Source organism: Garra rufa, chromosome 2 (genome assembly GCF_049309525.1).
Source record: "Garra rufa chromosome 2, GarRuf1.0, whole genome shotgun sequence".
Taxonomy (NCBI): domain Eukaryota; kingdom Metazoa; phylum Chordata; class Actinopteri; order Cypriniformes; family Cyprinidae; genus Garra; species Garra rufa.
Genome location: NC_133362.1, coordinates 35,964,537 through 36,015,514, shown reverse-complemented (window position 1 = coordinate 36,015,514; position 50,978 = coordinate 35,964,537). Strand labels below are relative to the sequence as shown.

At 36.1% G+C, this 50,978-nt stretch overlaps 2 protein-coding genes across 2 annotated transcripts; one reads left to right on the top strand and one right to left on the bottom strand.

The window, feature by feature from the left end:
- Positions 1-14,033: 14,033 nt before the first annotated feature.
- LOC141326419 (exocyst complex component 3) lies at positions 14,034-21,311 on the bottom strand. The gene is made up of 13 exons (XM_073835168.1): positions 21,179-21,311; positions 20,046-20,216; positions 19,361-19,955; positions 19,194-19,275; positions 18,982-19,104; positions 18,705-18,805; positions 18,510-18,623; positions 17,075-17,198; positions 16,466-16,588; positions 16,230-16,382; positions 16,026-16,147; positions 15,784-15,925; positions 14,034-14,843 (listed from the first exon to the last, which is right to left on the bottom strand). The coding sequence occupies exons 1-13, from the start codon at positions 21,201-21,203 to the stop codon at positions 14,841-14,843; spliced, it is 1,878 nt and encodes a 625-aa protein (XP_073691269.1). The 5' UTR covers positions 21,204-21,311; the 3' UTR covers positions 14,034-14,840.
- A 1,723-nt stretch (positions 21,312-23,034) lies between these two features.
- exoc3l4 (exocyst complex component 3-like 4) lies at positions 23,035-49,717 on the top strand. Its single transcript, XM_073835167.1, has 14 exons — positions 23,035-23,306; positions 29,114-29,400; positions 29,716-29,796; positions 30,429-30,641; positions 33,458-34,076; positions 37,831-37,948; positions 38,058-38,183; positions 39,102-39,202; positions 43,603-43,701; positions 44,876-44,999; positions 47,717-47,839; positions 48,622-48,774; positions 48,857-48,975; positions 49,052-49,717. The coding sequence occupies exons 2-14, from the start codon at positions 29,133-29,135 to the stop codon at positions 49,266-49,268; spliced, it is 2,361 nt and encodes a 786-aa protein (XP_073691268.1). The 5' UTR covers positions 23,035-23,306; positions 29,114-29,132; the 3' UTR covers positions 49,269-49,717.
- The last annotated feature ends 1,261 nt before the right edge of the window (positions 49,718-50,978 follow it).

Genomic DNA, 50,978 nt, shown 5'->3' with positions numbered 1-50,978 from the left:
AAACACAGACGGGATCGCGTCGTCCTCCATTCATAAAAACCGAATCTACTATAGCGAAATGCCACGTAAATTCGTCGTTTTTTGGATTCATAAATCAAATGTTGGTCAGTCACTTAATTCAAATCGCGATATGGACTAGTGTATGTGAAAACTGAAATGCAAAAAGACCGTTTTAATATGAATCCGATATGTTCCGTTTGCCTAGCTGTATGTATGCATTGCGGAGACGAGCTTTTACTACACGCATACTGAAACACACGTGACGCTCCCGGTAATTTTTGGCATTTTCATCTCACATGAACAGATAAACTCAATCTCCCAAACTGCTGTGAGTGTCACTTTTACCGTTTCATTTGAGAAAACTAGCATCATATCATACTGTATGACACAGAAACTTCACGGCAACCTGTCAAAATAAAAGTACGGTGTAACATGTAATGGGCTGGGTAGGTGTTGACGTTAAAAAAAACACAATCTAATAGGGAGAAAAAATAATTTCATTGTTAGTTAGTTAGTAAACACAAGTACATCTAATTGAACATAATTTATTTTCATCAACAAATTATCATAGAACAGCTTTATGAGCTTTATGATCCATTCTCAAAGACTTTAAGTCATTATTTGGGTAGCACACATATTCTGAATGCCTTCAGCAGAATTCAAATTAGCCATTTTAATCTAGATTAATCTAGATTAATTCCAAGATTTAATCTAGATTAATCTAGATTAAACAAATTAATCTATGCCCACCCCTAATATATATATATATATATATAAGCTTGCGTATTTCATTATTTTTTTCAACAGGGTTGTTTATTACAAACACGCAGCTTTTCATAAGACGTTACATGGTTAGTACATCCAAAAATGAAAATTAGCACATTGTTTACTCACCCTATATGACTTCCTTCTTTCAGACGAATACAATTGGAGTTATATTAAATATTATCCTGGCACTTCCAAGCTCTATCATGGCAATGGGCAGGTGTTTCACTTTATCAATCCAAAACAAGTCCAGTAAAGTGCATCCATCCATAATAAAAAATGCCTTACACGGCTCCGGGGGGTGAATGAAGGCCACTTGTAGGGAATCGATTCATTTTTGTAAGAAAAATATCCATATCTAAAACATAATCACTTTAAACTAGCTTGTGCTAAAAGTTCTGGGCAGATGACAAAAGACGTCGGCATGAGTATGCGCCGCTCAGATGTTATGAATCCGGACGTGCATTGGCGAGAGGTAAACAAAGCACCAGTCACGAATTTGAAGTTTTAAAACAAGGATTTGTTAAAGGTCCCATATTGTCAAAATCGAAATTTCCTGGCTTTTTTCATGATAACTGAGGTCTAGGGGTTATGTAACTACCATATGAGTTTCAAAACAGTCAGTCCACAGCAAACTGCACACAGCCTGAATAAAGTAGCCGTTCCTTTTCACGAGCCCCTGTAACTTCCGTAAAAATATGACGTCCGATCTTCTCAAGTCACCGCCTTCAGTCACCACCCCGAGCACCAAACACCGTCCCACCCTCCTTTTGTGAAACCTCGACAACTTCGCGTCCATGCCATTGCTAAGCAACAACAACACGAAAACAAGTGGAGAAAACCCTGTTCAGTCGATAGATGTCAAAGCTACATCATTACACAGGCTTCCGAACAACGTTAATATAAGAGACCACTGGCACGTCAACTTCCTAGGGCTGTAGTCAAGACCACCTTTGTCGAGTCCAAGACAAGTCTAAGACCAGGACTAGTCGAGTCCAAGTCAAGACCGAGTCCAAAGAGGTTCGAGTCCAAGACAAGACCGAGTCCAAAAAAGTTCGAGTCCGAGTCAAGACCGAGTCCAGGACAGGAAAAAAAAGTCTTATGCATGACATCATCAAGACAATCATTTTGGGTTATTATTTGTTGATCTAAAAGCAAAAACAGTGTCACAACACCCATGATTTTTAAGTATAGACATTCCCCTTGTTATCATATAATCTATTAATCTAAAGAAAACAGAATGATGACATATGGTGATACCTCATAATAGCAGTGTTAGAACTGATATACAAACACCAACCCACTACTATTACCAATGCTAGGTACTAGTACTGAGCATTTAAGCAACTAAATTACAATATAGCTTCACTGCAGATGTACAGTAGTGTAGAATAGAAGTGACCAGTATTACAGAGGGGGCACACTATTGATTTAAAAAGGAGTTTATTGATTAAAAAACGACTGTATTGCTTCCACTAAAGAAAATAGTCAGTTCCGTCTCTACGGTTAGAATCCTGCGTCCATAGCAACGCTCTGTTTTTCATGGCAATGGTGTGTTATACTTACATTCAATTGGTTGAATTCTAATGTAGAATGTGGTCTGCTATTTCTCGATAACAGACCGCATTCTACATTAGAATTCAACCAAGCCATGTAATAAATATAGGCTATATACTTTGCTCCGTTCCATTTTCATTTATTTCAGAGACGTGCAGGACATGTTGTGTCTCCTAATGCTAGTTAAACGTGAATCTTAGTTTGCGCTAGTTAACATTAACATTAACATTTTTTTTACCTCATGAAACCAGTAATATCAGATGTAAATTATTATAAATTTATGTCCAAGAATATTACCTTTATCTTCTGCTATGTTAGCTAATGTTAACATTAACACATAGTCAAGGCTTAGCAGCTCCAGCTCTGCAGTTAACTTACCGCGATGTATGATTCCTCTGCAGGTGTCTGACGAAGTTTGACGTTGTCCCACAGGTTTCCGAAATTGTTGCTTTGCAGAATTTGCAGTCTGCCCTGTGTTTCTTTTTAAGTGCAGCGCTGATAAATTCCTGGTGATTTCTATAAGCAAACTTGATAATGGCAGAATTGGCGGACATTTTCGTTTGTTAGAGTGTGTGTGAATCAATGAAAATTAACGTTAGCAGGGCACGCAGATGCAGAGCGTGCAGTGCAAATATAATCTAGTGTGTGATTGGTTATTACTTTTTTTTTTTTTTTTTTTTTTTGTGATTGGTTATTGGTAGTGATGGGTCGTTCGGGCAGATGACGTGACGAAAAATAATATTAAATTCGGGCGGGTGAAATGAAAAAATTAAAATGAAAAAAAGTTTAAAATGTGTGCTTACTGGGAACATAATAAAGACACCTGGACTCGGTCGAGACCAAAAGCCATATTTGGCAAGACCAGTGGCCGAGACCGAGACAAGTCCGAGTCCGAATACCAGCGAGTCCGAGACAAGTCCGAGACCATAAAAAAACGGTCTCGAGACCGGACTCGAGTCCAAGACCGGACTCGAGTACTACAGCCCTTTTCAGCCTCTTTCACACAGCCATTCCGCAAAATACACAGATAATGTGTCCCACGATTTGTTCCGGAATTGCTTAATTAGGTTCATTCACAGTTGTTTTCTGGAATCTGTGCGTGCTTTACACACAACCCATAAAGACATGTGACATTTGGATGTGAGATGTAATGCGACGCGTACATTTCTCTAAACTGAAACTAACCTGATTTTCAGCGCTGATAGTGAAGAGCGGCCTGATCGCTGCTTCATTCCACTTTGCACGTATTTTTTCCGTCGTGAAGAGTCGCAGGGTAAAGTGTGCATTGTGAAAGGGGCTTTACTAAAGCAACAGTTATGTAGCTACTGCATTCAGTGTTTGAAAAAGAAAAAAACATTAATGATCATTCTGAAATATCCTGTTGAGTATCACCAAGCCACAGCAGGCTAGGCTCTGGCCTAAGCTACAGCATACATGACCATAGTTACTTGTGGTTGGCTTGGATGTGCGTCACTCAGAAAACAACAGGCCAATCAGAAGAGAGGCTCATGAATATTAATTAGATGGGCCAAAATCGACCTGTTCTTGACAGAGCTCCTAAAAAAGGAGCTGTAAAAATATATTGAGATGGATTTTGGCACTTATACTGCAGATATATATTCTTAAGGACATCAACAACTAAAATAAACCTCCAGAAATGTGTACAATATGGGACCTTTAAGAAAAATGTCTGAGAATTTTGATATAAACCAAGAGGAGACCTTAGTTCCTGTAAACAAACTTTGGTTTTTACGAGACACACAGACACATGCACAATGCCAGCATCTTACGTCTTCCACCCGGAGCTGCTTCCGTGTACAACTGTTAGCGCAAGCTAGATTAAAGTGATTATTACGTTTTAGATACGGATATTTTTCTTACAAAAACACATTGATTCGCTACAGGAGGCTTTTATTCACGCCCTGAAGCTGTGTGGAGCACTTTTTATTATGGATGGATGCACTTTTTTGGGCTTGTTTTGGATTGATGAAGTGAAACACCTGCCCATTGCTATTTTAGAGCTTGGAAGTGCCAGGATAATTTTTTATATAACTCTGATTGCATTCGTCTGAAAGAAGGAAGTCATATACACCTAGGATGCCTGAAGGGTGAGTAAACAATGGGCTAATTTTCATTTTTGGGTGAACTTACTCTTTAATTGACAGACTGGAGTCGTGTAGAGAATTCTTTGTGGATTATTGTGATGTATTTATCAGTTGTTTGGACTGTCATTTTGACAACACCCATTCACTGCAGAGGATCCATTCGTGAGCAAGTGATGTAATTTAAAATTTCTCCAAATCTGTTCCAACAAGCTTAAGCAAATTTAAATTTTGGGATGAAATATTCCTCTAATGTCAGTCACTCACCATGCTAAGTATCTGAACATGAAATTCAACCTGTTTATTTTCTGAAATTAAGCCCCGAATAAAGACCCTCCACTGAAACACGAGTACGCTATTTCCAGATTTGCATTGCCTGCCCTCAGTTAATGTCATTGTTTTCCTTTTTATCTCTTTTCCACTTCAGTCAAAACCCCTCTGTGCTTGCGCTGGGTAACTATGGAGATGGTTCAATGTAGGGGTTTGGTTACATCAGACACGGATAGTGGCACTTGACCTAGTTCAGCTGGAGCCTGATTAGCAACACAGCTATCAGCTGCATGCTCCTCATCATTATTATCATCAGAGCTGCAGTCCTGATCTCACATCTTTGTTTGTTCATGCCATTTGGGGAGATATAGTCTCTTTTACTCTTTCATATTCTATCAAGGGTATAAATGCATCAAATCTTTGCTCAGAGGTGTGCCGCCCATTCAAAAGTGCGCCGCACTCAACGGTGCTCTAGTAAAGTTCTCTCTGTAGTTAAAGGAAGAGATCCGCTTTTATCTTCCCCTCACTTTGTCTCTGGTGGCTTCAAACAGCTGATTTCAAATACAGCCAGGTGAGATGGTAAAGAGGAAACACTTCCATCTACACACATGCACAAACATGCATGCAAACATACACATACTGAATATCTTCTTAGTTCATCCAAAAATGAAAATTCGGTCATTGATTACTCATCTTCAGAACACAAATTAACATATTTTTGAGTTAAGTAAAATTGTGGTGGAGACTGACACAGAAGAGAATAAATAGTTAAATAAAGTCATTATTTTTGTTTTCTTTGAACACAAAAAGTATACATGTAGCTTCATAACATTACGGTTGAACCACTGATCTCACATGGACTATTTGAACAAAGTCTTTACTGCCTTTCTGGTCCTTGAGCGTGTCAGGTTCAGAAAGCTTGCGTATTTCATAAAAATATCTTAATTTGTGTTCTGAAGATGAACGAAGGACTTCCAGGTTTGCAATGACATGAGGGTGAGAAATTAATGACAGAATTTAAATTTTTGGGTGAACTATCCCTTTAAGAAACCCTGTCACTGGTTCATTAGGTCAGTGAATAGAAATCCAGAACTGGATATGTCTGATTCATGATTAAATCATAAATACTGGTATTGTGCATATCATCTGATTCAGGACAAAGGCCTGACTCATTATCAAATCAGACATTGCTTCATCTTTCATGCATTCAACAAAGAGAGCTAGAGTAGACATCAGTATTTTCTTTCTTTTTTCATTTCCTTTAAATACACTTTTAATAGGTCAGTATGTTGCATTAATATGACTAAAAATAGCATTCAATTATGAGCATTCTTATTATACTTGATTAGTTTTTATTTAACACCTTCTTATGAGTTCTGAATACAGTGTCCATGTCATCTTTGTGTTTTATACCACAGAAAAGAATTGTTTTTCGTATGTTCTCCCTCTTACATTTGTCCATCTCTTTCTTTCTATACACTTAAGTTGTTTTTTCTTTTCTCCATTAACCTCTTGGCAGCCCTGGTAAATGTCATCTCAATCAAATACGCACTAATGCCATCCATTAATTGTTGACACATGCTGTTAAAGATCCTTGTGTATGTGCGTATTTCCTTTCTGTGCTAGCATGAACAATGGTTTTCAATCAAGTATGCATGTGTGTACTATGTCTGAATCTAGTACACTCATGCATACAGCACAGAAGAGTTTATTCAAGGAAAGGCTTTTCCTATTGTTCACCTTTTAAAAGAAGAAATATTTATGAAGAACTATATTCAATCAGTTGGGAGAGGAACAGAAAACAAGATAAATTGATTCTAAAGTAAGGATGACACTTACATAATCCCGTTACGGGAAGCTCTTCATTTGCGGGCATGTTTCTGCATGTAAGTGTGTGTGTTTGAGCATCTCAGGAAATCGTGATGATGCATTATGAGAATATTGGATGAAGTCATTTAGACAGGAACTGAAGCTAGATATGGTCCAACACCACACTGTCAAAATTATGTTCTGGTTTTGGGTTAGTGTGAGTGTTCCTCGTTCCTGTTTTTAGTTTGACCTAGTTTCCTGATTCCAATACACAAGCATACAGTGTCCATGTGACATAAAATAACATCTAGTATCTTAATATTATTGCACGGTATCTAAATAATAATGTAATAATTTAAAAAATGTAACGATTTATGTACAGCTAATTGAATTCCCCTAAATGACCATATATATTTTAAATAATTTCAAAGATGTCTTTATTGTTGCTGCGCAGACAGGATCGGTGCGTATGGTGTCTGCTCGGCACCACATTAAGTCAAATACTCCTTTTGTTTGGGGTGTTCGGTGAGTTCTGAATGTTGCGTAAACATGATTTTATTTTTACCACCTGCAAAATCACAAATAGGTCATAAAAGCCACTTTACCTTTTCGTTGTTCCACATTTGCCCTCTGCTGATTTTGTTTCGGATACACAGCTTGTTCCGCGTCATCAAATCATGTCACATCTTGTCATTGCATTCTGTTTTTTGGGTTCATTTGGAAGTATTTGGTCCGTGTTGCATTCATATTTAATTCGAACCACACCAGAGTTCATTTGAAAGAGGACCGAGACCCATCCTTTGGTCTGCTTGTTTGGTGCGCACCAGGGTTCGGATGGCAGCTTTCACACTCAAATGAACTGCACTAACAGAGCGATCACACCAGTTTGTTTTAACTGAACCAAACATGACAAGTGTAAACACGTTTGTGTGTTGGTTTGTATCGCATAGAAAAATATGTATTAGTGGAAGGGTTTTTTCAGTCATTCTTTCTGCAGGTTACGTCATTACGCAATTAGGTGGTGAAAATGTTATGTCTTTATGAGTGAATCCGACATTTAAATGATTTGTTGAAACCCTGATTCATTCAGGAACAAGTAGTTTATGAGTGAATCATTGAATCATTCACTTAACCAATTAGTTGAAAAACACTGGTTAATTTAGAAATGAAGTACTACTGTGTTGCACAGCGGAGGATTCTAGTTGTTTAATTTATTTTGGTATAAATGCTTCTTTTTTGCTCTTAAACACACACAGGTGCATCACAATAAATTAGAATGTCGTGGGAAAGGTTCATTTATTTTAGTAGTTCAACTCAAATTGTGAAACTCGTGTATTAAATAAAATAAATGCACACAGACTGAAGTAGTTTAAAGGAACCGTATGTAGGATTGTGGCCAAAACTGGTACTGCAATCACTTTCAAAATACTGTAGAACGGTGTATCCCCTCCCGCTCCCCCCTGACTCGAGGTTGCCAGCTAAGCTGCAGGAGTAGGCTGCAACAAGGAGCTTCAAGTGACGAGTCCTACACAGTAATTTGTTTTTCTTCTGTTAATTATGTTTATGCTTCACAAGAGATGTTTTGCGAAGTAATTATGTATCGCAAAAATTTACAGTTGGCGATTAGCCAAATATTTCGCAAAGATGTACTGTAATACCACAGTTCAGTCGGAACATAGATTGTTTTCATACCCTGCTAGTGGTGCGATATAAAGCTTTTTATGAACGCATTTAGTACTGCCGACCGTGGAAAATCCACTGTGTACGGAAGCAAAGTTAGCCAAACATAGATGAATCTTACTTGTCCAGGAGAAAATCAGCAACGTTGGCGTCAATCTTCAAATTCTTCTCTGTTTTCAGCCGTCTCCATCTTTCAAAGGCATCTCCTATACAAATCTTTGTTTTATTTCGGACTTTGTCACAACGTATTTCGGATTCATAACGAGGTCTTTCAGGTTTGTAACGTTATACATGTTTTATCCGACACCGTTCGTAGCTGTAACTAGAGCAGACAAGAGCTGGCAACCCGTCTCACAAAACTCTACTGACTTCGTGATTGGTAGATAGCTGGAGGGTGGAGCCTCAGACCAAAACACAAAATGACAACAATAACATCAGTTGAGGGCTGCAACTCTCACTTTTAAATGACAATATCCTGGCCGGACCACTGTTGTCAGTGATATAAGTATTTGAAATGAACATGATTTCTTAATGTCTAGTGACATGTCAGGGCCATTTTATGATTAACTGACATAGATTTCTTACATACGGTTCCTTTAAGTCTTTGGTTCTTTTAATTGTGATGATTTGGCTCGCTTTTAATTGTGATGATTTGGCTCACATTTAACAAAACCCACCAATTCAACAAATCTCAAATCTCAACAAATTAGAATACTTCATAAGACCAATAAAAAAAAATGAGTGAATTGTTAGCCTTCTGGAAAGTATGTTCATTTACTGTATATGTACTCAATACCTGGTAGGGGCTCCTTTTTTAAATTACTGCCTCAATTCTGATCAGTCTGTGGCACCAGTATGGAAGCCCAGGTTCCTTTGACAGTGACCTTCAGCTCATCTGGATTTTTTGGTCTCTTGTATCTCATTTTCCTCTTGACAATACCCCATAGATTCTCTATAGGGTTCAGGTCTGTTGAGTTTGCTGGCCAGTCAAGCACACCAACACCATGGTCATTTAACTAACTTTTGGTGCTTTGGGCAGTGTGGGCAGGTGCCAAATCCTGAAATCCTGAAATCCATGCAGATCAGCATCTTTAAAAAGCTGGTCAGCAAAAGAAACTCTAGGACTCTAGGACTCTAGGACCTTGGATTCCAGATGAAATACAAAACTTGCTCTCATCTGAAAAGAGGACTTTGGACCACTGGGCAACAGTCCATTTCTTCTTCTCCTTAGCCCAGGTAAGACACCTCTGACATTGTCTGTGGTTCAGGAGTGGCTTAACAAGAGGAACACAACAACTGACGTTGACATGTCTGTGTGTGGTGGCTCTTAATGCTATGACCCCAGCCTCAGTCCATTCCTTGTAAAGTTCACCCAAATTCTTGAATCGATTTTGCGGTTCTCTCGGTTGGTTGTGCATCTTTTTCTTCCACACTTTTTCCTTCCACTCAACTTTCTGTTAACATGCTTGGATACACCACTCTGTGAACAGCCAGCTTCTTTGCCAATGAATGTTTGTGGCTTACCCTCCTTGTGAAGGGTGTCAATGATTGTCTTGTGGACAACTGTCAGATCAGTAGTCTTCCCCATGATTGTGTAGCATAGTGAACCAAACCAATCTGTTAATTGGGCTACCTTGTTGCTTGTCTACGCTTGTCCGTCATTTTTTCTCTTCTCCGACTCTGCAGCTCTCTTTGTTAGTTTAGTGTTAGTGGCACCAGTCCACCAGTGTACCAGGCACCAGTGTTTCCAGGAGTTACTCCTGCTATTTCTCCATAACGGGAGTGTGTCCATCTCACAAATGTAGAAGCTGTCTCTGCAGTCATCTCAACCATCGAATTCCAGCAACAGGAAGACAAAATATTTTACTCGCGGACTTTTTTTAATTCACAAATGAATTTTGAGTTAAAATATGTTGATGTAACTTGCGTTACTAAGATTGTAACGAGTAATATTATTACCCAAATCGTATTAGTAATGCGTTATATTACCGTGTTACAGCAAAAAGTAATAAACTACTGTAATATATTACTTTTATAATGCGTTACTCCCAACACTGTTGATATGTACATATTTGTACATATTTCATGTCTCAGTTAGGATTCATATGTGGATCAGTGACATGACACTGAATAGACAGTTTCCTAAACGTCATCGTTTTGATGATCTCGTGACCTCAGTGGACACTAATTAATTTCACACCTCTCTGTTTTCTCTCACTGTGTGACTGGTTGTGTATGCCTACGCATATGCTTATTTGTGTAGTCTGTTCCACCTACTAAGGTAGGTCTGGCTCAGGTGACAGATGGATCATGAAGAGCTTGTCACTTGTCTGTCAGTGCTTGTTTGTGAAGACGGCATTCATGAGAACTCTATTATAAGCCTTTCAGTGAACTGAGGGTGAGGCTTAGGTCAGCTTACACAATGACATGAAGATCAGTAGGGTCAGTTCATTTGGCTCCACATACAATGTGAAACCTGCACTGTAAACAAAATCTGTAGAAATTACAGTATTACTGGCAGCTGGTTGCCAGTAACTTACTGTAGATTTTAATTTATGCTATTTACTGGCAACAGTTTGTTCAAAGTTAATTGAACATTAAACATTAACAAGTCTTTATCTTTACAGAATAAAACTAAAATAACAGCCTCATGCAAAGCATTCTGGGAACCAAAATCTGAAGGAAAAAAACAGAAAAAGGTTGATGAAGGTTTCTGGTTCCCAGAATGCTTTGCAGTAGGTTGTTATTTTTTAGTTTTATTCTGTAAAGACAAAGACTTGTTAATGTTTAATGTTCATTTAACTTTGAACAAACTGTTGCCAGTAAATAACATAAATTAAAAATCTACAGTAAGTTACTGGCAACCAGCTGCAGAACTACAGCAAATTTTTTACAGTGTGCCCTTGTTGATTTATTTTAATTGAGGGAGCATAGAGATATATTCAACAACAACTTATACTTTAACATTAAAGGGATCCAGTCAGACAGCATATAAAAACTGAACTCAGAAGATCTTGCCTCTGGGTATCTGAATGGAAAGTAAGTCATGAAGTGTGTATCTGCCTGCCTCGGATCAATCTAGGTCAATTCATCTTCTCGTGTTATTATTGATTTTTAAAACTACACCATCAAGATAAAACTGAATCAAATGAGACGCACTGGGACTTGAGGGCTACACTTCTGCCTTTGTTGCCAATTCTGTTTGTTCTTACCCATAATGCAGTTCAGCTTTCGATGGTGACTCTCAATCATGATCTTTCTCTCTAACAGCACAGAAAGCAGCACAAGCTCGTTTTTAATTTCATCCCTAGACAACAGCACATTTGAGTGAGGGAGCACATCTCTGATTGAGGAAGAAAGGTTGTTTCAAGGTCCACAAATGCAGGATTACATGCAAGAAAATAATTTCATTCGTCCCTTTTCAGCCATGGTTGTTTGCAAAGTTGTGCTCATTTCACTTCAGTCCTTTGTTTAGCTTCTGGCTGTAGGCCTATTATGTATGCAAAGCTGTACATTTGCATCAACAAAATTAGCTTCTCACAAGCAAAAAGTTTCCCTGTGTGTCTGTGTGTTTGCAACAGATGTTTGTCAGTTGAGTTTGTCATGTCATTCTCATCTGCGTGGCAGAGGAAGAAATAATATACAGTCTCCGGAGCCACAATACAGACGATGTTTAATGCATGACAGGTTTTTACAAGACCAATAATTAACGCACATAACCAGTAGACACAGGCTTTAAATACAACACTTCACAGGGAACAATAAATACAGACTCAATTAGTGTCTATACAATATTCAAAAGATAAACAGGTTAAAACAGGAAGTTATTTGCTTTAGTGCAGAAGTGTAATCAAGGCAAGAAAAAATAAATAGAACTCCTAGACTATTGCTCTGATTTTCATAAAAATCAAACCTGATCATCTTTAAACTATAATCACAAAAATAAATAAAATTCAGGTTGAAAAGCTCTTTGGCCATTTTGTATTTTGTCGTAACTCATAACACAACTAAATACAGAAACGAACTGCAAAAACCGAAACACGAATACAGAAACACACTGCAAATACTTACAACATACTGAAATGCGCTGCAAATAACAACACAACCGAATACAGAAATGCACTGCAAATACTCACTACACAACCAACTACAGAAATGCGCTGCAAATACACACAACACAACCAAATACAGAAACGCACTGTGAAGCATGTGACAATCCTGGCTAAGACATGATTATCAGTGTCTTCTCTGAAAGGTGAGATTTTAGTTTATTTTACCTTGATCATATGATTTCTCAGCCTTTTTTGGATATTTGTTTTTTCTGTATTTGGTTGTGTTGTATTTACTGAATATTTGTAGTCAATCTGGTAAAGCTGTTATTTTTTTATTTGCTGATGCTTTTTCTATTTGCATGAGTTTTCTTAAGTTACCACCTGTTGATCTCCCTTGACCACAATACTTTAGTTCACCCAACAATGAAAACTCTGTCATTAATTACTGAAAATGAACAAAGATCTTATGTGAGTTCTTCTCATGAATTGCTGCTTGCAGCTATACTTTGTACTAGTATATTCACAGGATAGGAAAAGCACCATAGTTACAGGAGTTTCTAAAACTAAGAACTACGAAAAGATGAATGGGAGTGTTACAGCCGAATACAGGTTTCTTTTGAAGTGTAATGTTGCTGCTTCTAGAAACGAGAGTAGAAAACTAGGGCAGTCTTCTCGTATTTTTAGTGAAGCAATAATCAGCATTCGAACCAGTGCTCAGCCACGAAGATTTTTAAAAATGTAATACTGGATCTTTATGTGTGTTTGAAGAAACGTGGTGCTTGCCTGTGTAAAAGTGGTTGATAGGGTGTTCTAGATGGTTGCTATGCCATTGCTAGGTGGTTGCTAGTGTGTTTTGGATGGTTGTTAGGGTGATTCTTATGCATGGTGCAAGTTCTGTTACAGAGAAGAAACAGAACCTCCAAACGAAGAAGAAATATGCAAGAAATGTGTAAAAAGTGACTGAGAGAAGGAAAGATCTCTATCCAAATATATGTCTGGCTTTAGGTTTGCATGTGTCCATGAACACAATGTCAGTGTTAAATCCTGCCACTGATGTTAGCCTCATTAGCCCTCCAGTGAAGAACAGTGATATAAAGTGGATCTGGTGAGCCTCAGGGGACTTTCAAACCAGATAGCATTGGTCATCATGACTGATGTGTTGATTACATGCAAGTGTGTGCTGTAACTCAGTGTGACTCCTGCTTCGCATGATAAGGTGAGGCAGCGTGAGAGACAGATAGAGCGCTGGAACGCATCTGACATCAGGAACGCTATGATGAGCTAAATATAATACTTACTGAGCACCAGAAACAGCAGCACTGACATGCATTTTCATGCACACACTTAGTCTCACGCATCTTCACAATGACATGACACCCAGGAAGTCATCAGCTGCCTCCTGTCTCTGTATACAAATCAGCTAGAAGATATTTGAATAAGCTGCATCCTCTTGAGAGACGGGAGAGGAGGAAGAAAGGCAAATTTTCAGACCTGTGATCACATTAAGTAGGGCAAGGTAGAGAAAAGTGGGATTATGGATTTGTGGGAAGCAAAAGCGATAGAGATGCTTATGTGTCATTTTTAACTGAAGAGGACTTGTGGGCGAGCCACAGACCTATGCCATTCAGTCTCCGAACTACAAATATCTTTAAAATCCCCTCCTACCCATTTCATGAAATCTAATTCTAGAGACTGTGGATAAGATTGTAATCCTCAGGACATCTGGACACAAGCCAGCCTGTCCTGAAATAACACACTCTCTCACGCAGACAAACAAATACACTATTTGCATGTGGAAAAGATATAAAAATATGTTTAATAATTACGTCATTTATAAATATTTAAGTACACTACCTCCTAGATAAGACATTACAGATAGTAGGCTACGAGACAAAATCAAACATGAATATGTAAACAAAAATGGCATCTCACATTAGAATCTCAAAATCCCAAAATCATTGGAAAATAATCTTTATGTGTTGATAAAAATCAGAGAGCATGTTGGTTTTAGGCTAAAAACAGGTTTTAAATTTGCATTTAACACGAGAAGAGGGAAGGACAAAATATATATAAAAAACAACCAATAGCTTTTGTTTCAACAGCTGGGACCACCTGAAGTTAATATTTCACAGCACACACTACATTTTATACATCACATTTACATTATTCATATCACAGTAGATAAACAGAATCCATCAAGTCTCTTTTTACACGATTAGGCAATATGGAGGAAATGCAAATCTTGCGTCTATAGTTTAATGTCTCCCTCTACTGGCAAGTGTAAGTATAATAAGTAAGTATAATTCATAATGATGATTTTTGAGACAAATAGCACAAGTAATCTCATGAATGACCATAGACAAGCTATTTTACTTACAGAATATCACAGTATCATAAACTCCAACAACCAAGTTTGTCTTAGTCTTTTCAGATAATTTTTTTACCAGTACATAGAGAGCGCATGTACTGGTAAAATTGTACACCAAATTCACTAATAATGCCTGTTGTGTATATATATATACACATGGTCAAACATTATGCAGTCGTTTTTCCTCCATGATGGTTTCTGATGGTTCCCAAAGCATCAGAATGGGCAAAAGAAATCTCACTGTAAAAAATAATAGTGTGATACTTAGATATTTAGAATACATGTTGGCCTGTATACATATACACTACTTACAGTTTGAACTGTAAGATTTTTAATGTGTTTTTTTTATGTTTTTATGTCTCTTCTGCTCACCAAGCTCGCAGGTATTTGATCCAAAGTACGGCAAAAACAGTAAAATTCTGAAATATTTTTACTATTTAAAATAACTGTTTTCTATTTGAATATATTTTAAAATGTAACTTATTCATGTGATTTCAAAACTACATTTTTAGCATTATTATTCCAGTCACATGATCCTTCAGAAATCATTGTAATATGATTTGCTGCTCAAAATTTATTAGTAAGTAGAATTTTTTCAGGTTCCTTTCATGAATAGAAAGTTCAGAAGAACAGCATTTATCTGAAATAGTCTTTTGTAACATTATAAATGTCTTTTTTGACCAATTTAAAGCATCCTTGCTAAAGAAAAGTATTAATTTCTTTAATAGTGTATAATGTTACGCAAGCTTTTTATTTCAGATAAATGCTGATCTTTGGATCTTTCTTTTAAATATTGATAATAATAATAGCAATAAATGTTTCTTGAACAGCAAATCAGCATATTAGAATGATTTCTAAAGGATCATGTGACACTAAAGACTGGAGTAATGATGCTGAAAATTTAGCTTTGATCACAGGAATAAATTACATTTTAAAATATATTCATATAGAAAGCAGTTTTTTCAAATAGTAAAAATATTTCACAATATTACTGCTTTTGCTGTATTTTAGATCAAATAAATGCAGGCTTGGTGAGCAAACTAATGCTTAAAAACATTAGTATTTATTTATTTTATTTTATTAATTTATGTAAATTAAACATGATTTTTTTTGACAATGAGAATTTAGTGCATCAAAGAATGTACTGCATGTCTATAAAATTAGTTTTTCAGGAAAGTACCTCAATGTTAGTGAAGAACGAGCGCTCTTGATTTGTGTTCCCAGCATCCCGTTTAAGCACAGTAAAGTGATTAATAACATTGTGCTTCTCCAAGCTGAAACCATTGTCTCTGAAGGAGAGAACAGCTGACAACTGTTTCTTGCTAGAAATGAAAAGTTAAACACATGATAGCTATAGTAAAGTGAACAAAACAATGTATTGTTTTAAAAATAAATAATATATAAAGTTATTATAATGCTTACCTGATGTCTGGGTAATTACTAACCAATGGATTTAACAGATCTTTTATATTTTTCTTGAATTCCATTCCGATAATGTCACTAAGATAATTCCCCAGTGGGTAAAGCCAGTTTAAGGATGATCCCTAAGTACAGAAGAATATTTTCAGTGCATCTACTTTGAAAAAGTTGTATATTTCACATTGTTTGATACCAGACTTATCTTACCATTTCCACAAACAGCTTCTTAAGTTCTTTCCACTGTTCTCTCATTTTTATGGCAGCATCTTCGTTCTTGGGTTTTTTGCATGAGTATTTTTTCTTCATTAGCTGGGAGACATATTCTTTGGCTACGTAGTAGTGCATATCATTCACAAGAATCTGTAAATACAGAGACTGAGTTTAAAGTGGCGCTCTGCAGCTGTTTTTAGAGAGCATCTCTAAGCAGATGAGAGGAAACTCACTTGAGCTGATGGAGCTCTCATGGATTTAGTGAGCCCAGAGTAATTCTCTATTCTAGAAGCCACTTCTTTAAAATCTTCATCTGTTTTTAGCCATTTTTTTGTCATCATGTTATCCATATAAGGCTTTGGGGAGCAAACAACATTGTAGTTAGTTATAATTTAAATCTTCAAATGTAAAATTGTGATATGCTCTTGAATAGTTAGAATTTCATATTAGGAGCAGTAGCTCATCTAAAAATGTAGATGAGTTTCTTCATCAGAACAGATTTGAGGAAATTTAGCATTACATTATTTGGTCACTACTGCATCTTCTGCAGTGAATGGATGCCATCAGAATGAGAGTCCAAACAGCTGATAAAATATCCCAGTAATCCACAAGTAATCCACACAACTAACGTCTATCAAGTAATGTCTATCGTTCTGACGGCACCCATTCACTGCAGAGGATCTGCTGGTGAGCAGGTGACTTAATGCTAAGTTTTTCGAAATCTGTTCTGATGTAGAAACAAACTCATGTACATCTTGGATAGCCTGAGGGTGAGTAAACTTACAGCTAATTTTCAACTGGGTTGAATTATTCCTTTAAAATATATCTGCGGTTAGGCCTACCTTGACCTCGGATATAAAATGGTCCATCAGGGCCTGTCTGAGTCTCTGAGTCAGTCCATCCACCTCTTTCTCCAGCTTTTCCACCTGAGCTGAACAGATGTCCTTATAGCACTGCACATTCTCTCTGTAAGAACAGTAATGATAGGAAAACTTTTGACATACACACAGGGACTCAGAAGACTGAGATTACACATGCAGTTGATGTGAAAATTTTACATACACCTTGCAGAATCTGCAAAATATTAATTATATTACCAAAATAAAAGGGATCATACAAAATGCAAGTTATTTTTTATTTATTACTGACCTGAAAAAGATATTTCACGTAAAAGATGTTTACATACAGCACACAAGAGAAAATAATAGATGAATTTATAAAAATGACCCCCTTCAAAAGTTTACATTCACTTGATTCTTAATACTGTGTTGTTACCTGAATGATGTTTTTTTTTGTGATAGTGATAGTCCCTTGTTTGTCCTGAACAGTTAAACTGCCTGCTGTACTTTAGAAAAATCCTTCAGGTCCCACAAATTCTGTGGTCTTTCAGCATTTTTTTGTATTTGAACCCTTTCCAACAATGACTGTATGATTTTGAGATGCATCTTTTCACACTGAGGACAACTGTGGGACTCTTATGCAACTTTTACAGAAGGTTCAAACGCTCACTGATGCTTCAGAAGGAACATTAAGGGGGTGAAAACTTTTGGAATTTGAAGATCAGGGTAAATTTAACTTATTTTGTCTTCTGGAAAACATGTAAGTATCTTCTGTAGCTTCTGGAGGGCAATTCTTAATAATAAAAAAAAAAACATGATATTTAGGCAAAATAAGAAAAATGTCCACATCTTTATTCCATTCAAAGTTACACCCCTGGCTCTTAATGCATCGTCTTTCCTTCTGGAGCAACCTAATAGTTGCATATGAGTCCCTCAGTTGTCCTCAGTGTGAAAAGTTGCATCTCAAAATCATACAGTCATTGTTGGAAAGGGGTCAAATTCACAAAAATGCTGAAAAACCAAATAATCTGTGGGACCTGAAGGACTTTTCTAAACAGTACAAGGGACAAACAAGGGACTCATAAACAACTATCACAAAAAAAAAAAGAAAAAAAAATATTATTTTCTCTAGTGAACTATATGTAAACATATTTTATGTGAAGTATCTTATTCAGATCAGTACTAAATAAAAAAATAGCATGCATTTTGTTCAATCCCTCTTATTTTGATAAAACAACATTTAGCAGATTCTGCAAGGTCTATGTAAACGTTTGACTTCAACTTTGTTATATCATCACATTTCAAAGAAACATTAGTAATTATGAAAGAAAAATGTGCTTAAAAAGCTCTTAAGTTCTTGCATTTCATATTAAAGTATATTTTTCCAATCTAAGTATGCCAGAGTGTACTTGAAGCGTTCTTCTCATGGTGGTCTTACTTGAGTGAATTGAAACTGTTGATGTAGGTGATGTGATATTCTACCCAAAGACAGCAATCCAGCAGGTCAGAGGTCAACAGAGAGACAGTGTGCTGTGAAAACTCTTCTTCAAATCTAAAACAGAAGAAAACTGTCAGAGAAGGAAAAATGCAGAAGTGATCTCAAGTCAATCTATAATAATTCAGTGATACAAACCTTGTATAAAATGGATTTAGCTCTTCTAAACATGAGGGTATAATTGACTTTCCCAGATTCTTATCGATCTTCTCAAGATTCCCAGCATAACTTGCTATCAGCTGACAAGACAAATCAATGGGAGCAATTATAAAGACGTTTTCAAGTGTAGGAATTCCGATAAGGGTAAACGTCATACATTATAATGCTTGAAAATTAAATAAATAATACTATAAATAATATAATAGAATTAATCAAATGTTTTGATCACCCTTTAATGATAAAATTAAGTCCTGACCTGACAGATACCCATGTCTATTTTAGATGTGAGGAATCCATCTGTTCTATCAGGAGATTTCTTCTTTTTCCACACTTCTTTTTCAAACATGATGAAATTCTCCAGTTCAAGTTTAAAGTCCCCCTGATATGAAATATGGCACCAAAAGAAATTGTAATATGTATTGTATTAGTATTCCATTTGCTAAACTATCTTTCCTTGCAGTAGCTTACCTTTTGGCATTCACAGCAAGCAGTTTTTATTTTGTTCAGGTCCTCCTCCTTTATAAGTGTTCTCTGTTGGTCTTTCAGATCACTATGTAACACAAAAGAAATGCAAACATGAATGAAGCAATGAAGTGTCATTCAGATATTTATGTGTTTTGTTCTTAAAACCTCACCTGGGGTAAGAATGAGTAATGAACTCTAGAAGAGTGTAGTAATCTTTCAGCTCTGTCACCTTTTCCACAAGTTTCTTTAGATGCTCTCCTACAGCCTCATGGTGGCACGACACATAGGTTTCATACACTTTAAAGTCTTCTGGATATGAGCTCAGAAGCTCAGTTTTCACCCTGTCCAGATCGTCCACCACAGCTTTACCAAGAAGCTCCAGATGCACTGCCAGCCAGGAAGCGTTCTGCTCGCGGCTGTCCAGAGGAACTTTCTCGAGTGTATCCCAAACCCCGTTTAGTACCGCATCCCTCCATGCTTCCCTCCATCCCTGCATCGCTCCTGGCTCTCCCTGCCTCTTCTCTTCCTCCAGGATAATGTGTGCTACATACACCAGCAGCTCTTTATTGGAGTTGCGTACAATCACAGACATCTTGGCCCTTAGTGTGTCATACAGCAGACTGAGGTCTTTCTCTTTTTTATCCAAATTTGCTTGAGAAGCTCCTTCCCCTTTAGCGCTGCGTTCCAGCTCCAGACGCAGGGACAGCAGGTTCAGATAGGCCTGCTTTAGCATGTCTGTTTGTATATAATTTTGGATCTGCATAACTGAGAAAATGAAGTAGGAATAAGAGAACATCGCTTTGATTAGATTATATCTAGAGCGCAGTATGCATTAAATGGCCTGTAGAGATTTACCTGAGCATGGCTTTAGAGGGATCTCTGTGGCCTTAAATTCAAATTTCTCTGTGGTAACTTCCTCCTCTTTCTCCTCTGATGAAAATGGTTTCCATGCCTTTTTAGATGGTTTCTGTTTTAAGTGCCCATCACTTTTTCTAAATAAAGAAAGTCTGCGAAAAACACCCTTCACTGTGAAAACAGAAAATATAACAATGTCATTTTTCCTTCTTAAAATAACAAAATTTCGAGATCAATCTTTTCACACTCAGAACAACTAAGGGGACTATTATGCAACTATTACAGAAGGTTCAAACGCTCACTGATGCTTCAGAAGAAATCACGATGCATTAAGAGCTGGGGGTGAAAACTTTTGAACAGAATAAAGATGTGTACAATTTTCTTATTTTGCCTAAATACATATCATTTTTTTCATTTGGTACTGCCCTTCAGAAGCTACAGATTATACTTACATGTTTCCCACAAGACAAAATAAGTTAAATTTACCCTGATCTTCAAATTCAAAATGTTCACACCCCCCGATTCTTAATGCATCGTGTTTCCTCCTGAAGCGTCAGTGAGTGTTTAAACCTTGTGTAATAGTTGCATACGAGTCCCTCAGTTGTCCTCAGTGTGAAAAAAGGGTTCAAATACACAAAAATGCTGAAAAACTAAAGAATTTGTGGGACCTGAAGGATTTTTCTGAAGAACAGCAGGCAGTATAACTGTTCAGGACAAAAAAGGGACTCATTAACAACTATCACTAAACAAAAAACAAAAAACAAAAAACAAAAAAAAAACAGCTGTGGATCATTCGGGTAACAACACAGTATTAAGAATTAAGTGTATGTAAACTTTTGAACAGGGTCATTTTTATAAATTTAACTGATATTTTCTTTATGTGAAACATCTTTTTCAGGTCAGTACTAAATAAAAAATAGCATGCATTTTCATCCTATTTTGGTAAAATAATTTACATTTAGCAGATTCTAGAAGGTATATGTAAACTTTTGACTTCAACTGTATATTTGTAATAGTACACTTGCACGCCACAATGACTTAACAGGGTGACAATATATCTATTTTACTATATTCTGTTAATGCAAGTCTGTTGTTTATATTACATATACATTTTTTGACAGTGATATATTTACCATTAGAAGTGGGAGATTTTTCCATTGTTACCCCTAATCCAAACTGCTACCTGAGAGAGAAAGACAGAACATATAAAAAGTAAGCAACATCAGCCAACATCACATTTTAGTATAAGCTTTATTTAATCACTAACTCTTCTTTGCTGACTCTTATCAGGCAATGGCAATTTTATGTTGGTTAGTCATTTATTCACTACCAAACTGTCAGCAACACATCCGGACCGTCAGGTTCCATCACCACGCCCACTCGTTCCCAATTACCAGCCTACTGATCTCCTGCACCTGCCGTTCCTCATTAACTCTCCTCCATAAATACACAGCACTTTCACCAGCACACCGTCAGATCTACTCGATAGACACTGGACTCTAAACCCTTTCGCCTGCCTAACCAACCTGCCTGCCTGCCATTCTTTTTGTCGTCATTTAAGTTATATTCTGCCTTTTGTTTGTTTTGCTATTTTTTCATGTTGATGAAGTTTATGTTCTGAATGTTATCCTTCTGATTTGAGTTTTACCATTAAATACACCTTAAGTTTACCTACCTCTCTCTCTCCTTGCCCCGAGCCTGACACAAACAAGACGTTTCAGCCTACGGTAACCTTTATCACAGTGCTTACACTAAAAACAAGCACTGGCTCTTCCTAGTTTCGATCTCAGCAGCGAGAAGCTAAACCTTGAGGAATTACAACAATAGTAGTACAGAACAGTAACAAGGAAGAATTCTGATAAAAAAAAATATAGAGTGAATATTAAAAACATAAGTGAAACATAATATAAAAGCTTCTTTACATTCACTCTTAGTCTCGCTGACAAATAGCTTTAGTATCACCTCTAAAACATGATTCTGCACCGAGAATAAAAAGAATAAAACAACACATCATGCTCGTACATAATGAGTAGCTCTTACCTGCAACCAAACCTTTTCAGAGAATGTCCCGTCTTCTCGAAGCAGCTGTATATATTTAAGCCAGGGACATTACTTTCACTTTCACCTATCCTTGAAAAGACACGTATGTGGCATACAGGTATGAAAAACAAAGTATCAATGGAAGAATAGGTTATTTGATAAGGGGATAATAACACGAGCCTCCAACAATTGCTGTACTTTAGAGGCCTCTGACTAAACAAAAACATGCAGCCAAGAGAAGTCAAACATGTTACTCCATGTCACAAACAGAGTCCTTGTCAGGCTCATCTAGAGCAATGGACTAACTCACCTGGATATTTACAATTTGACAATGATATCCAATGCTTTATCTTCCATATCAACTCCAAGTCATCTCTGTGTCTTCTCCCAGTGATCCTCCATGTGTGTAGGTGTGTGTGTGCACTTTCAAGAGATAAGACTTAAATTATCATTCAATTTGTTCCATCCACAATTTGTCATTCAACTCAATACTAACCTGCCTTGCTTTAATCCTGCTATTGTTTCAGTAAACTTACCATTGATGCAGAAATGTTTACACATTCAGTTACAAATTAACAGAAAGTGCTAAACATAGTCATGCAGATTTCAGATAGCCTACATGGGGACTATGTTTATGACATTTATTTAGTTATTTATTTTAACAATTTACTAGATGCCACTTAATTAGTTTATGCATAGTACAATATTATTTTAACAATAAAAAAATCCCCGTAAAAAACAATAAGGCACAGGATTTGCTGTTTTGTGAGTCCTATTCTGCTCATAAAGGAAACACATGATGCTTTGCATAACCACTTTTTTTCCTCATAGGCAGACGCAATTGTATTTTCATAGATTTTTGGGAATCTGAAAGTGACGTGTAATCATATTTTAAGAGCACTGACTCTTTTTCAAGCAAGTCAGTGAACACAGTGATTCTCTGTCTAGAAGAGAACTGAACTGAATCTGAAACTAAACATCTGAAGCTAGTTCCTGTAGCAGCGCGCCCTCAATGCACCTTTTCAGTGACGTTTCAAGGTGAATACCAGAAGCATTGTTGTTTTTCGCAGCTCTGTATTCACGGGAATTTAGTCAGTTTGGTTTTGCGGTTGAACCTGTTGGTGCAGCGCGTTTGCCAGCTGTTTGTTTTACAAGAGATTTAATGTGAAAAGTGAAAGATAATTGCCAGCGGCAGACTTTGACAAGGAACTCGGATCTCAGGTGAGTAAGGGGCGGGCTTCGATTTACCGTGCTTTGTTTACAAATATATTTATAACATAGATTTAAGCTACGTTTTAATAACGTTAACTGACTAACCTTTAAACGTGACCTTCAGAATACAACAACTCCGCAACCTTTAGTCGGGGGCTGAAGTGGTTCGGTGACTGTGCTAATCCACATTTCAGTTTGAGAGTTTGAGGAAAGCTTTAAAACGGAGATTACATTAATGAAATCATTTTAACACAATTTCTTTGAGGTAACGTCCTCAAAATGCATAGTTAAGCCACTACTAGTTTTGTTTTCGGTGTTATAATAGAGATTTTCCTTCGTAACTCGGAGACGTCTTCCAACCTGTCAACTTTTCGTACAAGAAACATTTGGTAACATTTACCCTGCAGTTAGAAAAATAATAAATGCTGTGTTTAAATGGCAGTGGAGTGCATTGTACAATACAGTAGTGCAGTGTAATAAGCTAATGTAACGGTAATGGTTAGTTTAATAGGCTACTTTATCTATAAATGAAGATGAGTGGACATTTTAATTATTAGGGCTATTTTGTAAAACATAAACCTTAAAAATAAGCAAGGACAAGAAAATGACTTAACCAGTTAAAAATCTAAGGTTTGGTTATGAGAGAGCTTTGAATTTTCCGTAACACTTTAAAGTAAGTTTCATTAGTAAACATTAGTTATTCTGGTAACACTTTAGAATAATGGGCCGTTGTTAACAAGTAACTATGCAGGAAGTAATAGGTAGTTCTACATTAACACTTAATTTAATACTATTAACTAATATAGAAGCAAGATTAACTAAGCAGTAGGTAAGTGATAATTTTGGACAAAGGTAGTCCCTTATTAGGTATTTGATAATTACTAAAGAAAAAATTGTCATTGAGAACTACTTGTGAACTGTGACCAATTCATAAAGAATAACTAATTAATTATCACAACAGTAACAGTTATAAAATGAACAATTAGGTTCTTTGTGCAAACTAATTTATGGAAACCACCACCATCACCGGTTGAAGTACTGGTTGAAATTGTGATTCTTACCAAAATATGAATGGATGTGTTCTCTGTTCATTTCAAACAAACATATCATTTATTTAATTAGGATGTAATGCCAGCAATGATTGGATTCTCATGATTGGATTATTTCACTATTGTGAGCTGCATTTAGTTCAGTGTTGTTGTTTTTTTTTTTTTTTTTTTAAGTATTCTGGGGCAGGCTTCTCTTTAGTGTGATAGTAAATATGTTATTTTGCTTCCGTAATGAAGACATTAACTGCATTTATTTTGTTAAGCACAAACACAACATTTTCCACATTACAATGCCTGTTAGAATATCAGTATGGTGCTTCAAAGAAATGCATGGCTGTACAGTATGTCATATAAAATATGATAAAAACTGTTTATTGTAAATGACTTGCAAAATCCATCTTAACCCCTCAATAATAACTCAAGTGTTACCTTGTCAGTCCGCATGAACTACTACTGTGATCTGGCCCATTATTTTAAAGTGAAAAACATGTTAACCCCTCAATAATAACTCAAGTGTTACCTTGTAAGTCCACATGAACTACTAGTGTGATCTGGCCCATTATTTTAAAGTGAAAAACACGTTAACCCCTCAATAATAACTCAAGTGTTACCTTGTAAGTCCACATGAACTACTAGTGTGATCTGGCCCATTATTTTAAAGTGAAAAACATGTTAACCCCTCAATAATAACTCAAGTGTTACCTTGTAAGTCCCCATGAACTACTAGTGTGATCTGGCCCATTATTTTAAAGTGAAAAACATCTTAACCCCTCAATAATAACTCAAGTGTTACCTTGTAAGTCCACATGAACTACTAGTGTGATCTGGGGCCTCATTTATAAAACTTTCTTACGCACTGATTTGATCTTAGAGTGTTCGTACGATCAAATCCACGTCAAAGTACAGATTTATAAAAAACGTCTTTGACGTGGAAAAGTACTTATCTCCACGTCAGATTCCAGCTTGGCGTACGACCGTTTCCTTGTGGTAATGCCTGGTATTGCAGATAGTTCAGCCTCACTATAATTTGATTTCTTGCGCTCCTTTTTACTTGCCATTGTCACAGAGTTTTTGCTTTAGGAATGAGCTCATTTTATATGTTAATTAATTAAGCAGGGGCGTTTCGACGGCGGAACATTCAGCTGCACACAATTCCACAATCATTTGTGATTTATAACCGAATGACTGGCGTACGCATGGACGTTCGTTTCTCTGAATCGCTCTTACGATCAAATCAGAAAAGTTCTTAGATAAAATCAAGGATGGTTTCTACGCAAGTCTTTATAAATGAGGCTCCTGGCCCATTATTTTAAAGTGAAAAACATGTTAACCCCTCATCAACATGTCTATATGCAACGTGATCTCATGATAATTCGTATGTATTTACATAAAATGTGGTTCTACAAAACGTACATTTACTTACGTTTTTCCAGACACTAAAACATACAATACTGACGTATTTACAGCATCTAAACGTACAAATACTTAGTATTTTTAGCATTTTAAGGTCTACAAAATGTTAAACAAGACTACACTTTAAACCATTAAAATAAATGACATTTCTGCAATCGTTTAATCATTCATGTAATATTAGCTTCGTTTGCCGTGGTGGGACACAAAAGGCGTTTTCTCCGACATGCTGTGACTAACAATACAACCATAAAATGCACTGAACACGCATCATAATCATAAAATCAAACAATTTTATTTGTACGCTGTAATCCAGATCTTCAGAATTCATACGATTGCGAGGAACAGACCCAAATTCAAGCCTTTATATGACGATCGTTATATCTCCATCCCGAGCAGCGACTCCAGCAGCAACAGCAATAAACCCCCGCGCTGCAGTGAGTGCATTTAACAAAATACAAACGCACCAGGAAACTACAGGCTTTACGGCAGGAAAACCGAACGTTCATTGGCTCTTGCCAGCATTCGCTACAGATTACGACATGCCGTGTTTCTGGTGAGATTTGTTTGAACGATGCGCAGGCGCCATCACGAAGAGGATCAGGATAATATTTTCAGCCATCAGCAACCTAAATCCTGCTCTGTACCTCAAAGAAACCTACTGTCTGTATTCCGCCAGAGACGACTGCGGCTGCAAACGCATAGTCATTTGGATTACTTTTTGGTACGGCTGTTGACATTTTTGCAATGAATAAATGATTGCGATTGCACGTTTCCATCTTTCATGTTTTTCTTTATTACTGTACAGAGAGAGTTATGGTTAACGTTAGGTTTAGAGGAAGGAGTGTGATTAGTGACTATACTTTTTTTTTATGCTATATTGTTATCAAAATGAGAATTTTCCCGCATATTTTGGTCAGTTAACGTTACGTTTTATATATAACATTTTAAATCACTTATTAATATAATGGAAAAATGCATATTTGCTGTAAAATGGTTTAGGTTTGGGGGTAGGTTAAGGGGGCTATCTAAATCGCTTATTAATGAAATGATAAATTTGCATATTTGCTATAAAATTGGTAGGTTTATGTTTGGGGGACATTTTAAAATTAAAGTAAAATTAAACTCTTAAAATAAATTTGGCACAGTAAATATACCTAGCCACAAGCAAGGTAACACTTGAGTTATTATTGAGGGATTAACATGTTTTTCACTTTAAAATAATGGGCCAGATCACAGTAGTAGTTCATGCAGACTGACAATGTAACACTTGAGTTATTATTGAGGGGTTAACATGTTTTTCACTTTAAAATAATGGGCCAGATCACACTACTAGTTCATGGGGACTTACAAGGTAACACTTGAGTTATTATTGAGGGGTTAACATGTTTTTCACTTTAAAATAATGGGCCAGATCACACTAGTAGTTCATGCAGACTGACAAGGTAACACTTGCGTTATTATTGAGGGGTTGAGATGGATTTTGCAAGCAATTAACAATAAACTTGCACTGAAGCACTAGTGATATTCAGACATTGTACTCTGAAAGATGTTTTTGTACTTTACAAAATAAATGCAGTTAATGTCTTCATTACGGAAGTAAAAGAACATAATTATTTACTATCACACTAAAGAGAAGCCTGCCCCAGAATACTATTAATACTAATACTAAAAAAAAACATTGAACTAAATGCAGCTCATAATAGTGAAATAATCCAATCATGAGCATCAAATCATTAATGGCATTACATCCTAATTAAAGAAATTATATTATATGTTTGTTTGAAATGAACAGAGAACACATCCAGTCATATTTTGGTAAGAGTCACAATTTCAGCCGGTGATGGTGGTGGTGTTCATAAATTAGTTTGCACAAATAACCTAATTGTTGATTTTATAAATCTTACTGTTGTGATAGTTAATTAGTTATTCTTTATGAATTGGTCACAGTTCACAAGTAGTTCTCAATGACAATTTTTTCTTTAGTAATTATCAAATACCTAATAAAGGACTACCTTTGTCCAAAATTATCACTTACCTACTGCTTAGTTAATCTTGCTTCTATATTAGTTAATAGTATTAAATTAAGTGTTAATGTAGAACTACCTATTACTTCCTGCATAGTTACTTGTTAACAACGGCCCATTATTCTAAAGTGTTACCGTTATTCTTAGTTAATTCCAGCATTTACTAACGCATTATTAAAATCAAAAGTTGTGCTTGTTAACATTAGTTAACACACTGTGAGTTAACATGAACTAACAATGAACGACTGTATTTTTATTAACTAATATTAACATAGATGAATAAATACTACATTAAATGTATTGTTCATTGTTCATTCAGCTAATACAAGAAATAATGTTAACAAATGAGACCTTATTGTAAAGTATTACTGAATTTTCTTCTTTCCAATATGCTTTAATTTTACTTTTAAGGTTGGGAGACATCCTAAACTTGTTATAAAAGGTGTAATGCCTGTTTAAATAGCATTTAGGTCCTAATTAAAAGAGCAAGTAAATGTAAAATTTCCAAAAGTGTCTTAACGTTAGGCCTTGTCCACACTAATACACATCTTTTTCTCTCCGTTTTGGCCTTCGAGCCACACTGAGATGGCATTTTTAGTCATGTGATGCATATGTGTTTATTATTTATCATTTATGAAAATTATTACCCCCTCTCCTTATCTGTCGGGGTCAGAATTTGGTAATTGTGCCTGTTATGTGCTATTGACTTTCACACTGTTGCTAAAAATATATTTACACTTTTCATATTACAGTCCTAAAAAGATCAAACATGAGCAAACGTGACATTTTACACATGCACAGTAAGGCAAATTTAACATTTTCCAATGTTAAAGTGTGGATGAAAAACGTTTAAAAGATGTCATGTGAGGTTAATCTATTAAGTTTAGGAGTTGTATATTGAAATTACTTTACTTTAAATTGAAACAATCACAGTTATTTTTCTCAGGCAGAATCAAAAGTTATAATTTTTATCACTCTTGTTTGTAATTGAAGAAATTGGGCTGTCTTGCACTAAAGTGATCTGAATTAGATCTCACATTAACAATTTACATGGTATCATGGTATTTATCTTATGTAGTAGAACTGAGTGTTGTTTTTTGGCTGTTTAGTGTGTTAATATAAGTTCACGTCTTTCTGTCGTTGTGACAACGTATGCCTTCTACACCCATTTGAAAAAAATGCCATGTTGTCAGTAAACAAAAAACCTGCTGATAGATTCAACAATTGCATTCTTACACTGGAGTCTAGTCATCAACATGGTCAAACCTTGCGTTGTGGTTTTAGTACAATAATTCAACATTTCCTAAAGCTTTTGATGCATTTTCTACAGGTTTGATCCGGCTGAACAAATGGCAGAAGTTACAAAAGAAGAAGTAGATGGTGAAAATGAGGTTAATGACCCACCAGAATGGGCTGAGGATGCAACCAAGGGTGTTAACAATGATGAAAAACAGATGGAAAGTCCGGTTAAAGAAAAGAGTATTGGACTTCGGAAGTCGCTCAGAGGAAGTTGGAAAGCGATCAGCAAAAAGAGCCCCATGGCATTGAAAAACAAAAAGTCAGAGAACACAGATGACCAAAACTCAAATTCTCCATTACGACCACTGCACTCTCCAAGTAAGTGTATAACCACTAGAAGTGTTGTTTTTAAGTGGCAATAGCTTTACAAGGTCAGTAGTTTAAGAGCTAAAGGAGTATAAACAGTGCTTTTTGCTATTTTGCTATTTCAATAACAATTAATTATGCGTAATTACATGCAAGTAACCCTAAACCTAACCCTAAGCATATAGTAAGTATATGTATCTAATCAATATTACTCAGTACTTAAATGTATAATTTCACTGTAACAAGGACACTTTAAAATTAAGTGTAACTGTTATATTTTATAAGGCTTTTAATTAGCTGAAGCTCCTTGTATGTTTCTCTCTTCAGGTTTGAGCAGAGGATCTCCTTCACAATCTTCATTGCAGAATCCAAAGGCAGAAAAACCTTCTCTAACCAGAACTATGTCAGGTGACTGGTCTTTGCATGTCTCCAGATTCACCTCTAGATAAGTGAAATATGATATGTGCTTTCATGACAGGAAGTGTTGATAGTAATTGTTGCAAACAATATAGAACGGTTTGTTGCGGAAATGTTTTAAATGTTTTGGGAGACTAAGCTTTAGTTAATAATTAACACCTGTATTTCGATTAACCTTTTTGCATATGTATAAAAAAACAAAACAACACACATTAAATGTTTGTTTCTAAAAATAATAGAACAGTCACATAAACAAAGAATGTGTCTTCTTGACCTTTATATCCTGTTTATTGTGTTATTAAGGTGTATTAAAAGGATAGTTCTGTCATCATTTACTCACCCTCACTGGTTTATTTTTGAAGTGTATGAAGGTTAAACAAATTCACTGCATTAGTGTACACTAAAATGTTATATTATTTGGATAAATGTTTCCTTTAAACTATGAATGTTCATTCACTAAGGGTCAAATTTAGGGTGAAATAGCTCACTGTTTAAGTTACTGAAAATTAAAATTAGCTTTCATTTTACATAGTCATGTTGATTTTTTTTAGAACATTTGATTAATTTAATATTATACTGTATGTAATAACATAATCTCCAGTAATTGTTTGTGTTATTCTCAGATTCTGCAGTTGAAATAACAGAAACATTGGCAAAGAGAGGGGCATCGTTCAGGCAGAGTTTGGGTCTGGGTACTAAAAAACACAAACAAGAACCACTAGAACCTGTCACAGAGACCATAACTCTATCCGAAGAGCAGATAGAGGTTGTAGACGCGGTGTTGGAGCTCAGAGACACATATACTCTGCCAGAAATACCCCATATGCCTTTGTCAGGTAAGTGTGTGAGTGCATGTCCCATCTCTGGATCGTTATCAAAGGAATTTTAAACAGTGTGGTTTCAGATAAAAATTGATATGAATAGATATTTAGACTGGTTAAAGGAGTAGTTCACTTTCAGAGCAAAAATGTACAGATAATGTACTCACCCCCTTGTCATCCAAGATGTTCATGTCTTTCTTTCTTCAGTCGTAAGAAAATTATGTTTTTGGAGTAAAACATTTCAGGATTTCTCTCCATATAATGGACTTCTATGGTGCCCCTGAGTTTGAACTTCCAAAATGCAGCTTCAAAGGGCTCTAAACGATCACAGCCGAGGAAAAAAGGGTCTTATCTAGCAAAACGATGGGTTATTTTCTAAAAAGAAAGTATAATTTATATTCTTTTTAACCTCAAATGCTCGTCTTGTCTGTTTGAGATTAAAAAGTATTTAAGTTGTAAATGTTTTTAGAAAATAACTGATTGTTTCGCTAGATAGGACCCTTCATCCTCGGTTGGGATCATTTAGAGCCATTTTAAGCTGCATTTTGGAAGTTCAAACTCGGGGGCACCACACAATTTTTTTACAACTGCAGAAAGAAAGACATGAACATCTTGGATGACAAGGGGGTGAGTACCTTATCTGTAAATTTTGTTCTGAAAGTTAACTACTCCTTTAACATTTTTGTTACACTATTAACTTTTGGGCCATTTGCTTTACTAAATTTGTTTAGTTTGCTAAATATCACTTTAAAAAAATCAGTTTTGCTCTTAGACGTCCTACGATGAGGGTCTTTACACGGTATGTGGGCTGGGACCCACCAATCTTATCATTTTGTCTGGGTTCCTGTGAATTCAAGCGATGCATCTGCTCTGAACTGATAATAGAAAGGCATGCAAAAAATGGTTTTATATGGAGTGTAACCATATGTGATGCTGCACAACAATCCACATACACTACTATTCAAAAAGTTTGGATTAAGTAAGAAATTAATACTTTTTATTCAGCAATAAATTGCTCAGAAGTGACATTTATAATGTAACTTTCTATTCACCCTTGAAAGTATCACAGTTTCAAAAATATTAAAGGGTTAGATAAAAATTTCCTGATATAATTACACTCTAAAAACATGCTGGGTTAAAAACAACCCAACTTGGGTTATTTGGCAACCCAGCGCAGAGTAAAAATTGGACAAAACACATGCTGGGTTACTTTGAGCCAGCTTGTTGGGTTAAATGTTTTAACCCAACATGCTGGATTGTTTTATTTAATTCAACTATTGTTTAAAAAGTATTATATTGCTGGTTTAAAATGGGCTGGAAATTAAAAATCACACAGAATTATAGAGGCAACAGCAATAATCAATAGATGATCATTTATTATTAAGCAAGAACACACATGGATAAAAAAATAAGACAAACTGAATTTAATTGGGCGAATATAGCATAGTTTACAATATTATATACATTAAATAAGCATTTTTTTAAATAAAAAATGTAACATTTAACAGTAGCATTTTCTTTTAAGTGTAATCAAACATTCTAGTGCTAATTTCTGTGCCGTGTGTCGGCAAAATATAAGCCGGTAATGGGCTGCTGTTTGCCAGGGGAACTACAAACCTCAGACCACCGCCTCGTATCACTCATAGCTGAAAGCTGCCATGACTGACTCCATAACCTGCCCATAAACAAACAGTACTGAGATTAGAGAACATATTTTCACATCAAATTAAATTAAATTCAGTATTATAGCGAATAAAATCAATGTTATGTAGGGCAAAAGGCGTTTCCATCATGCAAAATGACTGCTGCTGACGCAGCTGACATTCTGACTTGTATGTTGCGTTGTGCAAAATAATATAATTTATAGCACAGTAAAGACTTTATAAATTAAACAAAATGTATACAAATCTTTATTTCGCTGAAGAAGTGCACCAAATCGTTGGCGCTGTGAACGGCTCTCTGTAGAGGATGCAAAAAGTCTCAGCACCTGGGTTGTTTCATCGGAGACAGGCTCACCCCAGCAGTTGAATAGAAAACAATAATAATCCATTATTTAAAAACCAAATAAAAATGACCCAGCAGATTAGTTACAGACTAACCAGCACCTGTTTAAAACATATGAAAAATAACCCAATAAAATAACCCAGCATTTTTTATAGTGTTCTCACCCTCTTGTCATCCAAGATGTTCATGTCTTTCTTTCTTCAGTCAAAAAAATTAGAGTTTTTGAGGAAAACATTTCAGGATTTTTCTCCATATACAGGACTTCAATGGAAGGCAACAGGTTGTCCAAATTGCAGTTTCAATGCAGCTTCAATGGGCTCCACATGATCCCAGCTGAGGAATAAGGGTCTCATCTATAATTTTTCTAAAAAAAAAAAAATTATATAGTTTTTAACCACAAATGCTTGTCTTGCACTAGCTCTGCGTTGCGTATGCACGTCTTCACGCATTATGTAATCACATTGGAAAGGTCACGCGTGGTTAGTTCATTGAAAAAAATAAAAGATAAAAGATATATGTTCTGTTCCTTGCTTTTTTAGCACACCTGTCTTGAAGAGAACCTGCAGTCAACATCACATACTGACATTACCCAGACCACATAAAAACACTTCAATGGCTAATCAGTGGTAAACAGAGCATATTTTATGATGTTTTTGAAAAACATGAGCTCATGAGGCTGAGATCTAACCTGATTGACATTCCTGATTGAAATATGATAGTTGTTGATGCAAGAGTGTTCCAGTTCCAGTATCAGGATGTAACTCAAGCAGTCATCTGTATACTTACATTTTGCTCTTTGTTCACCTCTTTTTTGTTATTTTCTGCAGTAATGGAGATTAACAAACTGATAGATTTGGAACATTTAGAGGAAGCCTATGTGAATCTACTGTCACTGCGCCTGGAGCTTCAAAAGGATCGTCAAGCTCTGGATCAAGAAGACTATCCTATCGAACTTGTCAATAAAGAAAAAGATCTCAGTCTACTCTATGGCACATTAAGAAACAAAATGTCTGCCATTGTACGCAACTCCAGTGCTAATCCCTCAAGCTATAAAGAGCTGCTGGTGTATGTATCATACATTATACTGGAGGAAGAGAAGAGGCAGGGAGAACCAGGAGCGATGCATGGATGGAGGGAAGCATGGAGGGATGCGGTACTAAACGGGGTTCGGGATACACTAAAAAAAGTTTCTCTTGACAGCCGTGAGCAGAACACTTCCTGGCTGGCAGTGCATCTGGGGCTTCTGGGTAAAGCTGCGGTGGAGGATTTGAAGAGGGTGAAGACTGAACTTCTGAGCTCATATCCAGAAGACTTGAATGTGTTTGAAACCTATGTGTCCTGCTATCATGAGGCTGTAGGAGAGCATATAAAGAGACTTCTGGAAAAGGTGACAGAGCTGAAAGACTACTACGCTCTTCTAGAGTTCATTATTCATCGCTACCCCAGGTGAGGTTTTCCTCAGTTTAGATTTGTGACCCTGGACCACAAAACCACTCTTAAGTAGCACAACAATACATTGTCAAAATTATAGATTTTTATGCCCGAAAATAGGATATTAAGTAAAGATCATGAAGATATTTTGTAAATTTCCTATCGCAAATATATCAAAACTTAATTTGTGATTAGTAATATGCATTACTAAGAACTTCATTTGGACAACTTTAAAGGTGATTTTCTCAATATTTAGATTTTTTTGCATCCTCAGATTCCAGATTTTTAAATAGTTGTATCTTGGCCAAGTATTTTCCTGTCCTAACAAACCATACATCAATGGAAAGCTTATTTATTCAGCCTATAAATCTGAATTAAAAAAAAATGTATCCTTATGACTGGTTTTGTGGTCAGGGTCACATTTAGTTTTTCTGGATCATTTTCGTGCCTTTTTATATTAAAGAAGCAAGCATGCTGATTCAAACCTGTATGAACGATATTTTTGTGACACACAAAAGCTGATTTTTGAGGAATATACTGGCTGTTTGTTTCCATATAATAAAAACTTAAAGGGTTACTCCAATCCCAAAAAGAAAATTTTGTCATTAATCACTTTCCCCTATGTTGTTCCAAACCCGTTAAAAGCTTTGTTCGTCTTTAAGAACACAATTTAAGATATTTTGGGTGTAAACCGAGAGCTTTGTATTTTTTTTTAGTAAATAGCACTTTCAAGACCCAGAAAAGTATGAAAGACATCATCAAAATAGTCCATCTGCCATCAGTGGTTCAACCATAATTTTACGAAGCTACGAGAATACTTTTTGTATTCAAAGATATAACAGTATCCCCTGGACGCAAACCGTACACTGTTCTCTGTTAGCTGCAACACACGGATATGTTTTCTACGTTTATTTACACTTTTTGCGTCCAGGGGATACTCTCCGTTTGTTGTCCGAATTGTTGAAAAAAGTTGTTGTTTTGTTTTCTTTGCGTACAAAAAGTATTCTCGTAGCTTCGTCAAATTACGGTTGATCCACTGATGACGGATGGACTATTTTGACGAAGTCTTTCATACTTTGGGCCTTGACAGTGCTATTTACTTGGCAGTCAATGGGACGGCCACAAAGCTCCTGGTTTTCATCCAAAATATCTTAATGTGTGTTCGGAAGATAAATGAAGCTTTTACGAGTTTGGAACGACATGGGGGTAAGTGATTATTGACAAAATTTTCAATTTGGGGTGGAGTAACCCTTCAATGGGAAACAGGCTCAAGTTGGTAAACAGTATTAAAGTATCATAAAATTCACCAAGGCTCAATTTTTTGATTAAAAAATGCAGTAATATTGTTAGATTGTTAGATAGATGTTGCTCATTCGGGCACATTAAAAATATACACACCTTAACTCAGAGAATATACCGCTGACTACATATGGTATGGACTTAAAGACATGAAGCTTTATTTCAAAGATTTGAATTTCAATACAACGAGCAATATAGTAAGTAACACAGCTTGTATTGTATTATTTATTGTATAATCGAATCAATTTCAGATGCGAATACCAGATATATGGTTATGTTTATTATTTCCTGCATAATTAGGTACATAAAGAAATATATTTTGTGTTGGATTAGTTCCCGTTTCTGCAAGTGCGCAGCTGACACACCCACCTAAACGATTTCAATATATCGCTTATCCAGCCCGAAAAGACCATAAACATTCCAGAAAACATCTTAAGTAAAAATTAATTTACATACACATATCCTTAAAAACTATTCCTGTGTGAATGATACGCTTCAAATCGGGTGATTTTAGGTCAGTGATTTGCATGCGAATCAATGGCGCTCTCTGCAGGTAGGAAAGTAAGATGGCGGATCGAACACTTCCGGTGGCTTCGCTGCCTAACGGCAGTTTAGAACACAATGAGCGATCCAGTCATTATATAGATCAGTGGTGGAAACTGCTAAATCATATAGAGAAAGGCTTAGTAAGCAGGAAAAGGCACAATATTTAGACAAACTGAAGATATTAGGTGGTAAAGATACATTCGAGCAGTATTAAGATACTATTTCTAATATTTCACCTACCTGACTGGAAATGATAAGAACTAACACGAATGTTGTCAAGATTCTTGCCCTGGAAATCCTGATTCAGTTTGGCCAACCACAAACCTCCCAACCACCTATTGCTCCCCAGACAGTTTTTTGCACTCTTCTCCTTGATTTGTAATCACTTTTGACGATCTATAGTACTCTAAATGTTTTTCCCAGTCCGACCAAAGAGTACAGCTCGAAACATGACAATAATTGACCATTTTCAGCAGCAATAATCAGTGAAATGAGTTTTGTTCAGTTCAGTGGCATTGTTTACTGATGACGTGTCGTGAAAACACTATATATCGTATAAATATTAGTACGATTACAAATGTGATATAGATTTTATAAAACAGTCTAATTAACAAGAAGTTAATATTAATTAAATGCTTTTTTTAATTTGCTCTTTTTTTGTCAATGAAAATAGTTCCAAACAAAGCCACAGTAGAAGTGTTTTTCGTTTCTGAGCAACACACAACAGTGTTTTGTTACTGAATCAATCAGCCATTTGAACGAATCCGTAGAATGAATGACTCAATGACTCACTCAAGCAGTGATTTGCAGCCACCTACTGGCGATTTTAGATTTATATTTAAAGTATATTTCCATTTCTCACTATTGGACGTTCTGTTTCTAAAACATAAAAACATTATTCATGCATTTGTAACTGCAGGTTAACTGCATTCGTGTCCTGCATTAAACAATCTGTGTGAATGCATCTAAATGCCACTTCAGATGGAGATTCTGTGCCACCTCTGCATTGCAAACACAAATTTTGGTAATACTGATTTAATTTGATTGGTAACAGCCCTATAGTGTCTTACTATTTGAATTTATTGATTAAATGTAAGAATCTGACACAAAAGATGATGAATACATTTAATTATGTTAGAAAATTTTTTTAAGGTAAAAATGCCCATAAAAAGTAAAAATCAAATCAAATTTATAGGAAAAATTCATTTCTGTAACACTTGCAAAATCACCGCACAGAAAATGAAGAATATCAAAAGCTTTGGGAGTCCTAAACCTGCCAAAGTACCTGCAAAATATCATTTAATAATCATTATTAACAAAATTCCAGAAAATATTAAAATATCTTTTTTTTGTCATAATCACAAACACCTAGTCTTCAGTATCACATGATTAATCAGAAATCATTTTAATATGCTGATTTGCTGCTCTAGAAGCATTGCTTATTATTATCATCAGTGTTGAAAACTTTTTTGTTCAGAAATATTTGATGTATATAAATAGAAAACTTTTGTAACATCCTAAATGCCTTTTTGGTCATTTTGGTCAATTTAACGAGTCTTTGCTCATTTTTTCCTACGCCAAACCTTTGGTGTTCTATGTCAGTGACAGCAAACCCGGAGTTTCGTTTGATTCACATAACTCATTCACATAATCAAAAGGCCAACCTACTGCATCAATCAGAGGCTCCAACCATCCACTTCTCAAATCGTGAAAGGTCTAGTGGTCTCACGAATGTGTTTTTAAAAGACCCAAACACAGCTTTGCCTCAGTGTGATAAATAGCTCGTCGTGATTTATCAGGTCTTCTTCCGACCTTATATGGATACTCATGTATGATCCAGTTGATGAGATTCATTGTGAATGTGACTGTGCTACTACTTTAAAAGGTTAGGATTGTGACCTGTATTTGCTTTATCTTTCCATAGTGAGAAAATAATGGGAAGCAGCTCTCTGCAGCCTGAGTTGAAGGAAGAACAGAGAACACTGCCACTGCACAAAGATTTCCTTAATCAGATAAAAGACAAATACTGTGCTCGCTTACAGGTAGCATACAAACGTATTTGTCACCTGAGTCAATGCTAGAAACGAGATTGTACTGACAGCATAATGTCAAATGAGTTTCTGAATCCAGTGTTATCTCTGCTCTCAACAGGCTGACATGAAAACATCACTCAATAGAATTATTGACTTGGAGAATGAGGAAATGTGGAAAGAAAAGACAAAACCAGAGATTGATGAGGGAATCTATAGCTCACACATTGACATGGACATCTGGACAGTAAGACAGCAGACTCACTTTCAAAATTAGCTCACCTTCTCTTTGGTTTTAAATGCAAGTCAAATGAGTGTTAAAGGAAAGTCCTTTGATTTCCCATTTACAAGGCTGCAAACACAAAGGCATTGGTTTACCAATAGAGGGCAGTATAGGACATTTCTATTAACTTATAGTGGCCACAAAACCTATTAAGAAATCTATGCAGCCTGCTATCTGAAACTTCCTATTTATGAGTTTGTCATATTTAAGTGCTTTGTTGTAAGAATGAATTGGAATCATGGAGGAAACCAGGTTTTTTTTTCTCTGAGTAAAATGCATAGAATGTGCATCAAATGATTATTTATATACAAAATATGCATGATTGTAATGGCAATTTAAAACAATGTAGATGTTATAGGAAGATCTAATAAAACTTAACAGTCACTAAAGCAATGGCTTTCTTCTCCTTTAAGTTTATGATTTCCCCAATTCGGAAATAGAATCAAAATTATCTCCAAGTTTCCTGGTTGTAAATGTGACTTGAGATGCTGTTTGTGTTTAATTTCCGACTAGGAAACTCATATTTATGATAATTCTGATAGCAATTGTGACTTGAGAAGCTGTTTGTGTTTAATTTCCGACTAGGAAACTCATATTTACGATAATTCTGATGGAGGCAGCATTAAGCCACTGTAATGTAGCAGTACTGCATTAGATTTCAAACTGTGACATTTATTTAAGAAAATAAAATAAAATAAACAAATATATATATATATTTATTTATTTATTTATTTATTTTTCACTTTTCAAGTAAATAATTTTAATATTTGTTTTAAATGATTATATATATATTTTTTTCTCTTTTTTTTCTAAGTGGTTTAAGTGCCTAAATATTTTTGAGGACACTGTAATAAAAAAAAATTATGTTGTTTTCTTTCCCAGCATATTAAAGGGCATGTACAAGGATCCAGAAGAATCGATGTGAACCTTGAGCAAAAGGTTGTGCGTTCCTGTTTGGAGGAACTGAAGACTTTTCCAAAACGGTTTGTGAACAAGAACTATAATGTTTAAGCAAAATAATCTGCAGATGGTGTAAGCAAAAAAATCTTATTTCAAACAGAAAACAAGATTATTTTTCTTACCCAATTGGCAAATTATTTTCCTTGTTTCAAGCAAAACCCCACTTAATTTTGACTTGTTTTTTTTTCTGAAACAAGACAATAATTTTTACTCGTCTAAAAAATCCTTCTTGATTTAAGAATTTTTAGATATTTGGCTGGAAAAAAGAAAAGCATTTTTTGCAGTGTGGAAGTCAGTTGTGTATACAGTATGTACAGCTCTAAAGGCTACTGTAGTCTATATTTTATGTTCAGAGGACAACTATTCAAGTTTGTTTCACTTAACAGCTGTTATCTTTATGTGCTAATTTGAAAAAAAGTAAAAAAAAAAAAAAAAAAAAAGGGGGGGGGGGGGGGGGAAAGATTGGCATATCATTTCCAGGTTTCTTTTTGCCAATCTGCCAATCTCCTGCAAGAGTGGGCGCATTTGTAAACTTTATAAGGGTCAAGCTTCTGGTCTCATCCGTGTCCAGCAATTTTGAGCTTTACAAAAATTTTGCTGCTTGATATTGCAAATTATTATTTTAATGTATTATCTTAATCATGAACAAACTGGTTTGTAGTGTAAACAGTTTTACTGTTTACTGCACGACACATCGTTATTTTTCTTGTTATTTCCATATAGCGGATAATGATCTGGATTCTCACCCATAGGCTTACTTCCGCGTTGAAGAAAAAGGTGGATTTATATGACACACGTTTCCCATAGACTTGATCAAATCCATAACTCATGAAACACATTTCTATTTTTATTTCACCTCAATAATATCTGACAAATTAAGTCATCAGTTTATTTTTTAGTTTATATATTAGTTGCATAGAATTTTGGCAGAATTTAATTATTATTATTTTTTTTTTTTATTATTATTGGTACTAGATTATATTAGGTGGTCTTAACTACTATGTACAGTGAGGGAAAAATATTTGATCCCCTGTCGATTTTATATGTTTACCCACTAACAAAGAAATTATCAGTTTATAATTTTACTGGTAGGTTTTTTTTAACAGTGAGAGAATAAAAACCCCAGGAAAACTGCATTTCAAAACAGTTAAAAATAGATTTGCATTTTAATGAGTGAAATAACTATTTGATCCCCTATCAGTCAGCAAGATTTTGGCTCAGAGGGTTTTTTTAATACAAGTAAGGAGCTAAGATTTGGAGCACTCTCTTAAAGGAAGTGCTCCTAATCTCAGCTTGATACCTGTAAAAGACACCTCTTCACAGAAGCAATAAATCAATCAGATTCCAAACTCTCCACCATGGCCAAAACCAAAGAGCTGTCCAAGGATGTCAGGAACAAGATTGTAGACCTACACAAGGCTGGAATGGACTTCAAGTCCATCGCCAAGCAGCTTGGTGAGAAGGTGACAACAGTTTGTGCGATTATTTGCAAATGGAAGAATCACAAAATAACTGTCAATCTCCCTCGGTCTGGGGCTCCATGCAAGATCTCACCTAGTGGAGTTTCAATGATCATGAGAACGGTGAGGAATCAGTCCAGAACTACACGGGAGGATCTTGTCGATGATTTCAAGGTAGCTGGGACCATAGTCACCAAGAAAACAATTGGTAACACACTACGCCATAAAGGACTGCTCAAGAAAGCACATGTACAGGCCCATCTGAAGTTTGCCAATGAACATCTGAATGATTCAGAGGAGAACTGGGTGAAAGTGTTGTGGTCAGATGAGACCAAAATCGAGCCCCTTGGGATCAACTCGCCGTGTTTGGAGAAGGAGGAATGCTGCCTATGACCCCAAAAACACCATGGAAGTGGAAACATAATGCTTTGGGGGTGTTTTTCTGCTAAGGGGACAGTACAACTGCACCGCATCAAAGGGACGATGGACAAGGCCATGTACCGTCAGGGCCAGGACATTAAAGCCAGCCAGGGCATTGAAAATGGATCGTGGATTCCAGCATGACAATGACCCAAAACACATGGCCAAGGAAACAAAGGAGTGACTCAAGAAGAAGCACCTTAGGGTCCTGGAGTGGCCTAGCCAGTCTCCAGACCTTAATCTCATAGACAATCTGTGGAGGGTGCTGAAGTTTCGAGTTGCCAAACGTCAGCCTCGATACCTTAATGACTTGGAGAGGATCTGCAAAGAGGAGTGGGACTAAATCTCTCCTGAGATGCGTGCCAACCAGGAGGTGAACTACAAGAAACATCTGTGATTGCCAACAAGGGTTTTGCCACCAAGTACCAAGTCATGTTTTGCTAAGAAGTCAAATACTTATTTCACTCATTAAAATGCAAATCAATTTATAACTTTTTAGGAATTGATTTTTTTGTTGTTATTCTGTCTCTCACTGTTCAAATAAATAACATTAAAATTATAGACTGATCATTTCTTTGTCAGTGGGCAAACGTACAAAATCAGCAGAGAATCAAATACCTTTTTTCCTCACTGTACTTATCATCAAAAATGGGTAGGTTTTAAGGGTGGGTTAAAATGTAAGGGATGGGTCAACAGTATAATTATAAATATAATTACCGAAATTATTAACAGATGTAGTTACATGCAAGTATTTTTAAAAATATAAGTACAATGTAAAAACATGTATGTACATAAGTGCATTTTATCAAATTATTCATTTAAATGTAAGTACATAGTAATTAATGCCACTTAATGTAAAGGGGGACCGTTTTATTTCTTTGTGGTTATTCGTACACACTAAAAAATGTTGGGTTAAAAATAACTCAACGAGTAACCCAACTATGGGTTGGTATAGCACCTTCCCATCTGTGGGTTATTTTAACCCAATTAATTGTTTTTTTAATTAATGAAGAGTTTTTAAAACTGTGTCGAAATACTGTGTTCTGCAAATGGGTGCAGATGTCTTCGGGTAGTTGATGTCATACATGTAGAAATGTTTGAAACACAGGTCCACTGCTTGTAGTCAGGTCTTCTGTTCCATTGCCTCCCCGTTGAAAATGTTACAAACTTGTGAGGAGTACCGAGTTTTGCATTTCCTGTTTCTTTTTATAAGTATAATGTTACAAGAGTTATCAAAACCCTTACCTCATACTGATGCAGCAACAGCAGCTTCTTCTGTCGTCTGTCAGTCACTTTTGTCCTTTAAAATTTGAATTGTCGCCGCGGGAACCAATTTAACCCAACGCTGGTTTATTATTAACAATAACCCAACGATGTTTAAAAAATAACCCAACATAGTGACCCAATATTTGCAACCCATCTTTTGGGTTAAACAAATAACCCAACGTTTTAGAAAATAACCCAACATAGTGACCCAATATGTGCAACCCATCTATTGGGTTAAACAAATAACCCAACGTTTTAGAAAATAACCCAACATAGTGACCCAACATGTGCAACCCATCTATTGGGTTAAACAAATAACCCAACGTTTTAGAAAATAACCCAACATAGTGACCCAATATGTGCAACCCATCTATTGGGTTAAACAAATAACCCAACGTTTTAGAAAATAACCCAACATAGTGGCCCAGTATGTGCAACCCATCTATTGGGTTAAACAAATAATCCAACGTTTTAGAAAATAACCCAACATAGTGACCCAATATGTGCAACCCATCTATTGGGTTAAACAAATAACCCAACGTTTTAGAAAATAACCCAACATAGTGACCCAACATGTGCAACCCATCTATTGGGTTAAACAAATAACCCAACGTTTTAGAAAATAACCCAACATAGTGACCCAACATGTGCAACCCATCTATTGGGTTAAACAAATAACCCAACGTTTTAGAAAATAACCCAACATAGTGACCCAATATGTGCAACCCATCTATTGGGTCAAACAAATGACCCAATGTTTTAGAAAATAACCCAACATAGTGACCCAATATGTGCAACCCATCTATTGGGTTAAACAAAAAAAACAATTTTTTAGAAAATAACCCAACATAGTGACCCAACATGTGCAACCCATCTATTGGGTTAAAAAAATAACCCAACGTTTTAGAAAATAACCCAACATAGTGACCCAACATGTGCAACCCATCTATTGGGTTAAACAAATAACCCAATGTTTTAGAAAATAACCCAACATAGTGACCCAATATGTGCAACCCATATTGGGTTAAACAAAAAACCCAATTTTTTAGAAAATAACCCAACATAGTGACCCAACATGTGCAACCCATCTATTGGGTTAAACAAATAACCCAACATTATAGAAAATAACCCAAGATAGTGACCCAACATGTGCAACCCATCTATTGGGTTAAACAAATAACCCAATTTTTTAGAAAATAACCAAACATATAGTGACCCAATATGTGCAACCCATCTATTGGGTTAAACAAATAACCCAACGTTTTTTTTCTGTGTAGGTTTGAGACAGCATTTGTTGAGTGGAGCCGTTCTCTGTCTAATTCCTCTCCCTGGGCAGAGTATTACATCAGCTACATCAACAGCTTTAGTGCTCTAAAGTAAGTCATTTACACAGCACACGACCCAAAAGTAATTTTCAGCGTTTACAAAGCCAGGAGGTCTTTAATAGAGGGAGAAAATCTATTTGTTACCATTTACTTTTGTATAAATGTAACAATTTTCAATTCTTCAAATTTTCTCATAATCACTTGGTTTAGTTACCAGCTGTTTTTGAGCAAGTCATTTTAAATACCATTAATAAAACAAACAAACATTACAATTAGTCACGTGATTTCTAGGAATTTGTGCTACATAAAAAGCAGTCATGCAGTTGGCAGGGGAAGTCCCTGGCAGCGGGGAATGCCTGAACGATGGGAACCATTGGATGTGTGCTTGAGCCCTTAGGCTATTCTAACTAAACGAGGGGGTTCTACAAAAAAAAAAGAAAACAAGATTTCAGAATGCATATGAATGCATTATTGATTATTTCTTAAATATTGCAAAGCAGAAAGCACTGCATTACAGATGCTACGGTTTTATTATGACAAATTCATCCTATTGTCTGCTTTGTTGTTAGAAAACCAGAAACCCTTGAGCTTATTAGCTGTAATCCTATCCATTTGCCAAATATTTATTTAATGTTAATGTGAATTAATACTTGTATTCAGGATCATAGTTTCCAAACAAATGCAGCACAACTGTTTTCAACAGTGATAATAATAAGAAATGTTTCCTGAAATAATAAGAAATGCTTATTGAGCAGCAAATCAGTATTAGAATGATTTCTGAAGGATCATGTGACTCTGAAGACTGAAGTAATGATGATGAAAATTCAGCTTTGAATCACAGGCGTAAGTTACATTTTAAATTATATTAAAGAAAGCAGTTATTTCGAATTCTATTCATATTTCACAATATTTCAGTTTTTTTTTTATTCTGAGAGATAAAAATCAATGTAAGATTACTTACAACAAACAGCAAGTACAGCATGTTAGTCTACAGTCCTTTCTAGTAGAATTCACCTTTGGATATAAAGTTTAAACAAAATGTAAGCAGACAAATATTGTTATTCTACTTTTTATTTTACAACAAGACATAAAGTGGATATAAAAAGTGAAATACAAACTGCGAACAGACAAAACCCACATTTTATACATCTATTTAGATGTTCCTCTTTTAAACAGCTGACACCACAGTACTATAATACTATAACATTTCATTTTTGTTCTCCAGAGAGCACATGGAGAACTATAAGGACACCTGCCCGATTCCGCTGGAGCTGGTTCAAAAAGAAATAGATGGACTGACCACGAGATTGAGTCAAGCTGTGATGGAGAACTTCAAAACTGATGTCAAGGTGTGAGCTTCTGAAATGTACACGGTTCTCATTGTTAAACAATGGCAGTAGTTTGAGAGTCACAGCAGACAAAAGCAGTATGGGCAGGACATATATTAATAACAGAAGACAAAGAACAAGACAGGTTAGGTGGGAACACAATCCAAGCGATAGGACAGGACACACAACAAGAGAACAGGCTGGTTTGGAACGAAACAGCTCCTGACTCTACAGCAGTGAGACAATGGCTCATGCAACCAGAGGATTAGCACAGGGAGATGTAACTGAAGCACCAGAGTGGGCTGCCAGATCAGGAAAGCCAGCGATCAGGGAGGAGGGCAGAAACTAACACTAGATATAACACAAGACAAGACTAAAGATAAGACAATATAAAAACAGGCAAAACTGAAACTTGACTGGAGCAAACTATCAAGGGAATAAATTCAAAACTAGATCCGGTAAAACACAAGACACAAGAAGAACACGCACAACATGAGAGTAAGGAGTAAAATATAAAGGGAGCAGAACACATGCGGAAAAAGAGGAGCACATGGTCAACGCAAACAGAGACAGATCCCAGATTCAGACACAAAACAAACAAAGAAACATTGAACAGAGACAAGACAAACAAAACTCTCAGGGCAGGATCCTGACACACTAAGGATGTGTTCACACTTGTATTTCGGTTCGTTTGGATCATTTGGTCTGGACCAAAAAGGAAAATGATACATTTGGTCTTGGTCCGCTTAGCGTTCACACTGGCATTTTTAACAGCGAACCTAAAGATACCAAACCTAAAGCCATAGTGATACGTTCACAACCTGATTGGTCGGATTGAATTATGAATATTTTGTGATGGAAATCACCAAACACTCCAAACAAAAGGAAAAGGTGCGTTCGACTTAAAGCGGCATGGAGCAGACTGATTAGTGAATGGGTACTTTCAGCGCCACTTTAAGTCAAATGCATCTAATGCTGTCTGCACGGACTAAGCGTGCTCATTGTTGCGTGTATATTATTTTATTTTCACCACAAAGCTCATTTGCTCATTTGCACTTTACTTGCTCTTTAGAGCTGTTCGATTATGACATTCTTGGAATCGATTCCGATTCCTGGTTGTGGAATCGACTCCTCACTGTTGTTTTTGATTCATTTTCGATTCTTGTTTTTTAGATTTGAGGAAGCTAATTTCGCAGTGACCGCAGAATGTAAAGGTCATAGAAAGCTCTGTAGCTCTGACTGATTTTAAATTGTAATTTTGTCTGCTTTGCCCATGAAATGAGTCATAACCCACAGCTCAGCAGTGGACATGCATTTATTGCATTAATAAAACAAGACATGAAGTGTCTAAAATACATGTCCACAGTTCAGCTAGATTTTGTTTACTTTATGTTTATCTTTATTTTGTACAAAATTAGAAAACTATACACTTAAACAAAATAAACAGAACTTTAACAACAACACTGATAGCTTGTGGCTTAGCTGTCAATCAGATGCGCTCTCAGCCACTAATCTGTGCTCTCTGCGTTTTCTTTCAGAATTATCATTGGCTGATAGAAAAGTTAAAAATAACATTTATTTAAGATGTAAATAAGATCACGTTTTTTTTTAACTGGTTCATTAAAATGATCTATCCAAATGAACCTTTTCGTGGAAACAAATCAGACTTCTAATAAGTATTAGCGAACAAGAGGCAAATTAATGGGTGCTTTTCAGATGGAAGGCTGCATCCTTAAACTCAGACGAGGTTAGTAATGCTTATAGTAATGTAGTTTATTTTCGTGAATCGACGTTCAGCAACGTTTAATGACTAGCAGCCGAGATATGCAGCCTTCGTGGAATGCAGCCTTCTGTTTGAGAGGCACCCATATATTAGTTTTGTTTAACTAAAAATGGCTCTGAATGAGGGGGCCAAACTTTGGAATCGACTCTTGATTCCCAGTGCCTCGGAATCGATTCCCAACCCTACTGCTCGTTGCTCCACGTTTGCCCTCTGCTCATTTACACATACACCGCTTATTCCCTTTGTAAAATCATGTCACACAGCATCGCATTTAGTCATTACTTCCTGTTTTTGGTTAGTTTCCTTTTAATCGAAACAAACTTGACAAGTGTGAACACACCCTAAGTGTCATGCAGATGATAATATGCAAACAACGTTTATGAAGTATTTATTTTAATACAAAGCAATACTATATACACCAATCAGGCATAACGTTATGCCCATCTTCCTAATATTGTGTTGGTCCCCCTTTTGCTGCCAAAACAGCCCTGATCCATCGAGCCATGGACTCCTAAAGGTGTGCTGTGGTATCTGACACTGTAATTTGCGAGATGGGGGCTTGTTTGTTCAGCAAATCCCACAGATGCTCAATTAGAGTGAGACGTGAGGAATTTGGAGGCCAAGCCAACACCTTAAACTCGTGCTCCTCAAACCATTCCTGAACCATTTTTGCTTTGTGGCAGGGTGCATTATCCTGCTGAAATTGGCCATAGCCACCAGGGAATACTGTTTCCATGAAAAGGTGTACATGTGTTTCCTAGGTGAGCGACAAAATGTTCACTTGCTGCCTAATATATCCTACCCACTAATAGGTGTTGTGAAGAGATAATCAGTGTTATTTAGTTCACCTGTCAGTGGTCATAATGTTATGCCTGATCGGTGTACGTCTGTAAATATGCAACTGGAATTTAAAAATATTAGTAAATATTAAGTAATGAAGAGCTTCTGTTTGCAGCCCTTCCTCAGGAGACAAATGACAGGGAAATGGTTTTCAATTGATGAAGACTTTACACAGCTGATCATCAGAACCAAGACTCTTTCTGACCAGAGCAAGTACATGACCCCAAAACATAAACAGGTGAGAGCGCAACCAGTTTGTTTCATTAAAACTCACTTTTACATGTTGTTTAAACATTAATGTGTGTTGGCAGTTTGTGTACACAACCATTCTACAATGATGAAAATCCAAAATCCTTACCTTAGACCCGCCCTTACCGAGCTGAAACTGTCTGACTCCGATCACCATAGTGTCGACTCAGGTGCAGGGGAAGACAAGAGCGTCTCAGATTGAGCGATTGAGGTGTTCTGTTGTCGATGTAATAATGAACACAGCAGTCGCCATTTACTCCTGACATCTGAGCCGCTGAAGACGCAGAGGATTAACGTAACTTTAGTTTTTGAAAGGAAAGCGCCGATCCCGATCTACATATGCGTCTATGTTCGTGCCAATCATTCGTGATGCAGCTTCACCCACAGCAGAATAAGAGTATAAGGGTTTTTTATGCATCTTTGCAAATGGCCTTTCTTAATAATGTGCTAGTTAGCAGTCACAGCAGAGAGGGGCAGGGCGAGCAGAGCTAATTAGCATTTAAAGGAACATGCAACAGAATAGCTCGCTCTAAAAAGGGCTGATTTTGTAAAGGTAAAAAGAGTGTTTTTTACACTACCATTGAGAAATTTTAAACAAAGTATGTTATAGACTTCTCATTAAGACCCTAAAGAATCATATCAACTTGTAAAAAATTACCATCCAATGACCCCTTTAATATACACTAATGAAAGCACTCTGCTACAGCTTGAGAGTGGCTCATGTTCTCTACTGTATCTATATTTCTTTCACTATTTCCACTGTCTCTTTAGACTTTTGTGAACGAAGTTCACTTTTTCGTGGTTAAGGAATATGTATCTCAGCTGATGAAGAATAACTACTTATGCAAAAACAGGAAGAATGAGACAGCTGCCACTAAGATCACAAATCAGTGGGAGGAACTGAAGGAAATTTTTCAAGATATGGTACAGTCCCTAAAATGCAACTCTGTACAGCTGTGCTTTTTCATCAGAACATCCTAACCATATAATTTATAATTTTCTGTAGAACTCCACTTCAGATTGGCTTAATCCAGTTGGGAACCAGCTGAGCAGGATCATTGGGTGCAAAAAAAGCGAAGTAAAAAACAACCTAAAACCATTAGTTGAGAGCTATCCAGACATCAGGTGAGATATTACTTGCTGAAGATTTATAATGTCTGTTCATTTTACTTTAATTTAACAAATATTTTACCCATTTCAGCAAGAGTCATCTCTCAGCTGTGCTGTACTTCCGGGGAATTATAAGAGGCAGGGAAAAGCATACTATATTACAGGCACTGGCAGAGCTGAAACAGAAATCTGGGAATACTGGGAATAAAAACCAGGCTCTCTTTAGTGAAATTCAAGCAGTGGTTAACACAGACTGCCTGGCTGCTACACCCTTCTCCTGTCTGTCTTTCATTGTACCAGACAACTAATGCACTTCATTTAATTTGAAGTGGAAATAATCATTGCACTGTTTGAAAGTTGCCTCTGTTGCCTTTTTGAAGAAAATAGATAAGGCAAAGAGGGGTTTAAATATGTTTTAAGTCTGTTGTGATCATACTTATTCCATTTGTTAATAATAACTAAATAGTAAATAATGATTAAATACCACTGATTATTACCACCTTGATAATGTGATATTTCTTGATGCCACATCCTAGTCAAAAGGCTTTCGCAAAAATGCATGCCAGTTTCAGTAATGTCTACAAACAACTAGAAGCTCACATTTAGGTCATGTTAAACTGATGCCATTCTAAATGTCCTCGGAAATAAAAATAAGTTGTAAATATTGAGAACCTTGTCAGAACATGGCCAGATGTCTCTATAAACAACACACAGCAGTGCACTTTCCAATAAATAATTATATGCATTATAATCCTAATTGACTGATCAGTTGTGTATTTTTCCTAAACACTAATCTCCATTTTTTAACGATTGTTATTTGAAAACGATCATTTGGGTTTACTTTTCTTGATTCCAAACTTGGACTGTTTTTTTTTGGCCCTCTAGCGGTTAAAGCATAAAATTGCTTGTTATCAGTGGAATCTAGGATGTCATCCAAACCTCCCCATTTCAGTAAATAAATAAATACATATATAAATATAAGAAATAAATACAGGTATCTGAAAGATATATATATATAAATTAGAAGGCAAGTGGCTTATATGTGACCCTGGACCACAAAACCAGTGTTAAGTAGCATGGGTATATTTGTAGCAACAGCCAAAAATATGGGTTATAATTATATGGGTCATGGGTATTATATGGGTATATTAAAATTATATGGGTCAAATTTATTGATTTTCCTTTTATGCCAAAAATCATTAGGATATTAAGTAAAGGTCATGTTTCATGAAGATATTTTGTACATTTTCTTAAAACTTATTTTTGATTAGTAATATGCATTGCTAAGAACTTTATTTGGACATCTTTAAAGGTGATTTTCTTTTTTTGCACCCTCAGATTTCAAATATTGTATCTTGTATCTTGTCTTATCATAACAAATCATACATAAAAGCTTGCAGCTTTCAGATATTCAGCTTTCCTGATTATTGCTGCTGAAAATGGTCAATTGTTGTCATGTTTTGGGCTGTATTAATCATTCGGACTGTGAAAAAAGTCTACTATAGACTGCCAAAAGTTATAATCAAGGAGAAGAGTTCAAAAGATCCTTAGTTGAGTGCAAAAAGAAAAAAAACTGTCTGAAAAACAAAAGGCATTCGTGGTTGGCCAAACTGAACAAGGATTTCCAGGGCAAGAATCTTGACAAGATTTGTGATTGTTCATATCCTTTCCCTTCTGGGGTCAGGTAGGTAATATATTAAGCTAATATCTTACTTAATACTAGTCGTACGTATCTTTACCAACTATTAGCTTTAATTTGTCAAAATATCACACTCTTTCCTGTTTACTAAGTCTCTCTCGATATGATTTAGCAGCTTCCACACGTTTTTCTGTGGTTTAGACAGCATAAATTAGTGGGTTATATATAATGTTAACGTTTAAAGTCTATTCATTACTTGTAGCGCACCAGCCACCCAATAATTTGGAGGGGGGAAAAAAGACACATCGTAAGGACATTTTGGAAAATAATTATATAAATCACCTTCAAATAATAAATACAGAAATGGTTTATTTTATCA

Excerpts from the sequence above, each read along its gene's own strand:
- LOC141326419 (XM_073835168.1), bottom strand. The coding sequence starts at position 21,203 with ATGGAAAAATCTCCCACTTCTAATG. Across the intron at positions 19,276-19,360 it reads ATTACTCATTCTTACCCCAG|TGATCTGAAAGACCAACAGA; the intron begins GTGAGGTTTTAA and ends TGTGTTACATAG. Across the intron at positions 15,926-16,025 it reads AGTAATTACCCAGACATCAG|CAAGAAACAGTTGTCAGCTG; the intron begins GTAAGCATTATA and ends TTTCATTTCTAG.
- exoc3l4 (XM_073835167.1), top strand. The coding sequence starts at position 29,133 with ATGGCAGAAGTTACAAAAGAAGAAGTAGATGGTGAAAATGAGGTTAAT. Across the intron at positions 30,642-33,457 it reads ACCCCATATGCCTTTGTCAG|TAATGGAGATTAACAAACTG; the intron begins GTAAGTGTGTGA and ends TATTTTCTGCAG. Across the intron at positions 45,000-47,716 it reads ACTTCAAAACTGATGTCAAG|CCCTTCCTCAGGAGACAAAT; the intron begins GTGTGAGCTTCT and ends TTCTGTTTGCAG.